This window comes from the organism of the source record quoted next, unplaced genomic scaffold, assembly GCF_019419815.1.
Source record: "Pyrus x bretschneideri cultivar Hongxiangsu unplaced genomic scaffold, Pyrus_bretschneideri_v1 Contig57, whole genome shotgun sequence".
Classification (NCBI taxonomy): Eukaryota; Viridiplantae; Streptophyta; class Magnoliopsida; order Rosales; family Rosaceae; genus Pyrus; species Pyrus x bretschneideri.
Window position 1 is genome coordinate 193,249 of NW_025999795.1, and position 54,791 is coordinate 248,039.

Sequence of the window (54,791 nt, forward strand, 5' to 3'; positions counted from 1 at the left end):
GCTACTGTACTACAGATCACATGACGACAAGAGGCGGCGATGACGTGGCGAGAAGGGCAACCCTTTCTGAAATGACGTCACACAGTCTCCAAAACAGGGTTGACGGTTGATAAGTTAACCGAAAAAAATGCTTTTCGAATTAATAGAATGTTTATTTAGTTGCTAAGATTACAGAGGAAATCCGGTGGCCTTCCCGCGTTAGGTTGACGCGTGAGCCACGTGCCTCATTAGTCTGTCTCCCCCAAGGACAATACCATCTGGTCCGGTCCGCACCCAGAGATTATCTTAATCTTATCCTTGAAACATGTTTTGGGACCTACCTTCTTTCTTGTGATAATTTAAGTTGGAAGTGGGGAAGGAAAGTGAGGATGTCAATTTCGGAACTGGACCAGCTCAGGATTAGGATCCTCATGAGCAACCTATTCGGGGCATTCAAACTTGATTCAACGGCTGCAATTATTATAACTTTTAGAGGGGTCCCTGTTTAGAACCTTTTGATCAAATTTTAACTGTCCGGATGGGCTGCTTAGGAGAGGATCCAGTTCTGTCAATTTCTAGGAGATTTTCTTTCTTCTAGTATCGTTTTAGTTCTTTTCCTCATGTGGTTTTATCTTACAAAAACTCGATTATACTCAATCATATGACATGCACGAACGTTAAACAGCTTGATATGCGGCCTAAAAATTTAATGGCTGTAATATTATGGTTAACAATCAAAGATCACTTGTGTACTGAGACGGTCCAGCCTTCCTCATCGATCATTTTTCAAACTTTTATTTTTAGCTAATTAATCAGCTTTTAGCCATTATATACCGGTGCATACTATAAAGTTAATCGTTTGAGTTGTGGGCAACTGAAGATAACTAAGTATGTTCTCTCAAAATTTCCACATGGAGCCCATGCAACCCGTACCTATGCTTCGTCCCTGCTTTTTGATCAATTTATCTTCTGCCATTTTTTTATCAAGTTAATCAGTCGGTTTCTAACTACTATATTGCGGTTCATATTATAAATTAGGGCATCGTCATATGGGTGGAAAATTAAGGCCACGAGCCCAATTAGGGTTTAGGGTTTCCGATATCAACTTGGACTCATTAAAGTATTACTATCTATAGAGTTGGTCCTATCATATATTCCCTTACTGATAAGGGCGTGCATCATGAATGACGTACTTATAAGTCAAGGGTCGGTTTTTCTTCTTTGGGCCGTCAACTAGTTTCTAGATGGATGAAGAGGAGTTGATCAAGGGTTTGAACTCGGAAGTTTTTCTTGACTTAATTCAAGTTTGATTTTGTTGGTTGATTCAGTTAAAGTCGGTTTGTGGAGATAGGCCTGGTTGCCCTATAGCACATCTAGATGGAGTGGTGCTTTATGGGTAGTGCTTTTAACTCAAACTTTTTTTATTTCGTGCGCACTTTTTATTTATCTTGATTGTTGTTTTTAGTTTTAGTTATGTAATTTAGTATATACGAAACTAAAAGAGTGTGTTAAAAATCATTTTCCATACTTTACATGCATATAGGCTATATCGAAAATTTTGAAAACTTGCTTTTCTCTAATGCAACGGAGATTTAGGACTCAAATATAAGATTAGAGTCTAAAGATGTGTTTAATCATCTCCATTACACCGGAGACTTACAACTTATATTTGGGTTTCTAATCAAATGAGACCCAAATTTGGGAGAGAATATGTGATTTGAGTCCAGTGGAGCCCATGCTAATAAGGAAAAAGTTGTTCATAAAATAAAATAAAAATTGTGTTTTAAGTTCAATCATCTTCAATACACATGCTCAAGTAGTCAAATTTAACTCCAATGCTTTCTCCTCTGATGTAAAACATTCAAATCCGAAATTTCAAAATACAATAATATATGTCTAAGAATATAAGTCCTTGCATTGGACAAAAGAATTAAAAACTTCAAAATATAAGAAAATAGGTTTAGAATTTGAATCTTTGCATTCGAGATGCTTTTAAAGCCTCAAAAATATTTTCGACGAAGCTATTTGTTAAAAACTTTATTTCTTTACCCTCCCTTAAAGACTTAAACTAACCTCATAATTTTCTTTGCCTAGTTTCTATTGCTTGAGACTCCCTAGAAAACAACCTGAGCCCAACCCTCTAGTAAATATTGCTCAAAAAACAGAAACCCTCTTGTAAATATGATAAAAAATAAATGAATATAACACTAGAGACAAGAGCGATAACTCAACAAGCACTCAAGATAGATTCGAATTGTTCTCAAGAGAGGGCTCAAATTGGTCTCTATGGCTCAACAAGCACTTAAGGTAGATTCGAGTTGTCCTCAAGAGGGCTCAAATTGTTCTCTATGGGGCCTTGAGCAATGTAAACTTGCAAAAAGTTTGAATACTACTAAAAGTATTGGGCCATTTGTATCTTCTTACAGTTATCAAGGTCAATACTGTAACCTCGAGGACGTATCACGAATCCCGGATAATGAACTATGTCTTAAAGAACCATCCCTAACTAAGTGGTGTGATCATTGATCACCCATCCATTCGAGGGTGATCATCAGGATTCACGAGTACGTCGACCACTGAAATGTATAGATCAACTGGAGTTTAGCGCTCTTTTCCTTCGAGCCAATCAGCCGACATGGAGAGACTCCAAACCCAATCAACATTCACTTGACTACTTGAGAGATTGAGTGCTCCTTTTATTCTTGACTAAAATTAGAAAGAGAGGTAGGGTTCGTTAACCTTTTTTTTTCTTTTCTTATAACTTTTGTAGCCACTTTAGCAACAGTTGTCTCGTCCCCCAAGATTCGTAGTACTCTCTGGTTTTTTCAAGAAATGGATCATCTCCAGATCTCTTTCTTCAAATTCAACATAGTCAACTAATCCGGATCTTTAAAATTTGATCCAACGGCTACAAATAGGAGCTCACTTTAAAAGTTATAATAATTTTAGTCGTTGGATCAAATTTCAAGAGTCCAAATTAATTGACTATGTGGATTAGGAGGAAGGGATCCGAAGAGGATCCCCTTCCGTTTTTTCATATAACTTTTTGTAGCCACTTTAGCAACAGTGGTCTCCCAAGTTTTGAGAGCAACTTTGTTACTGCATAATTGCGTCTTCAAATTTATATGATACAAACACATCGCTAATATATCAAGTAAATTTTTTTACACATAATATTAAATTAGTGATACACGATGTCATGATAGTAGTGTATACGTCATACTTAGTAAGTTTGCATATAATTAAGGTTATAAAAGATGTTAGGCGCTGGTCGGGCGACGGACTAGGCAGGGTCCAGTGGACTCCAAATTTGAGAGAGAATATACTATTTGAGTCCAGTGGAGCCCATGCTAATAAGGAAAATGTTATTCATAAAGAAAATAAAAATAAAAGTTTGTGTTTTAAGTTCAGTCATCTTCGATACACATGCTCAAGTAGTCAAATTAAACTCCAATGCTTTCCCCTCTAATGTAAAAAATTCAAATCCGAAATTTCAAAATACAATAATATATGTCTAAGAATATAAGTCCTTGCATTGGACAAAAGAATTACAAACTTCAAAATATAAGAAAATAGGTTTAGAATTTGAATCTTTGCATTAGAGATGCTTTTAAAGCCTCAAAAATATTTCAGCCAAGCTATTTGTTAAAATTTTTGTTTCTTTGCCCTCCCTAGAAAACAACTTGAGCCCAACCCTCTAGTAAATATTGTTCAAAAATAAAAAAGAAACCCCCTAGTAAATACAATAAAAAATAAATGAATATAACACTAAAGATAAGAGCGATAACTTAACAAACATTCAAGATAGAGTCAAATTGTTCTCAAGAGAGGGCTCAAATTGGTCTCTATGGCTCAACAAGCACTTGAGGTAGATTCGAGTTGTCCTCAAGAGGGCTCAAATTGTTCTCTATGGCTCAACAAGCACTTGAGGTAGATTCGAGTTGTGGCCTTGAGCAATGTCAACTTGCAAAAAGTTCGAATACTACTAAAAGTATAGGGCCATTTGTATCTTCTTACAGTTATCAAGGTCAATACTTTAACATTGCGGACGTACAGAACTTCTTGAGCCAATCAGCCGACATGGAGAGGCTCCATACATTCACTTGACTACTCGAGAGATTGAGTGCTCCTTTTATTCTTGACTAAAATTAGAAAGAGAGGTAGGGTTCGTAAGCTTCTATTTATTTTCTTGTTACTTTTGTAGCCGCTTTAGCAACAGTTGTCTCATCCCCCAAGATTCGTAGTACTTTTTTCAGGAAAGGAATCATTTCTGGATTCCTTCCTCTAAATCCACATAGTCAACTAATTCGGGTCCTTAAAATTTGATCAAACGGTTACAAATAAGAGCCAATTTTAAAAGTTCTAAAAGACACTAGGCGTTAGTCGGGCGGCTGGCTAGGCAGGGTCTAGGCGGGCGCCTAGGCGGATTAGGCGAATTTAATTAAATCGATTATATTTTGTGTAAATAAGTGTTTGTTTATACTTAGAAATGTATATAATTTCATCATAACCTACAAAATAGAATGTCATATATATTATGAGCTATTTAAACATAATGAAAACATGGGGAACAATCATATAATGTGTGTTCATTTAAGTATTCAGCACGACTCTTATAATTTACTGGAAAAAATAAAAATGTAAAATGAAAGTTATCTATTTTCTAAGTGAGTCGCAACTTAGGCAGGTCTAGACGGGCTAGGCGGTCTAGGTGGGTGCCTCAATAGGTCTAGGCGCTTTTTCTTAACTTTCGAACGCCTAGGCTTTAATCGGGACAGTAATCAACTGTCTAGCGCCTAGGTAATGCTAGGTGGGAATTTTTAGAACAGTGCATATAATACGCATATTAAGCATGTAAGTATGTACTTTTTAAGAGAGATTATATCCATACACTCAAATTACTTTCCCACACGCTTTTAAATTTTTTTAATATTTTTCTATCAAGCGTAAGTGGTGTGTAGAGGATTTGGATCCCATCCGGATCCAAATTGTGCAGATCTTATGGATTCTTACATCTTAACCGTTTATCGTATATCGTGCGGTTATAAATTATTTTGAATTTTAAATATAAAATTAAATTAGTACTTAATCAAAACTGACCGCACGATGTACGATGAACGGTTAGGATGTGAGGATCCGGAGAGGATCCTCATCCGTGTGTAGAATATAAAAAAAAAAAAAAAAAAATGTGAGGAAAGAAGTTTGAGTGTGTTAATATAATCTCTCATTTTTAGAAGACTTCCGTGTTCCATACATAATTTAATAATTTGTTAAATTGCACTGTTTTTAACTCTCCAACGTACACACACGTATTATATATGTACATACGTGCTTTTCATGTTTAATATACGTTATATTTTTGGATAATACAAATAAAGTTCACCTTATTTATACGTATTTTTTAATATATTATTGAAGAATTAGTAATTACTACATATTTTAAATAATTAAATTTAAAATTTAAAAAATAGCCCAAATTTCAAGAATATTGTTTTTAGCAAAATTATCAAATAATACACATTTTTTTACTAACTATAAGATCCGAACTGTGTAAATCTTCCCTCAATATATTTTTTTGAGGTAAATCTCAATTTACTACTTTCAAGTGTCGTGGTTTTCAATATTTGGCACATGAAAATTTTTTATTCTAGAATTATACCTAAAATGTTAATTTTGAGACAGTCTTATATATCATTTAGTTTAAATGTTAAATCAACTGTTAACTGATGATATGACGCTTAACAATGACTAGACGTCACGTATCTATAGAGCCCACGTAAATATTAAAAAATTAAAATAAAAAAAAAATCTGGCGTTCAACCCCTCCCTCCCGACCCCCTTCCTCCTTCTCCCTCTCTTCTCTCCAATCCAGATCAAAGCATGCAATTTTACAGAGAAAAATCACAGAGAAATAATAGTAGCCAAATTAAAATTAAAATCCAGTTGGGTGAATAACAGCTTCATAAGAAAAATCACATATCCAGATTAAAGTATGCAACTTTACAAAGAAAATTAACAAAATTAAAGAAATAAAACAGCTCAAACCCACTAACAAATGCACACACAAGTTATAGATCCAAAACCCAATTAAATGCTAGATGCAAAAAGGAAGAAATTATGGAGGAGCTCACGAATTGCTTGTGAGAGAGAAGGCGGTTGGTCATGAACTTCTTGGTTCGGATGGTGACTGCCTTGTCCGCCATGGTTGATTTTGATTCGACCGGAAGATACCTAGTCCACACGGAGCTCTCCCACCCCTCCTTCCTTCCAAATTTCGCATCTTCGTTTCCATACGGTACCTCTCTCTCTCCCTCTTTTTCTCGTTTTCTCTGTTGACTTGGTGTTTCTTTGTAAGAAGAGAAGCAGATCTAGGGTTTCGTAATCGAAAATTGGAGCCAGTGTCAGTGGCGATTTGGTAATTTTGTGTGTATACCATTGTGATTGCTGCAGTTTTGAGCTGCTTTGCACCTGAAAAATCTGAAATTTGGATAATGAGGTACGAATTTGAATGTGGGCATTTATGGTATGTATTTTTTGTGATTTTTACTGGAAATTGATTGATAGTGTTGCGGCGGAGCTTTCTGGGTTTCTGAATTTTCGTTTTCTGGGTTTCTGAATTTTGAGGTTAGGGTTAGGAATCGGAGGGAGGGGTGGGAGAGCTCCGTGTGGACTGCAGAGGAGAGAAGGGAGGGGGAAAGAGGGGAATGGGTGGGTGTGCGGGGAGGATGGGTGTAGGAAAGAGAAGGGAGGGAGAAGGAGGAAGGGGGTCAGAAGGGGGTGAACGCCAGATTTTTTGCAATTTTTTAATATTCACGTAACTCCTCTGGAAGAAGAAGAAAATAAAAAAAATTAAAAATAAAAATATACGCCAACCCCTTCTCTAAGACCAACTCCAATGGTGGGCTAAAAGCCAAATTACCCCCCAAAATTTCCCCCCAAACGCACTCCAACCCAAGGGGAAATTTTGAGCTAAATGCTAAATGCTAAACCAATGCCAAATTCCCCCCGAAATTTAGCCCAGAAATCGGGGTGGACTCTAGCCAATATTTATCGGAATTTAAATTTTTTTAGATTAAAATGTACATAAAATTAATTTACGATAGTCTACATATTTATTTTTTTTAAAAAAATTAATTTAACAAAAAAAATAGCCTAAATTCATTCTTTAATAATCCCGGACTAAAATTTTAGGGTAGAATGATTGGAGTACAAAAGCTGTTTTTGGGCTAAAAGCTAAATTTTTCGGGCTAAAAAATTTGACTTTTAGCCCAACCATTGGAGATGGTCTAAAGAGAAGAAAGAAAGAAGAAGAAAGAAAAAATAAAATAAAAAAAATAAAATTCCACTTGGACCCGATACGTAGAATTCAGTCATTATCTATATGGGCAACACGTCATCATTTAACGGAAGAATTAACTGTTTGACTAACAGATATAAGAGTGTCCCAAAATTTACACTTTAAGCATGACTTTGGAACGAAAAAATTTGATGTACTAAATATTGAAAATCACGAAAGGTAGTAAACTGATATTGATTATATTTTTTTTAATATAATTTTTATAGCCACTTTAGGAACAGTAGTCGTCCTCCAGACCAGATCAATTGCATCTGTCCACTATGCGATACCATCCGACACCGTTAGCAACTTTTTAAAGCGGCTTTCGGCAGGGTGTCGTTAAGTTTTAACCTACAGCATCTTTTGAACTTAGAGGTTGTTGGATATTATTGTGAGGATTTTAAAATTTTTTTAATTATATTCGTTTATCGTATATCATGTGATTATAAATTATTATAAATTTTTTTATTTAAAATTAAATATAAATTGTACTTAATAAAATTTAACCGTGTAATATATAATAAATGAATGTGATAGAAAGATTTTTGAAATACTCACAATGAGAACCCTACAAGAATTCCTCTCTCCTTTCAGACCGCCACTTTTTCATACCTTACTTTTTAACACTTTAATTTGATCGACATTTTATGTCGAGAAATAGAAAGACAATCTTCTGTCTGCCTGAAAAAGTTACGTGTCATCATTTTTCACTGTTTTGAGTGAAATTTGCGCTAATTAAAATGCTGGATTAGGATGCAAATTGGCCCTTAATTAATAGTGCATTTTGGTCATGTAGCGCATTATAGGAACATCGCATGTGTGATCACTGATCACCGAAACTAGTGTTCCTAATAAAATATGAGTTATATGGACAATATAACTGGTTAGCCAACTCTCATCGTTTGTTTAAGATGGGTATATATATGAGAAATTTTAATGATATTTTTTAAAAAATAAGACTCTTCATGAATTCTCTGTTATTTCATATTTTAGCACAATGTTTTATGATGTTAACATAAAAACTGACGTTAAATTGTGAGGTGACAGAGAGTTCATATGACGAGTCCCATTTTTGAGAAAATATTCTTAGTATTTTTCATATACATATATATATATAAAGTTGGGCAAGAGGTTAAAACCGTGCGCTCCTAGATGTTTATTGGTTTGGTTTAATTATATCACAACCAGAAAGGATGCAGCTCCAGGCTCAGAGACAGATCAAGTCAGAGATGGAAGAGGAGTCTCATTGTTTAAGGGAAAGGAAAGCATCATTAATAATCTGCGTGGATACATTTGGAGGTAACGCAGTAAGCTTTCTGTAAATAGAAAATGATTCTCTCTATACTTACATGCATATATATGTATGTATGTATATCTGGCCTGTAAGTAATACATGAAACTGATCGTATCTTTTGTCCGATAATTAGAAGATCATCGGAGAGAGCCTGGACTCTGCTCCGGAAGGAATATTATTGCTATATATTTCTTGGGTTGTATCAAATGCATTCTTATCTTTTGGTTAATATTAATTATATATCTTTCTCCTATAGCAGAGGCTAGTGGTTACTTTGTTATCTTTCAAGCTAATTTGTGAGAGTTCAACACAATAAGATCCATACTTCGTTCCCAAACTTTTATCCTTACTTGTCCACCAGCAGATTTCGGCAGATTCGGCATGCAAATGGCCATTTCTTATTGATGACTTCTCTCTTTCATTTGAAATGTAAAAGTTTGAATCTTTTTTTTATACGTTCTCCCACATATTTTTCTCTTGCAAATGAGAACTAAAAACTAAATCCAGAACAGACCCTTATTTTTGTATGTCAGTTCTAGCCAAGCATGCCACGGATGTCGGTTCTTTACATTGTTGGGCATGGAAATCTATTGATTAGTCCCCTCTAACATGCTATAGACTGCTTTTATATCCGCATCTCTTTAGAGCCATTTTCTAGTAGTGGCAACACAATCGATCCATACGGCTAGAAGCCTAGAATTGCTGGGTTTTGTTCCGGTTGTAGTGTACAACTTAATCTATGCATTCTAACCTGGTGGCAACACAACTGATATTTTTACTTTTTTTGCGTATTTTTGCGCTGGTGTATGTATACATTTTAGACAGATACGATGTTTTGATTCCAAGAATTATAGAAATAATATCTCTGTAAGAATCTTTTCCACAGGGGAGAGAAGGACAGGGCCACGCTGATTGTCAGTTCACAGGTCCGCCAGAAATAGAGCGTTTACACTGCCACAAATTGCAGCAGCATATAATATGAATGGTGTTATACGTATATTTATTTTTACTTTTCACACATTTTTATTAATGTGTTTTTTAATTTTTTTCAATCATTTGATTCGATATTCGTAAATTAAAAATGATGTAAGAAAAGTAAAAAGAGTTATCCTCTCCTGATCTAAGGATGAGGATCCTCCTGACTAAAGAGTGTGGACCGTTGGATGAAAATCCAACGGTTATAAACAAGGGGGTTCCTTTAAAGTTATAATAATTATAACCGTTGAATTTTCATCTAACGGCCCATATTCCTTGATCAGAAGGATCATCATCTTTAGATCAGGAGAGGATCCTGATCCCTCTTCTTGTACCTCCGTCAGTGTAAATAATAAGTTTTATGTTAAAGTCTGCTACCAAATACCTACCTAGCTACATCCGTAAGACTAGTACTATGTAGTACATATACGCGCAAGGGATAATAACTTCTCTTCTCCTCATTTATATTGCTGATGCTGATCTGAAAACCAAACCCAATTTTCAACCACAATTCCGGGTACCAAGTGTCTCTATAATATTTATCTAATTACTAATATGGTATGCACATGTTTACTTGATAAGAACTAGAATTGGAATCATTTTGATGTTTGCATATGACAACAATTTCACTTCTTAACTTCTTTACATGTTTACTGACAAATATGAAATTAAAAAGTGCGAGTATACCCTTAAAAATCCATAATAAAATATCTAAAAATTATGATCCCCTTCCTTACTTCATCTATTTCTAAATCTCTAATTCCTTCCTTTTCCCATATCCATTAAGTAAGCATGTCCATGCCCTCACCTCTTAACTTTCTCATGTGTTATAAACATGGAATCAGAAAACTGTTAGTTTCCTATTAAAATCCTTGATCATACCTAAAAACAAAGCAAAAAATCAGATGAACTAGCGGACTAGTTAATTCTACTCCCCTTCCTTCTCTTATTTTTAAGCTCTCCCTTGGATAAAGTTAGGGTTCCACAATTAAAACCAATTGGCTATATAGAGAGTCGCTTAATTTACTTATAAGCTAGCTCATGCAAAGTCTATTCTCTGATTAATGTGAGATTAATTCTCAACATCTCTTCTTTATATCTCCTAATTAAACCTATCATTAATGAATCCAATCACCAAAAATAGTAATTGAGAATTGTTTATGTAATTTTGGTAATGCATAGTGTATTTATATGATCATATGATATGCCCTAAATCTTGGGCACAAATTTTGCCTGTTGTTTAGCAACTTTGACTTATAACCAAGACCTAAACGTTCAGGTGCTAATCACAAATCCAAAAAGGAAAGTAGCGCATTCAGGAGCATTTCATGCCATCAATCAACATGTACACTACTCAAAGAAACAGCAAACTAGTATATGCAATGCAACTAGTTAGTTGTGATCATATGATAGTAGTAGAAAGATCCATCACCTAATAACCATTAATTTCCCAGAGCTAGTAATTATAAAAGCTTTAACATAATACTAATCAGCTGCAAGAACGAAAGAAAGCAGTACATGTGATGAAGCAGCTAAACAAAAATAATTCCAACAAAAACACACAAAAATAAGTAATTAATTAATATATTGCGATTCGTGAATCATACCCTTAATCACTGATGATATCCGTTACAATGCAAGCATTGATTTTGCTTATTATTTCCTGAGTCCGAATGATGATACAAATAGTGAGCCCAGATACCGAAAATCTGATTAAATAATTAATTAATAGTTCCAAAGATTTTCTCCGTTGGAATTTTCAGGCGAATTGTCGGAAGAGATCCTCGGCGGACTCACCAGCATTCCCTCCGCCATGTCCACCAGCAGATTCGGCATATTCAAAAGCGCCTCCTCATCCATAAACTCCTCCTCCTGCTGGCCCACCACCCCACGCTCATTATCAACACCACCCGGCTCTGATCTCCCTCCGCTCTCCCTCCCCCGGGGAACTAACATATTGGCCCTCGACTGTGCTGCCCTAGCGGCCGCAGATCGTATTTCACTCGCGGCGGAGGAAGCCGGTATCGGGTACGTAAGAATCGAGTTGGGGAAGTTCAAGGGAGTATTTGGCCCTTTCAGCGCGATCGCCGCCACGTCGTACGCAGCCGCCGCCATCTCTGGCTTAGGGTAAGTGCCAAGCCATATCCTTGTAGTCTTACGTGGCTCCCGAATCTCGGACACCCATTTCCCGCTCCGACACCGGATTCCCCGGTAGACCGGATGCCCCCTCGGCGAGCCTGATGTCGAGCCTCCCGATGGGGACCGAACGCCCAGTCTCGGGGATGAGGAGGAGGAGGAATCGTCAGGTAGGGTTGATGTGGGAGGGCTAGGAGGAGTCGGAGGAATTTGTATAAAGGGATTGGGATTGGAGGTTGTAGTTGGTTGGTCAACAGGGGTTTTGGGCACGTTGCTATACGGATTGGCCATAAGGTATAATCTACATACAATTTTTATGTGCATGTATGTATTTATATATATGTGAATTCATGACCAAATGCGTGCCACGATATAAATATTAATGAATTGTAACGGATATGTGAGATGATCATCCTATTTATACGCGAAAAATGGGGGTTTGTTTTGTTTTTGTAAGAAGCGTGGGAAAATCGCGGAGCTTTTGCTGGCTTTTTAAATCTTTTTGTGTGACTAAATTGGACTAATCATGATTAAGATTTAAGAATTAACACTTTATGAGTGAGAGGTGGTGTTGAAATAGAGAGATTTTTTAGTATAACAGGTACATGAGGTGATACATCATTTGTCATTATCTAAATGATGAGATATGTATGTTAAAAAGTTAATAATCTAAAAAATAAAATTTCCACCACTTACATAAAAATAGATGATATGTCATTTATACTTCCATCACAATAAAAAATTACAGAGGGAACACGTATTAAGCCCTGAAGCAGTCTCCTATAGCAGCTAGAGATTAGCTGTTGTCGACCTGGTCATTTAATCAAGATCTTCCCTTTGAAATTTAATTAGTATTATACTTATAATGTAAGACGTGTTGTGGGGCAAGGGGGGTGATATAATTTAATTGCATCATGCTGATCACTTTATCAGCATCTACATCACACTCCTAGCTTTGCTTGACTGTACGGATGTCATCTGCACCATTAAAAATTGTCTAGCTTTCTTTTTAACATAAAAAAGAGAATAGAGTGTCCAAGACTTCAAGGTGAATTTTCTTTGACATAATAAAATGCAATTTTAAATTACATTATTGCTAGTTTATTATGATATAAAAGCTCGATTCACCAGATTAGTTTTGAATTCACATTAACGAAAACAAACCATGATACGAAAAATCCAAAATTCGTCATAAAAAAATTTGTAGCCAATTCCGTTGAGCAGTTGTCAACCCATCCACTCATCTCTCAATCACTCTCCCCCCATCCTCCTATTTCTTTTTCATTTTTTTTGTTCTGAAGGGGAAAACCTGGGCAACGGGTGGATGACTTCACCACCACCAAAACTTGTAGCATTTTATATATCCATGAGCAGTAACAAAATTCATAAGTGAAAGACTCAAAATTTCAGATGTTTTTTGAAGTGGAATACGTGTAATCTGTTCCAGAAAAGAAAACTCCATTGACGTCTTTAACTTAGCTAGTCGCTTGCTGCCTAGAGGGAGGAAGTCGAAGAGTGAGTGAGTGAGACAGAGAGAGAGAGAGAGAGGGACATTGATGGGTGAGTGGCCTGGCCTTATTAATCTGTTTTGTTTTCAATTCTCAAATTCATTAAGGGTAAAAGTTCAAGAACATAATTTATGATTTTAAAGCATTAACTTTGTAGTTTAATCTGATAGTGGAAATGATGAGTGGGAAAGACAAGTAGAAAATGCAAGAGGAAAAGGTACCTAGCATCCCTCTATATTTTACTCGATTTTCTTTTGATGCTGCTTGTTAGACTAAATCTAGTGTTTCTCCATGCGATTGAAAAATGAAAGAGTCAGGTCTTGTACGTATGATTGTAACTAAGCAATGTTTAAAACTTATTGTATAAAAGATAATTCAATTGAGCTAAAAAATTTCATCATCACCTTTTACTAAGGTCAAATTAAACACATATAACATACCCAACCTCAAATAAGTGCATGGTAGCAAATCACAAATTAAGACGGGTTAATGAAAGTGATGACATTTAATATAATAGACCGTGTTTTTAGTACACTAAAAAAAATCTTGTCTTACCTGTTAATTTACGGACTCCTAAATTATTTTTGTCATCACATTTCAGTTCTATGTAAGAAAAGACAAGAAACAACAAATGAAAAGAGGAAAAACCTATTAGGTTGTCAAACCAATTTCTTAAGATGTATCTCTAAATCCACAAAACACCAAATCCCATTTTTCATGGGCACAAGAGACCCACATTTACACTATCAACAATTAAAAACAGAAAAAAACTACATACCTCTTCCCTCTTTCTCTGTCCGACCGTTAAAATTTAGTTTCCTTATCTAAAAGTCAGTTTCTCCGTCTAACACAGGTCTCTTCTCTCATCTCATCCATGGAGACCATTCAATCATCAAGCTTCCCAATTTTCCGCACCAACCCAGTTTTCCTCACCCCCAGGCCTCTCAGACCCTCCAAGGTTTCCATCAAACCTCCACCGCCGGACTTTGATTTCAGGTCAGAAATTTCGGTGGACTCAAGAGCCATAATAGCCAGAACTCACCCTGAACTGCTTGATTTGGCTGAGAATGGGAGCTTGTTCTTGATCGAGAAGAGCCAGTTCGGTCCCGTCCCAGCATGGAGGGCAGAGTTCGTCGAGCCGGAGGCCATCTGGTTGGTCGGAACCAATCATATTTCTCAAGACTCTGCAGTGGAGGTCGAACGCGTGGTCCGGGCAGTGAAGCCGGATAATGTGGTGGTGGAGCTATGTAGAAGCAGGCAAGTGTGACTTGGAATTTAATCTCAAAATGTTACATAGTTACAATAGCAATCGTTATTTTTTAGGTTAATTGTAGCAATGTTCATGAACTACACCCTGAGTCGCATTTAGTGCTTTGGTTTCGATTATGTGCTTCGAGTTGTATCGTTCAAGGATTGTTGCTGCAATTATCCCTTATTTTTCAACTATATGTACATAGATTAATCAATTGTTATTTTGTAGAATAATTGTAGTGACGTTCATAAATTATTCCGAGTCACATTTGACTCCTTCAATTTGAATACGAGATTATGTGCCCCGAGTCATACAGTTCAGTAAATATTGCTATAATTTTGATTATGTACATTCAGTCATCCATATATCCATACTCCACATCTTAACTGAAATTGTTGCAGAACCCAATTTCAGAGCTGGGATTATGTATGCTGATGCCTCCATGGATGGTGAGGCAGGAGGCCAACAATTAAGGTCTAATATGTTCTCTCTGAGTGGAACTGGGTTTTTCGGGGCCGTAGGTCGAAGCATAAACTTGGGTAAAAAGCCAGTTTCTTGTGTATCAATTAATAGTTTTATGTGTAGATGAAATTATTGGTTTAGTTTTATGTCATAGGGGGTCAAACTGCTCTAGCGTTACGAGTACTGTTGGCTGTTTTCTCATCAAAGATTTCATCCGACACCAATCGTCCTTTCGGTGATGAGGTAGTTGACTACAATTAAATTTTATTGATGACAAAATGTACTGCTTGAAAATGAAATCAGGTGTGTGACCATATCCATGTGACCTTTAATGGACTGCAGTTTCGATCTGCTCGAAAAGCCTCTGAAGAAGTTGGTGCTCAAATTGTGTTGGGGGATCGTCCAATTGAAATTACCGTATGCGCAAATCGAAACCCTACTGTAATACAGGACTATATATATAAGTTTTTCTACTACGCCGTTAACTGCATTTTTTTAATACGGACATGTTGTTGATGGTATCGATATTCTTGACACTACATGCGTATTTACAAAGTTACAATTATTGATAAGTGATTAGTATGGTTTTTAATATGTGATTGATAAACTTGACCGTAAGTCAATTAACAGCATTGTAGAAAGGTTCATGATGCAAAATCTTGGTAAATTGTATATAATTTGTTTTTGCAGCTTGAAAGGGCTTGGAATTCTCTGACTTGGAGTGAGAAACTGAGCTTAGTGAGCTCTGTTGTTCGTGGGATAACATCACAGTCCGATATGTCGAAGAAGAATCTCAATGATGAATTAGACAGGGTAAAGTTTGATTAACAAGATAATATTACAACATAAAAATAAACTATACAACTGTTCAATACTTACTAGATCTTAATTATGTTAATTATTCAAACAAAACGTATATTTGATTACAATGTAGGAATCAAGTACAAGTGATAGCACATTTCAGCTTTATAAGCAGCTAAGTTCTTCATATCCTTCACTCCTACAACCTCTTATACATGAGCGAGACACTGTAAGTATCTCAATTCAACCCGGATTATGAACATTCTATAATACAATGCAGAATGAAAGTTAACAAGTGACTTTTGTTTTTGTGTTGTTGCATATTTCAGTACCTTGCATGGTCTTTAAAGAGGAGCAAAGCTGTGAATAAGAGTAAGAGAGTAGTTGGGGTTATTGGAAAGGGACACATGAATGGTGTGATTTATGCCTTACTGGCTGACCTGGGAGACCTAAGGTTTAGGGACCTTGTAGGACAGAGGCCTACAGGTACTACTGATGCTTCTTCTAATGGTTGGATTGTGAAGTTGGTCCAGGACTTGATTAGAGATACTGTTATTGCCGCCCTCCTGTGGGCATTGTATGAGCAGTTCATAAAAGGTGGGTTAGAGTGTCCATTTTGATTTGAAATCCCAAATGGCTGAAAAAGAAAAAATTTGATCTTTGTTTTGTATATAGATTTGGAATCTGCTCGGCTCCTTTCTATTTAAGGACTCATTCTTCCTTACACCTACATCATAACTTCTGTAAACGTGTCAAAATGTGATTGATCTGTAAGGAGTAATCAATCCTTAAATATTAGAAATCAAGTATCTTCTTAAAAAAAATTAAAAAACTGATAAGGAAAGGGAACTGAAGATTGTTGCTACAAAAGCTTATAATTTATTTTTGTATTATTGCAATTCATATTCACCTCAAACAAATTAAAATAGTAAGATTGATTTATTTACTGCTTAAAGCTGAAGGTGAATGTTATGTTGCTTTTTGGAGGTGGCAGGGGAGCTTAATACAACAATTAAGGATATAAACAAAAACTGCATTAAAACACCAAGTAATTTATAGGAAACTTTTACATCTCTAATTAAACCTTCCTGTTTAAGGCTTTCCTACTCTGGGTGTGAAAGAGTGATTCGACTTGGTACATATGGCTTCACTTTTGGGATGACTTCTGGAATTGACGTTATTGCTGACGCACTCTTTAATACAAGTGGATCCTACATACAATTAATAAGAAGGCCCACTTCTATTAAAACGTATGTGTCAGCAATAACGTCAATATTGTGAGCAAACCATGCGATTGGCCATTGGTATTGTCTGACAAATGGTTGTATTAGGGTTGATTATCATAACACTGAGAAATTGAGTTACAAAGAGAGAGAGAGAGAGAGAGAGAGAGAGAGAGAGAGAGAGAGAGAGATAGAAGCTTAGAGATGAAGGAATTTTAGAACACTTTATATTTCACACTTTGAATTATTACAAGCCTTTACAATGTGTTATATAGTATCCACATTACATGGATTATTACAATAATACCCTTTGTAACTAACTCTCTAACAGTATTAACTAATTGAGTGATGGTAATTATAACCAATAGACAGTTGACAAGTGTCAATTGGTTAATAGATTATGCGATAAGGATGTCATTAAACGATATCCATGAGTCCATGACAATTTAGCCAATCATAATCCAAAGGTGGTGAAAGTTTAAGAATGCAATCAATGGCCCTGGATTTCGTTCCTTCTTTCTGTTGGATTTCAACCACTAAAAACATTTCACCTTTGTTTAATGCTTGAACATCCTCTTTTGATATAGATGTCCACATATACGTAAATAAATGACTGATGCTAATATTGTAATTTGAAGTAAAACAGAGAGGCAATATTGTCATATCACTTGGTTAGAAACAATGGACTGAACTAAGACAATGGTTTTCAAATACCACGATCCAGTTACCTTATCCTGGTTTCATTTCCGAGATTTTATATTAATGTACACATTAGCCTTAGTTTATGGTAAGTTATTGTGAGCCAAAGCCAGCCCTAATAGACAACCAATTGGCAGAGGTATACTCAGGTTCCCTCCAATTTGAAATCAAAAGTTTGAGACGTTGAGACTGTAAAGTGTAACAAGATAATATCAAACAAATTTACCAGCTTTTACATTTAAAACACGAAACTCAGAAAGAAGTGAAATTTGACCACTTTTCTTGCTACCAATGCTTTTGCTATAACGGGCCTCACCTTTAGTCTTTCACAATTTTACTTAATAATCTTCTGAATTTTACGGACAAAAAAAACCATAATATTCTGCGTTTGATTTTCTTGTTTTGAGTTTTTTTGGTTAAAAAGAGGTAAATATTATAGCATTTAGTAGTTAATTTGTTTAGTTAAAAAAATGTGACAAAATGAGTTTGTTTAGTAAAACAATTGATATATTACCTTGATGAATAGGGTCTTTCTTTTCAACGTGTTGCGTTTAGGTTCAAAACCATCTATCCCCATAATGTAACTTAAAATATTATTATCGCTTGTAATAAAAAAATAAGAGAGTACATACTTTGGCGAAAAAATAAATTTTGGTTTCAACTAGCACGTGGTGATTGACGCTAGCAAATTTGCCTATATATTGCAAATGATTGGTCATGAACTGTTATAGGCAGCTAAGAATAAACCATTACGCTATTAACCATTAGGTCGTTAGACTGTTAAAACTGTTAATTTCAAGATATTCTATTATTTCCTTGTGCAAATGATTTTTCCTGATTCGTTATAGGCAGCTACGTGGAAATCGTAAAGTCATTAACCCCGTTAGGTCATTAGACAGTTAATAATTAAACTGTTAATTTCAAGAGATTTTATTATTTCTTTATATATACAATGGATAATACATCACTTAATCAAGCTAGAACTAGTAGATGTTCAATACAAACTCCTAATTTTTTTTACCATTCTTTGTTCAATACAAACTCCTAATGTTTACCATTCTTTCCACGTTAATATATATATAACTACTACATGTATTCATTCATAATTTTTTTGAAGATGTTTAACTAAATAACACTAATAACACCTTAATTCAAGATGTGAGAAGTAACTTGGCTGACTATGAAATGGATAATTCAAAATTATATAAATTGAACTAACAAAAATGCTAACTGCATAAATGTATGAATTGTCTTAAATTAACTGAACAACACTCCCTGAAAAAAATGAACCAAATTTCAAATTTTGAATTGCAAATAAAATGATATGCATTCAGGTTGAAAAATTGGAATGGTACTCCAAATTTGGGAAAATATTTTTCATGGAAGGCAATTAAATTGAAAGATTGTGAAATCTTCTTCACAAAGAACTCTATGTAAGAATCTCATATGTTTGGTAAAATAATATAAATGTTTTATTTCATACTAGATTTTACCATTAATTAGTGTGAAATGTTAAAGTGGGCGATGCATATACATCTTTTGTAACTGACAATGTAAACTGCATGCATTTGTCTGAAAAAAATATAGAGGTAATTTAGATAAAGGTAAACACTCTCTCTCTTTAACTTAAGCAGCTTTCTTACACTTGTTGCGCCTTTATTTGATGTCACGGCTGACTTAACCAGCCCTTGCATTATATAAACCCCTCACTACTGAATAGTTTGGTGCAAGAGAAGTTTCATTCCAAGCAATGGATGCTACAGATAGTGCTGAGTTTAGGCAATCTTCTTCCATTTCCAAACCCTCTTTCGTTGGTATGATCAATATCTTGGTTGTGGACGACGATGCCACCACTCTAGCTATTGTTTCAGCAATGCTCAAAACATGGAGCTATCAAGGTATGTAGATTGAAGACTACTACTACTTTAAAATTGTTTCAAATATGTAACCAAAATCAAAACAAAAATGTTTTGAATATGATTTTGCGCCTATTCTTTTAGATATTGTGTTTAGATTTAAGAGTATGACAATAATTTCTAAGAATTAATATTTGTTGCTTAATTCAAAGACAAATTCCATTTTGATTGGCCACCTATGTACACAACAAGAGTGGAATTTGGAATTTTTGTCATGAATTGGCGCCTTTTGTATATTATATATTTTATATTTGAAAATTTCATCTAGATTATTCTTAATTCAATAAAATGACATTTTGATTTAAATATTTCTTAAAATAATTGGTTAATTCTTTTGTTTTGTCATATCATGTTTATTTTGTTTAGTTTCATAAGTTACCTAGGTCTTCAAATGGCTAACTCGTTTTCATATGTTTGACAAAAAAAATCTTCAAATGGTTCACTCTTTTGTCTAAGACCTTTGCATGCCTTTTGACATATTTCTCAGAAAAATTACGGAAAAATTATTTTCTGACCCAACCTTTTTTCTATAGACACTAGACCTAGCTAGATCCCATCTTATACAATATAAATTTGATCAGATTTTTGGCTGCATGCGGTTTTTTTTATTTTTTATTTTTTATTTTATCATTTTCAATCAAAGGATGTAAGAGAATTTTTTAATTTTTTTAGTTTCAGGCTTTCTGCCGATTTAATTTTTTGTAAGAATTATCATAAAAACCTATATATATTTGTTTTGCAATTAGAATTTTTGGCTGTGCAACTTTTTAAGTTAGTAAAAAGAATAAATGGTTGCTTTTTTTTTTTTTTTTTTTTTTTTTTTTTTTGGTTCAAAAGAAGGGGTGGTCAATTGTTGGCTTCCTGCAAGTGACTCTTTACCATAGTGGTGGAAAGGTGTTGAACTCTTGCATGACGGCGTGAGTTCAAATCATTTCGGTAGCTAATATAACATCTAATCTAATAAAATCTATCGTTTGACAAAAAAAAAAAAAAAATTGTTGACTTCGTTACTTCCAATCAGGGTATATAAAAAAAACTATTTTGTTTTTTATAATAAGAAAGAAAAAAAATCCCCTTACGAGATCCATTCCTTAGTTGCGTATATATAAGATTTTAAGGTAAATCACATGCATGCTTGCTTATGAGGGTTCTAAGACCCATTCTCAATTAGATCGCTTTACTACTTCGTTGAACAATTTTGCAAGATTTCATTGATCCAACACACACAAACACACACACACACACACACACACACACACACACACACACTTACTTCAACACTAATATTTTTTTTTTCTTGCCACACTTGATTTCAGTTGTCGCTGTTAAGAATCCTATGGATGCTTTGGCTATTCTTCGAGCACAAAAAGGCGCATTTGATCTTGTTGTTACGGACCTCCATATGCCTCAGATGGATGGGTTTGAATTACACAAGCATGTTCGTGATGAGTTTAAGCTACCTGTTATTAGTGAGTGTCATTTTTAAGTGAAAAAATTAATCTCTTAAGTATACTTTAGTTTTAGTCAATACATGTCCAACTCATTTTGTTTAATTCATTTCTTAATGCAGTGATGTCCGCAGATGACAACGAGAATGTGATACTAAAGAGTTTAGAGGGCGGATTTGCTGATTATATGGTAAAGCCTGTGAGCAAAGATGACATTAAAAATGTATGGCAGTATGCTGAGGCAGCTAAGAAAGGTAAATCTGTTGTCATAGAGGAAATAGAAGGTGCTCCAAGAGAAGCACCTGGTGAGGTGGACAATGGAATTAACTCTGGGATGTCTTCGGATACTGATGAGGAACAACTTGAGAAAAAGGCCGAGGCAAAGGCGAAGAAGGCAAAAAAGAGAAATAGGGAAGGCGATAATGAGGAACGCATGGTTGCACCAAAGAAGCCAAAAGTGGTGTGGACAAATTCACTTCACAATCAGTTTCTATTGGCCATTAGACACATCGGTTTGGACAGTATGTGATATTTTCTACTGCCAATTCTCATTTTTTCTTTCCTAATTTTAATTTTTGTGTTTAAATACATACTTGCGTTGTACTGACTAATGTAATTGGTTTCATGCAGAGGCAGTGCCAAAGAGGATTCTCGAGTTCATGAATGTGCCAGGCTTGACCAGGGAAAATGTAGCTAGTCATTTGCAGGTCATTTTCATCTATTTTTATGCCATTTTCTTGTTATATATATATATATATATATTCTAAGCTAGTGTAACCTACAGGAAGGGATGTTTAAATTCGAGTACAAAGAGGCGCACATACTATTATGATCAACTGGCCTAATTAACTCATTAATGTTTGGTTTTCGTTTCTCTCAGTCATAACAGAAATATTAATGAAAGAAAGAGAACTTATGTGTGTGTATGTGTGAAGATGTCAATGTTGGAAATGTGCCCTAAAACCAATCATATGATGATACTTTACGGACATTTCAAACTAATGTAGTTTAAAGGGCAAACATTATTGTTTGAGCCGTCTCATATAAATGTTATATGCTTAAACGATAAGTCCAAGGAATATGTGATTGGAAGAATGCGATCTAAAGAAGTTAGATTCATGAGACCATTCTTTCGTTGACACATCCTAAACGTTCCTGATCATAGGATTGTCAATTGGGCATTGACAGTCCGTTAAGATCAGTACGTGCTATGTCTTCTCTCAGGGAGAGTGACTAGTCTCGAGTCATTGGTGTGTGTGACATCAAGACAAGTACGTAGGTGCTCAATAGAGAATGAGTTCACTGAACACGATCAACGAAGAGTTCTCATATTCATGTCACATGAGAACTCATGGTTGGGATAATGCAAATTAGTCTTTTGACCTGAGGCATCACAGTTGTCTTGTGGTTAGGTCCTTAATCTTTGATTATGTCAACGTCACTCTATCAGGGTGTCCACGGCATCGTTGGGGTTAAGCCACTTAGCCATGGAGGCAAGTGAATGCGCAACAAGGGATCTCTAACCTTCAAACTGTTTGAGGGAGAATACTCTATGATATGATTTAGAATCTCTGGCCAGAGTATGAATGAGATGTTGGAATGCGTTCCAGATCATATTCAAGGTAATCATATAAGTACAAAGATTCACATTGAATAGTAGACATGAATAAACTATCAAACCAAACAATGTGGTCAAGAGTATTGTATTAGAGAAAGACCGTATTGCATTTGTAATCCTAAACTGAATAGGTTCTCCACCTCTTCTGATTAGCTTGGGTAACCATGATATGCTGCTAGGTGTCACTCATGGTTTGTGGAAGCCCTAAAAGTGTATTATCACTAACGGGAGAATTGAAAGTAAGTTTCAATTCACAATCGATTTGAAAGAGTTTGAATCGCCCACTGCCTCGCTAAAAGGAACCTAATGGATCGTACACCGTGTAAGGTAGAGTTTGAAGATTCAACGGAGATGAGTAAGAATAATTAAATGGTTTAATTATTTATGGCAAGGATTAATTAATATGTTAATTAATCAAACGAATAAGTTCGTTAAAGACCTCGGGTTAGTTTTGGGCCGCAAGGCCCAATGGGATTTGAATGTCAAGCCCATTAACTCAAGTTGTATGACAACTTGAATAAAACAAAGGGCTTGAAAGCCCAATAAACCTATAGGCTAGCCATGTGTAAAAGAATAGGGCTTTTGGTCCATTAGGTCACTTATTTTGAAGGGACTATATAAAGGACTTTATAGCCTAAAATTTACTAAGGGTTATTTTTGGGGAAAAGGATGAGAACACAAGCTCTCCTTTCTCTCTAAAATTTTGGCCAATCTAGAGGGGAATAGCTAGCAATCTTACTTCCTCTAGGTCACTCATTTCTTCTACAATATACCTTGGTGTGGAAACTTAGAGGTTCTCAATTTTGGGAACTTGGAGAAACCTTATCATCCATCCAAATCCATGGATCCAAGATGCAAGGAATGAAGGCCCTCTCTTTGGGTGATTAGCCTTTGCTTATGCAAAGAGGAATCTACAAAGGTATTGATTTCTCAACTCATTTTGTTTTGAGTTGAGTCTTGATTCACCTATCTACTAGGCTTTGAATTTCATGGGTAAATGTTTTGTTTTAAGTGCATACAAGCATGATTCCGCCTTTAATTGTTAATTGCATGCTATTGATGTTGCTTAAATGAACATGTTTTTCACAAATTTTCCTTCAAGTGGTATCAAGAGCCTAAGTCTAGTAGTTGGTGAATCCTTTTGGGTTTTGTAGTTCATAGTTTGTGATTTGAATGTTGTAATTGTTACAAGCTTTATTCTTGCTTCTTTGAATGTAAATTTTGTTAGAAAATTTGCCATCTCAAATGTTGTAGATGTAGTTCATATGAGCATGAATTTTGGAGCTAAAATTTGGTGCCATGTTTTTGGGGAAATTCGGCCAAATCCAAAGGGTGGAATTTTGGGTTCTTGTTTGACTTGTTAAAATTGTTTTAAAGTGACTTTTGGAACCCCTATGTACCCTAGTATGGTTGTATGTTATTTCCCTTAAGTTTGAGTGGTTTTGGTATGTTTTTGGGTGAAGAATGTTCATGGAGCTCTTATGGGTTTTCATGAATGTTCTTCATTGTTCTTGATATGTTCTTGCCAAGAACAAAAGGTTTGGTGTTTTGATTCAAAGTTTTGATTTATTTCATAAAGTTTTTGTTTTGAAATATTTCTTATGTTTAAATATATTAGATATTTATTTTGAAAAATTAAAGAAATTATAGTGGGTTTGGTGTGTAATGATTTATTCCATTACACACACCCCACTTACAAAAACTTTGAAATTTTTTTTTTATTACTTTGCTTCAAAATCAGCCACCCTACTCAATTAGGGTCCTTGTGGGGCTTTTGTGCAATTATATAAAGTTTTGATACTTTTGTGTATTTGCATTTTGACCCAAAAGTTTACGTTTTTACGTAAAGGTCCAAAATCACTAAAAGGACAAATTGTTTTGCTCCTTTAATGAAGTTTTATTTTTTTGTGGAAAATTTTGGGTTCTAGTTGTAATTACATGAAGTAGTGGACTTTTGTGTTTTTACAAAGTGACCCCAAAAGTTTAAGTTTTTGCAAAATAGCCCAAAAGTTGAGGTTAATTGCACTATGGCCCAAACAAGTTGAGGTCATAGCATTTTGGCCCAAATTAGGTAGAGAACAAAATTGTTTTGTCTCTTTAAATGAGAATTGGATTTTCATTTCATTTAGCTCCATTTAAATCAATTCTATGGATACAAAAACCAAATGAAAATGTTGCATTCAAGTTTAATAGTTAAAGCGTTAATTAATTAAAGAAATGGTGATTATGAACCTTAGCCTACGATAATTGAGCTATGTGAAAGGCCGTTTCAAATTTGTTTGAACCATGGGAATGTGTAGATTAAATTTTGGTTGTAATTTGATATGATCAATTGTTGTAAAAGAGCATAAGCTCTTCTTTACTTTAAAGTAATTTGATTTGATCAATTGTTGTAAAAGAGCATAAGCTCTTATTTACTTTGAAGTACTCCTTTCTTGTTTTATTCGATATGCATGAAATTGGAGTAGTTGGGTCCAACGCCCAATAAGACAACACGCCTTAATGTGATTAAACGCGTAACTAAAATCAATCACCATCCCTAGACCGAGATTCAACACTAGGCTCGTGTTTGAATCGAATCAAAGGTTCATAGTCATCCTAAGGCCCTAAGGCAACTATATAGTCCATCAATGAATGCAAACCTTATGTTAGTAGTATCATATACTCTTGCTTTAAAAACCGTTTTAAAAGCTTAGTGGGAGTATTATATACAACTAAATCAATCAAATGGACCAATAGTTGTAATAGGACCAAAATGTTTTAATTGGATTAAAATGTATGTTTATATGTGATGAGACCTAAAACCCTCAACAAACCAATATTAAGTTGATAAGCGAGAGGTGCTTTGAATATCTCTTCGTGGCCTTCCACCGTGGTAGGCTCCAATCGTTTGTGACTTGTACACCGGCTTCACCCTATCATGGGGGAGTACAAAGTGCATGCTTACACTCAGGAGGAGTCTATACGCATATGATGAGGTGAGTGTAGGCAACGAGGATGGCCAATATCATATCATTGTGAGGCTATTCTTGAACCCCTTCATGAACTAAGCATGGTGGGAATAACTTAACTAAGTGCAATGGCGCCGATATCATATCATTGTGAGGCAACATTCTCTAGAGGCCAAATAAGATGGGTACTTGCATGAGATGCAAATGAGTAAGCGTACTCTCTCATTATTATTAATGCTAGCCGATATCGTATCATCGTGAGGTGGGCTTGGTAATAGTGAGCCTCCCATACCCTACTAAGAGTTTCCTCCAAAACTCTCGAATTCCGATGAGGGATATGGAATTTGCCAAAAATAGTGGGTGGTGCTATTTGATTTAAAGACCCAAATCAAATGGCTTAAAATCAATCAATTTATATTCGTTATGTATTTGTTTACCAATATATTTGCAAACGCTATCCAAAACTTGACAAAGAAAAACCAAACGCTTTAATTTCCGGACTTAGTTCTACAATCCCATAGATTGTCTTTAATGGCTTGTAGATGTAATTAAGTAGTCTCATCCTTACAATCTTCCTATTGATAATGTATCATTGGAAGAATATGTTAGATAAGTCTAACATGAGAAGGAGAACACTTTTAATGTCATAATTCTTCAAATACAAATTGTTGTATGAAGAAATAAGAGTTGCTTTGAACAAACCTTAATCAACACAAACTTTAGTGCTTGTCTCTTTGTTACACGAACAAGGAACTTGAGAAGTAAGCACAAGGGCATGGACACTTTATGTGCCATGATTCTTCACTTACAAATTGTTGTATGAAGAAATGAGAGTTGCCTTGAACAACTCTTGAGAGTTTGTTATTATGTTTAGAACATAATGGTTGGTTGACAAAAATAGTCCATTTATATGGACTTATGATGATTTTGAATCATTGAGTGTTGAAGTGTTAAACCACTTAACGAGACGGAAACTAGGCAAGGACTTCACCTTTGTGTCCCTATCCTAATAGTTCACTAAGTTTATTGTAAACTATATAGTGAACAATAACCGCACGCTCTCCAAATCGTTTGATGTGTATAACACATTTGAAACAAGTTTCAAGAGAGATAGTGGGAGTTTAGGGACCATGACTATTGTAGTCAAAAGGGAAGTCAAATGAAGAAGGCAAAATAACTCCAAGGGAACAAACTTTCTTTATGAAAGGATGGACATTGGAAGGGGTATTTGCAAGAAATGTCTTGCAAGTGTCAAGAACACACCTTTCGAAGGTGTTGTAATATGTTCTTGAAATAGTTCAAAACAGTTGGTTCTTCTACTTGAATGCTTGATTCCGTATTAGTAACTATGTTTTACAATTGTTGTAAAAGTGTGCTAATAAGAAGTAGAAGATTAATGAGAGAAGAGAAAGTACTTCACATTCCAAACGTGAATCGAATATAGATCTCTGCGAAAGCGGATTGTACTTACTTCCTCACATGAACTACCAAAGAAATTGGAAAATACTAAAGATTGTCTTTACATTCCAATTTTAAGGAACTTAAATCCGTCACTATAGTAGAGATGGATAAATGTTTTGTTTGACAAAAACATTGTTCTTTATTAATCAATAAATTAGATTATTGTAATTTAATTGGTTGTCTCTATAGTAGAGATGATGTGGTAGTGTTAACTGTTTAAGAATATAACGATGCTTAAAACCCAAAAGGTTGCAAGGTAGTGACTAATCCCAACTGAGTTGTGATACCTCTAAAACATAAGTTACGAGTTGGTCATAGATGGATGCTTTGGATCGTTAGATCCGGATCCAATACCTTCTTGTTAAAATTGTATAGAGGCGAAATGTTCGAATCTTTATTCTTTTGGAAAGAAGAAAGAATCACAAAGTTGTTGAGGTTAATTCACTTAGATATTAGTGGCACTTGTCCACAACATAATACTACTCATGTTGTATGACATTCACCGAAGATCACTCTCGGTTGGACTATAGTTTATTTTGAATAAACATAAGTCCGAATACTTTGCAAAAGGTTTCAAAGAATTCAAGAAATGTAAGTAGATGAGTAAGACGTCTAAAATATTTACCTCCTTAGATTTGATCCAAGGAAAAAGTAACACTTTAGATTAATTTCCTTGAAAAATATCAAGGAAAGTAGCATCATAAGATAATGAATTTCTCCATTAGGAGAAGAATGAACATAAATAAGATTTAGTTCGTTGGACATTATCAATTACCCATATATATATGATATATACTTCTAAGACATGTTAGTTGTAGAGATCCATCCATCATGGATCTTAGCAAGCTAGTGGGAGCCATAAACGTCTTATGAGAAAAGATCAATTGTTTGATTTCTCATAAAGATGTAAATGAATCTTTTGTTTACTAGGTTTACAAAAGATTAGTGGGAGTTGATTATATTCCTAAATTGAATATATATACATGATATATATTAATTTTGAAAAGGAAAGGAATTCTTCATCGTTAAAGTTATGACTTTAAACATTCTATAATGATAGAATGTATATGGGAGACATAGTCTATATACATGGGATGGAAATCTATAATGATAGATTTCAAGATATAATTGGATTATATCAATCCCTAAAATAGACAAGAGATGCTAGGAAGTTTCTCATATGATGATAAACTTCAATTAGAATGACAATTCTAGTGAGACTAGGAAGTTGTTCTTCTCAAAGGGAATGTACCCTTTGACTCCCAAAGAAATAATGCGTAAATAGAATCCTTTATGCATACGCAGAAAGGTGATTTATGTATTTCATATTGTATGAAAACATTGATATAAGTCGTACCTAGAACGGTACAAGATGATATCAATGCAAGCCCAGGATCAGAACCATGGCAACTGTCAAGTGAATCCTTAGGTATTTAAAAAATACTAAGGATGGATTCCTTAAGAATGAGGAAGAATTAGAGTAACGTAATGGAAGCGTAAATGTATTAGATTATGAATCTAATCCATCATAGAATATCTCTTCATTATGACTAAAGAGATATTTGGGTGGAAACGTTAAAAGTAAATGACTTTAATGTGTTCCATCATGTATGCAAAATATATTGCCATATAGAAGCTTACAACATTGTTGTTTGGATGGGAAAGTTCATTCATGAACTCTTCATTCGGTTCCAACCAGAAAGTGTATGACACTAATGGGGCGATAGCTCAAGCCAGGGAATCAAGGTCTCATCAAGGTCCGAACTCAAATGAGAGACTGAACCACATGATTGAGAATCATGTATAATGGTGACGTCGTTATTCTCAAAGTTGCTTCTATGGATAACATATAGATATCCATTGTCTAGGCCTACTACTCAGCCATTTATGAAATGAATTACAGAAGAGGTATCATCAATGATGACTAAGCTGATTGGCTCTAGTGCAAGTGGGAGATTGTTGGAAATGTGCCCTAAAACCAATCATATGATGATACTTTACGGACATTTCAAACTAATGTAGTTTAAAGGGCAAACATTATTGTTTGAGCCGTCTCATATAAATGTTATATGCTTAAACGATAAGTCCAAGGAATATGTGATTGGAAGAATGCGATCTAAAGAAGTTAGATTCATGAGACCATTCTTTCGTTGACACATCCTAAACGTTCCTGATCATAGGATTGTCAATTGGGCATTGACAGTCCGTTAAGATCAGTACGTGCTATGTCTTCTCTCAGGGAGAGTGACTAGTCTCGAGTCATTGGTGTGTGTGACATCAAGACAAGTACGTAGGTGCTCAATAGAGAATGAGTTCACTGAACACGATCAACGAAGAGTTCTCATATTCATGTCACATGAGAACTCATGGTTGGGATAATGCAAATTAGTCTTTTGACCTGAGGCATCACAGTTGTCTTGTGGTTAGGTCCTTAATCTTTGATTATGTCAACGTCACTCTATCAGGGTGTCCACGGCATCGTTGGGGTTAAGCCACTTAGCCATGGAGGCAAGTGAATGCGCAACAAGGGATCTCTAACCTTCAAACTGTTTGAGGGAGAATACTCTATGATATGATTTAGAATCTCTGGCCAGAGTATGAATGAGATGTTGGAATGCGTTCCAGATCATATTCAAGGTAATCATATAAGTACAAAGATTCACATTGAATAGTAGACATGAATAAACTATCAAACCAAACAATGTGGTCAAGAGTATTGTATTAGAGAAAGACCGTATTGCATTTGTAATCCTAAACTGAATAGGTTCTCCACCTCTTCTGATTAGCTTGGGTAACCATGATATGCTGCTAGGTGTCACTCATGGTTTGTGGAAGCCCTAAAAGTGTATTATCACTAACGGGAGAATTGAAAGTAAGTTTCAATTCACAATCGATTTGAAAGAGTTTGAATCGCCCACTGCCTCGCTAAAAGGAACCTAATGGATCGTACACCGTGTAAGGTAGAGTTTGAAGATTCAACGGAGATGAGTAAGAATAATTAAATGGTTTAATTATTTATGGCAAGGATTAATTAATATGTTAATTAATCAAACGAATAAGTTCGTTAAAGACCTCGGGTTAGTTTTGGGCCGCAAGGCCCAATGGGATTTGAATGTCAAGCCCATTAACTCAAGTTGTATGACAACTTGAATAAAACAAAGGGCTTGAAAGCCCAATAAACCTATAGGCTAGCCATGTGTAAAAGAATAGGGCTTTTGGTCCATTAGGTCACTTATTTTGAAGGGACTATATAAAGGACTTTATAGCCTAAAATTTACTAAGGGTTATTTTTGGGGAAAAGGATGAGAACACAAGCTCTCCTTTCTCTCTAAAATTTTGGCCAATCTAGAGGGGAATAGCTAGCAATCTTACTTCCTCTAGGTCACTCATTTCTTCTACAATATACCTTGGTGTGGAAACTTAGAGGTTCTCAATTTTGGGAACTTGGAGAAACCTTATCATCCATCCAAATCCATGGATCCAAGATGCAAGGAATGAAGGCCCTCTCTTTGGGTGATTAGCCTTTGCTTATGCAAAGAGGAATCTACAAAGGTATTGATTTCTCAACTCATTTTGTTTTGAGTTGAGTCTTGATTCACCTATCTACTAGGCTTTGAATTTCATGGGTAAATGTTTTGTTTTAAGTGCATACAAGCATGATTCCGCCTTTAATTGTTAATTGCATGCTATTGATGTTGCTTAAATGAACATGTTTTTCACAAATTTTCCTTCAGTCAATTCTTGCAAAATAACACAAAAGAGAGTTTTGCATAGTAACCATGTATTTGTCTAGAAGTTTACATATTAGAATTACTAATGTCATGGTACGTATAGTATTAAATCATTTTTTTCTTGGTCTAACTAATACGACACCTTCCTCATGGCCATTAGGTACCCAAAATAGCAAGTGATAATCTCATATTTTGCAATGGTCGGGTACTTAGTAGAACTAGTACAATTTATTTGGCTCACGAAGGAATACTCAATAAGTTTTAAGATACCCGGCTGTTTGCTATTTTCGGTACCCAATGACCAAACCCTAGTAGCAAAGAGAAGTACGAATTTGTTGCACGGTAACAAGTATTCCAATATTTATCACAAAACATTTGTATGGATATGTATATGAGCTAGAAAGATTATGCTTAATGACCAAATTGTTAATGACGGTGTGTGCATATTTATGTGAATTTGCAGAAGTATCGTATGTTCTTGAAACGAGTTGCTGAGAAAGCTAGACTTTCCAAGTGCTTGTCTGAGAGGGTGTTCAGGTCAAGCTTTGCATTTGCCCATCCAGGACCGGTCTTCAATAGTATGGAAGCAGGAGACCAATATTCACAGTACCTGAAATTACAACAGCAAATGGGAGCATCTCCAATCAATATTGCCTCTGCATTTCAACTATCCTCAGCTGGGATTGATGGAAATACCACTAATCTCCTTGGCTCGATCCAATACCCTAATTATCAGCAATCTTCATGCAGCAGCAACACCATGAGATCCATGCCTCAACTTATCGGTTCGGGGCAGTCCCGTCTGCTGAACCATATCACTCAAGCTAATCTTCTCCGCCATCAACCATGGCTTGGAAATGTGAATCATCAGCTGATTTCTCAAGCAAGTCGCCGCCCAGGGGTTATTGGAATGCAACAACTGATGAACAATTTTGGATCAAGTGGAGGCATGTCTTCTAATGCTGCCAATACAACTGGACTTACCACCAATAATATTATTACAAATAATTTGATCCAAATTTTCCAACAAGCAAGGCAGCATGGCATTTTCACCAATAACAACCCATTCAGCTACAAGTTTGGCACACCTGGAATTCAGAACAATGTTACTAATCAGCAGCTGATTGGTAATTTTTCAGGAACCCAAATGATGAGCCCTAATGGCAGATCTGAGCTACTGGGAATACTCAATAATTTCAATGGGACTGGTGGATTTTCATCAAATGGGTTTAACTTCAACAATGAGACTATCAATGGCTTGACCAATAGGGTTCAAAACGTGAGTCTGAGTGGTACTACTCCACCAATGGCTACCTTAGGAGGTTCTTCATCGTTGTCGCCTTCTGCTGGGATTGGGACTAGCACTACTACTTCTAGTGCATATCAGTTTCGAAAAGATTTCAGTAACAACAGAGAAGATCAGCAACAAAATGTTTCAGTGTTGCCACCGCCAGCAGAGAATACCGATGATAATAGCACTACTACTCCTACATTGGTCAACAAGAATAATTTGTCTCCAGGACAAGAAATGGACAAAGCTCTTGATGATTTGATGATTAGTAATCTTTTCGTGGACCAGCAGAACAACTATCAGCCTCCTCCTTCTTCTCAGGTACATATAAAATCCTAAACCTTAATGATCTTTCTTTTCTTTTCTACTGTTTTCTCAACAAATTGTCTGCTTTAATGTTTGCAGCAACAAGGTGGAGATCAAGATCAACTTCCTCCTGACTTCTCTAGTTTCTTATATCCAGTTGAAGTGCCGGACGCTACTCCGAATCAAATGAACCCTGCTGTTGCGGACCAAGGTCTGGACACTGCTGTGAACAAAGTTTCCGACCCTTCTCCTGACCAGGTCCCAAAACCTAACTCTTCTGGCACATACTGTGTCGAAGAAAATGCACCTAATGAACAATCTTGGAGCCAGGCATGCCTACTTCATTTCATAGTTTATCACATACTCTCTTGTGCACACGCATATTTACTCGATCACGATATATACTACTTATAGGTTTCAAACCCTAAATCTTCTGGCCCATACCATGTTGAAGAAAACGGACCTAATGAACAATCTTGGAGCCAGGCATGCATGTTCATTTCATATTTTAAGCACATACACACACGCGCACGAACACACAAAGGATTCCATCACGATACTAATTATATTGTGGTTGTGTGCAGCAGCAGGGAGGTGATCAACAAGTCCTCAACCCTGAATTCAGCGGCAATGTCTTTGAATCAGAGGACTACAACATGTTATTTCAGACAGCACTCCCTTTTCCGGCAAGTCAAGAATTCAATTTATAGCTATCACTTATACGATTTTGACATGGTATCTCTGATAAGTTTTGCTAATCAACATCTTGGTTCTTTTACTTGTTTTTTTTATGCAGGATTGTGACGATGATTTCCTGAATGCCTTATTAGGTGATGGTTTGTAGTTTGTATTAAAGGGAGTTAACAGCGAGCAAGAATAATCCAAATCCAGTCCTGGAGAAATTTGTTTACTTATTTTGATTGGATTTAGATTATAGAGCTGGCTTGCTTCGGTGTAATAGTTATAATAGTTTGCTGAATAAATTGAACTTTGGTTATGAAGTTGAACCTTTGGCATCTAGCTAAGGTGAACTTTGGCTGTCTAGCTAAGTTGTATTTTGCAAATAAAATAAAGACCTAGTATGCTTTCCTTGTTAAGACATTTGAAATGTTTACTCTATTTCACAAGAAAAAAAAAACTCAAGTGTGGCTATGATGGCAAGGCTTGCATGTATAGCAAACAAAATTGAGTAAGGCCCATATTAGCCGAATCGCATCAAACTTATGCCAAAAATTATGGTCTAAAAGTTTGAATAAAATTTGGTCAACTCTTGCATGGTTAGCTTCCTAAAATAAAAAATGGCAGTCTTGGTCCAATGAAAATACAAAGTTTTCGAATGGAAAATGTTGTGATCGGCAAAACAAATCTAAAAAGAGAAACCAAATGCTAATTAAAAATCTAGGATTGCCATCCTCATCAAATTTTCTCAATTTGCCAATAAAAAAGTAGCCGTTGGAAAAAACTTTCCAAAGCTATACAAATTTCTTTCAATACAAATAGCGTGCTTACATCTTTGCCTTTTAAAAAATTAACTCACAACAAATATTTTCTAAGATTTTCCTCTTCTGAAAGATTGAAAAAAGAATCTATTAGGTTGAGATTTCGATCCTCCTCTAGATTTTGATTCATGATTTCTGGTCGTTGTGCAGCTTGCAAGTATCTGAGAAGAAGATGTCCTTCCGATTGCGTTTTCTCTCCATATTTTCCTCCAAATAATCCTCAAAGATTTGCTTCTGTTCATAGGATCTATGGTGCCAGCAACGTTGCCAAAATGCTCCAGGTACATAATCCTACTACTCTAGAAACATAATCAATTCAATTATATTTTTGCATACATACACATAATAGATTTATTTCTTTATTGTTGTTATAAGGGATTCATGCGCGTGGCAACATAAATTTTCCCGCTTGGACTTGTTTTTGAGAAAGTTTGAATAACAGTCGATTCTTAATTATGAACTTAAGAGAAATTTATCTTATATTAGCGAGGTGATTAACTTTAATTTTTCCTCTTATGATTCCTCAGCAACTACCAGACCATCTGAGAGCTGAAGCAGCAGATACTTTGTGCTATGAAGCCGAATGTAGAATACAAGACTTAGTGTACGGCTGTGTTAAGACTATTTCCCAATTGCATCATGAAATTCACAACGCAGAATGTCAATTAGCGAAAACACGAGCTGAGATTGCCTTCATCAACTCTGGCGGCGGAGGAGGAGGAGGACAAGAACATCAAGTGCATCAAACGCAAGAAGTTCAGTCCGACTTAAGTTTCTTTCCGGACCAAACCGAAGTTGAGGCAACCCTATTTGGTTCTTCCTCCAAAGCTACTTGGTTTATTTGATTCTTTATTGTATGCAAAAGGAAATAAAGGTTACCAAAATATTGATATTCATTTGATTTGTCGATTCAATCCAATGCAAATTAGCTACAAATTGCATTGTATCGTTTTCCATTTTGTGTACTGGATGTTGTAAGATTAGTTCGTATTCATGAATAACCAAATACACTGCCTCGAAAACATTACCTATCTTTTTACAAGACGATACTCCAATTACTCTAATTTAGATGGCGGAAGATACAAAATTGGTTGAATGGGGGACATAAACATTACTCCGAAGCAACATTACGTGTATGATTTTAAAATTGGCTACTGTTAAAAGATTTGAACCTCAATCATGAGGTAGACACACAAAGACTAAAATCATAATTGGTTAATGTATTATCAATTGTTACAATTCGACTTTATAGTTTACTAATTGTTACAATTTAATTAGCACGCAAGATACTTCAATTTATCCTCACGTATACTACTCGTGACAATTTAAATTACATGAGTTAAATTACGACAATTGAAATTACATGAACTATCGTATAACTCTGCGGACCAAAATCATGATTAGGATCAAATTGAAATTGAAATTCTCTAATTTCGACCCAATGAAATCAGGTCCAGGAGCTTAATCAACTGAAGCCCAGAAGCCCGAAAGTGAAAAATAAGAGCACAAAAAAGGAACAGGGTTAAATATCCAATTTGCCCCTGATATTAATTTTATTTTTCTAAAGTCCTCCAAGACCATGCCTCCATGTCCATGTCATCAGAAAGGGCCAAGTTTACAAATAACAAAAAGTACAGGGCCCTTTTCTACAAATATCCAAAAACGTCGTTCTCTTTTTCCTCTACTACTTATTTATTCCAATCACGTGAGAATTCGTTAAGGTCAAATCGAAGAAAGTATCACCTACCTCCTTCACATCCATCGCTCGCTCGCTCGCTAGGGTTACAGTTTTAAGCTCTGTTGCTTCCAAAGAGAAGGTACGAAACTCTCTGAAACCTGAAGCTTCATTCGAATAATCTCAATTTTCCGTTTGGTTTCCGAGAAAGTTTGAAAAGAAACCAAATTCTTTCGTGATCTGGTTATGTTATGCGTTTCTAGCTCAATTTGGTATCTTTCGTGCCGTTTCTCGGGAAATAAATGGAGATCTGACATGTAGGCTTTCTGTAGTGGTAGATCTGACTGTTGGTGTTTGTTTCTGGTTTCTTTGCTTAATTTATTTGAATTTGTTAGATTTTTGGGGCTAATTATAAAATTGGGGAATTTTTTTTTGTTATTAATTTGGATTTGTGTGTTCTTATATTCTTTTCTTTGTTTAATTTGAGACCAATATATTGTTTTAGTGTAATTCTTAGCTGGATTTAAATTTTCTTTAGCTAAATTAGGTTATGCACACCTGAAGTTACACAGTGAATTTGTTTGTAGGCATTGCTTTTTTTTTTTTTTTTTTTTTCAGTATTTATGATATTTCTTGTGATTCGGAACTTGGTTAATGTAATTGTGAATTAGCGGTTCTTGTATAAGAAAAGACCCGTGCTTTGTGAACGTAACATGGTTATTATATCTTACATTTAAACACCGTGTTCTTTTTCGCAATTGAAAGAATGTTTGGCGTCAGGTGGTGTTCTCTGAAATTATGTGCCCTTTGTTTATCAAATAATTTAGTGTTGGGTTTTCTTCATGTTTGTTATCATATGCATACTCTATGATAGAATGGTCTTTTGCTGCTCACGTGCAATATGAAGTGTGAAAGATTACTTTCATAATTGCTGACAGATTATTCCCATTTGTGCCAGGAAATGAGGCCGATTTTTTGTGGGAATTTTGAATATGATGCTCGACAGAATGAACTGGAGCGGCTGTTTGGTAGATATGGGAAAGTTGATAGGGTCGATATGAAGTCTGGTGAGTACACTTTTTAGTTCTCTTCGTCTCTGTATTGTGCTTATTTCACTTGTGGTACCAACATTTAACTCTCTCCCACAAATGATGCATCTGTTCTCCTCAAAAATATTCAAAGCATCCTCAACTTCACATGGCAAAGCACCATGAAGCTGGATAGTCAACTCAGATTTTATATGGGATTTCATCATCTAGTTTTGATCCTGAAAGAGTTATGAATAATGTTATTTTATTTGAACTAGGGAATTGAAACCCGAAATGAGGACTGACTTCTAAACTCACACGGGCGAACCATATATTTGTGCTTCAAAATTTTACTGCACTTTTACAGCTTGGATGTGTGGTAAGATTTGAGGTGTGAAAGTGATTTTAGTAACTTTGGTAAATAAATAATTTCCAATTCTTTTGGGATCAAAATTAAAGGGTGAATTCTAATACGACATCTTCAAAATTTTAAATCTCTTTATTTCCGGACTTGACACGAATGATTGTAAACATGTTCTAGATTCTGAATCTTGCATTCCTATTTCACCCAGTTTTGAGTTGGGTACTTAAAAGCAACTTTGTCTAGATTTATCATGCATTGAGGTTCTTGGTATACTGATTTGATTTTTTGAGGTTTGAGGGATGAACATCACTATAATTTGTTACTTTGTTCAAATTATTGTCTGGGTGAGGGTTCTGTTGGAAGACAAGAAAACACTGGATTGAAATTGTGCATGCATGTAACCTGCAGTGGAATAAACTTTTAGTAACAATCATTTAGCCCTCTACGAGAAGCAAAACTGGGTCTTACTGCTCAAAAGGCAACTCAACTACGGCATGTCTGCATCTGTAACCATGGCACCTGCGGTACGCTGTTTCATCAGCAGTCCGGTCGAAGAATCATCCGGTCTGGATTTCTCAGTGGCAGCAGTCTTCCTTGTTGAGTTCTTGTGGGGGTTCCGGATACGTTTAAGAAAAAGCATGTATTTTTTGACGCATAAACCCCCATATTCAACATTTTCTTTGACGCAGGATTATCTTGGGATATCCATAATCCTCCAGGCTAGTGGATGGGCTCTTCAGAATTCCGTTTCTTGCTTGTGATGAGCTCCCTCTTCTTGTTTTCAAGAAGAGTTACTCTGATCTGCGATTGCACTACCGCCATCCCACGTTTTCCAGTCACAATTGCCTTTCATTCCTCACGACCTTCGCCCAGCCATCAATCACAATTGAAACACTGCCAATCCCATGGAAGGGGCAGCCGATTAGATGGAGAAGGCACTTTCTTTACATTGACCCACCATGAGACATCCACTTTTGGATTCTTGTCCCTTGACATCACTTAGTTCATAATGCAAGGTCTGTTACTAATTTTATTGGTCACTTAGTTTATAGATTTCCCGGAGGTTGCCTCACTGTTTAATTAGGATAGAATCTAGGTGGTTTGTATATTGTCGAAAGGAGCAATGCCGTCTCTTATTGAAGAATCCTTGTATGGGGGAAATCTTACCTTTGCTTGGCAAAAATACGTGGGATTTGTTGTCAATGCATAATGTTGTACTTTACTTTTTTACAGGGTTTGCTTTCATCTATATGGAGGATGAGAGAGATGCTGAATATGCCATTCGGGGACTTGACCGAAAAGAATTTGGTCGAAAAGGACGCAGGCTACGTGTCGAATGGACAAAGGTAGCAAATGTAGGCCATTTTTATCACTATTTAGTTTTGTCACTGTTTGTTGTTTTTTCAAGTGTGTCGTGGTCTTAGCACTCTTATGTTTTGTATTGTAGCAAGAACGTGGTACTAGAAGACCTGGTGCATCAAGAAGATCTTCGACTAATACAAGACCTTCAAAGACCTTGTTCGTCATAAATTTTGATCCATATCACACAAGGACCAAGGATTTGGAGAGGCATTTTGATTCATATGGGAAAATCGTCAATGTAAGGATCAGAAGAAATTTTGCATTTGTTCAATATGAGTCGCAAGAGGATGCTACCAGGGCATTGGAAGCTACAAACATGAGGTGGATATCCCGTTCTCTCTCACTCTCTCTGTTTTTTCTTAGGTAATGGGTCATGTTGATTTAAAGTTCAATTTTGGCTGATAATGTGTATTTTTGCAGCAAGTTGATGGATCGAGTTATATCAGTGGAATATGCAGTTCGTGATGATGATGAAAGAAGTGATGGATTTAGCCCTGACCAGAGAAGTCGTGATAGGTCTCCAGACAGAGGCCGTGATAGAAGAAGGTCCCCAAGTCCCTACAAAAGAGAGAGAGGTAGCCCTGATTATGGTCGTGGCCCTAGCCCCGGCCCCTACCAGGAGAGAGAGGGGCAGTCCTGATTATGGACGTGTAACAAGTCCTTATAGAAGGGAGAGAGTAAGTCCTGACTATGGCCGCAGGCGCAGCCCAAGTCCATATAGGAGGGACAGGTCTGATCATGGCCGCGTCTCTAGTCGTAGTCCTAGAAAAGAGAGGGTGAGTACTGACCGTGTTCGTGATCGTAGCCGTAGCCGTAGTCCTTATGGAAGAGAGAAGCTTGAGGTAGACAATGGCCATGGTCCCAGTCGGAGCCCATATAAGAGAGAGAGGGGTAGTCCTGAAAATGATCCCAGACGTGGTCCATATAAGAGAGAGAGGGATGGTCCTGAAATTGGCCGTCTCCCAAGCAGTAGTCCATATAAGAGAGAGAGGGCCAGTCCTGAAAATGGTCGTGGCCCCAGTGGAAGTCCTTATGAAAGGGAGAGGACCAGTCCGGAAAATGGTCGCGTTGCAAGCCCAAATTCTCCGCCTGAAGCTAGGGACAGCCCCAACTATGGAGGGCCTGAAAGCCCCATGAATGAGAGATATAGCAGGTTTGAGTTTCAATCCCACTAACCTTGCTGGATTATTAACCTTGTTAATTATCTACTCTGAGCTTCTTTTGTTTAACACTTTTCTTTTGTTAACCGCAGCCGTTCTCCACAAGCTGAGGAGGAATGATCCTGAAACTTGACTTATGTTGTTCCCTTGAAAACTACCGCGGACTCAAATCGTGATGCTACTTTTGTAGTTTCTTGTAGACTTTCTTATTTGTAGCTTTTTAAATACTTTCTATCCGCTGTGGTTTCTGCTCAGAACTTTATGGTGGAACTTATTATTGCTGTTGAAGGAGAGTTACAATTACAGAATTGGATGTCTGGTATTTCTTGATTTCGATTGCTCAATTGATCTGTGTTTGAAGAAGGTTATCGTCGTTTGCATTTTGGTGGATTGGTCTTGATTGGTTTATGTTTGTTTCTTGGCCGGCCTTGTGGGGATTTTGTTTAGGGTAGATAATTATTTAGTTTTTAGTTATTCGGGTTTTTACTTTTGAGTGTTTTAGATGTGGGTATAAGCGAACGCAGGAAGAAGCATTAATAAGAACAGAATTAAGAAAGTAAAAGCAACTTGAGATAGGTTTTGATTTTTACCTTCCGTTTTGTGTAATTATCTTTCTTCATAATTTTTAGATTTCTCAGTCATTCTTCACTCTTCTATGGCCATCTCTTTCATATATTTTCTCTGTTCTTATTATATTATATACAATATATATATAAATTAAAAATGAAATGATTGTCGATATATTGAAGCGATTAAATATTTTACAAGTTTTTTAGTTAAAATGGTTTTTGAGATTGATATAGTTCCATACTTTGGTTAGTCATAAGGAAAATCAGTAAGTGGTCTTTAAATTTGTTTACCGTAAATTATTTTGATCATTTTATGAAAAATTCATTAATATTCTCGTCAAATTGTCATGTGTATGATCATGTGACTATCTTTTTAATGATTATTTTGTCATAAACCAAAGTGGTGAGTTGTGTCAATTTCAATGATTATTTTAACTAAAAATCCTATTATATATTAAACAATTAAACGAGTATATATATATTCTTCCAAACCTAAATTAGGCCTCTAGGCTCTAGGCTCTAGGCATATACAGAGTAAGGGAAAGAGATTTTCTTCGAATGTCTTCCTCATATCCACCAAGTTCGGGATTCAGACCGTTGAAATTTGATCCAACGACTACAGACATGAGTCCACTTTAAAAGTTATAATAACTTTAACTGTTGGATCAAATTTCAATGATCCAAATCCCTGAATTTGGTGAATTAGGAGGAAAGGATCCGGAGATGATCCATTTCCCATAGTAAGAGACTTGTAGTTATTGGGAGTTGAATTGTTATTTATTCTTCTTTCTTTTTTGATACGAAGGGATTGTGACTAACACCTTAAAAAGTCATCATTTATTCCTTTGAACAATAAGGTATGCATCATGACTTCCGTTTCTAAAATGCTTCGGGCCTAAACTTTTAATCGGACAAGTGTCGCAGTAGAACTATAGGCTGCTTAAAAGCAATGGAGGATAATCGAAGATGTTTTGGCTGGCAAAACTCTATTCTAACTACGCTTTTAACCGCACTAGTATTTTTACATATCTTTCTACTTTCCACTTTGAAGATTCAGAAATGGCAAGATTGTTGAAAAATGTCTTGCAACCTTTTTCTTCGCAAAGAGTCTTTATAAAACTTAAAGATCGTAGTTTTGACAAATCATAGATTTGATATGATTTTCAAAGATGTACAAACATTAACATAAAATAAATAAATTCTTGTATCGTTTTCGCCGCACCATAAGAAATGGAATCGGTATCTCATTTCTTACATCTCTTGCTAAATTTGTTATCATCCTTGTTGTTGAACATTGTCCAAATCATCTAATCAGTCTGTCAAACCCGACCAAGCAAATGACTCCCATTTTCTGACGTGGAAAACATTCAGATAACTTAAAATATTATATACATGGACTGCTGACACGTGTAAGTTAATTTCCCCTGTAGCACTTTGCATGTTATGTGTGGAGATATTTTCAGTGTAATAGGAATATAGGCCGATACACCAAGCAAGTGTTATAATACATGTGGTTGAATACTTGAAAAAAATTTTACAATTACTTATATTATGATACTTGGTGTATCAAACCGTATTTTCAGCAGACCAAAAATTTTCTCCATATATGTGAACACTAATCTAATTAATCCCTCACTAACACAATATTTCACCCTATTCTCTGTCTCTTCCCACACTACCAACCAAATGGGAAAATGGCTTTCGGTGAAGTAGACAATAAGCAACAAAGCGGCATCAAAAATGGCTTTTAGGGAGAAGCCAAAGTCAAAAAAGGAATTTTAAGATGCTTCTCTTCAAAGTGCTTTTTCTTAGTTCAAAGCAAACATAAGAGGGTTTAATTAATTTGTTTGAACTGAAACTTTAAGAAGTTTATCTAGATAACATCCCTAATTCTTTGACCAATCAATGCTAACACATAAAATTAGATCCTAATCAAATCTTGCAGACTCATAGGATTTGGATCCTTAATTAGTTTGTTGGGTACACCAGCCTGAATGTGAACGTATGTTTGGATTCTGGTGATAGGACTCATGACCCCTCATTAAGCTTATCTTCTATTTTGGATCTATTAAGACATATATCTATCTGTTTCGACTAGGACATTTTAATTAAGCTGTTTACACGATAGCTTATTTGTCATCGTACTATTAGTCCAAAGTAGCCAAATTAACTAGGTTAATTTCCTTAACTCTTTTCTCCTTTGTTTTGTAGTTGTTTTTCCTTTTTAAAAAGAAATTAAGAGAAACAAGATGGGATGCAATAACGCCTTACCTTCTTGACTCTTCTCTTTATTCTGTCATGTTGCTTAATAACCTTAACTGTTGACTTTCTACATCACCCTTAAAGTTCGATTCTACAAAAACCCAGCAAAATCAGAAAGTCGTTAAAACCTATTTGATTAATTTTGTTACAACTTTAGTGTAAAAGTAAGAAATATGATTCGTTTATTTATTGGATAATTGTTAGATGATAAAACAATTTCGGATAAAGTAATAGTCTTTAAAGATTGACCTAAAAAATAAACCGGTTAAATTATTGTGCAATATTGTAAGATAAGAAAAAGAGTTGAGAAAGTAAAATGAGAAAATCTAAATAAGATTTGCTTATCATTCCTCATGAAGATTGACGGCAGATTGAATGGTAATGAGTTCACTGTTACAGCTTTCTTTAGTCTTATTGACAGATCAGCGCAAAAGAATCAAGTTGAAACTTGGTCAGTAGTATCAAGGTGTGAGCGATAGCTTTCTGTAACTTGGTGGTTTTAGGTTGCTGTCAGATTTTACTTTCTGCAAGGATCCGTTTGTTGTCTTCGAATTTTTTGATTGATAATTTAGTTTAGCTTTGAAAGTACAACTAATGGTCAAAAAGTAAAAGAAATACGACTCAATTATTCAGTCGTGTTTATTTTATGCAGTCGTGTTTATTTTATGCATGTGTTTAATTCGTCTAAATAAACAAAAAAAATAAAAAATTGAAAAACCGTCACTCCTAGCTCACAGAATTATAAAGGAGTTAATTAGAAATTATGCCACAATTGTTTGAACTGTCCATTTTTCTGTTGTTATTGATGAGAAATGTTGGTGTTTACCAATAATCCAAGTTCTTTTTGCACATGCCGAAGAATTTTGTGGCATCCATGTCTTTTGTCGGCAAAGATTCATTGTGTTCTTAAACTTTGCATCCAATTTTTCAGCAGAAAGATATTTAGTCGGTGCAGGATCTAGCTAGAGCTACACTGTCATCATTACGGCATACAATTTGCTTTCTGAATTGGATTCATTGAGCTCTGTCGTGAGTTTCTGCCGTGAGTAAGCTCGATCAGAAAACACGTATAAGTTTCTGGTTATTGAAGCTGTCCTTAATTTGCAGTCAAGAACAAAGCAGTTTTCAATGTTTTTCTGAATGCTATGACAACAAAACTAAAAGTAAAAAAAAGTAGAAAAACACTTTCAATAATTCTAATTGGACTCAAGGGAATGCTATTTATTAGAGGTATGTCAACAATATGTCAGTTTTGTTTGTAGGTTTAAACGATGATTTTGTGATATGATCATGTACACTCATAACAACCTACCTTGATAGTGTAATAGGTTATTTACCATGTAAACACCAACCTTGTTACAATAATAACGTCATTGTGTGTTATCAACTATAAACCTAACATATTCTGAAGTCTTGAATTGTAAACTTGACGATTGTAACCTTACATCTGATAATTTAGACGTTAAATGTTAACGTCATTATTGTAAAACAATAAAACATAATGCAAGAAGTTCAAAAATAAATTATGATGTTGAATAATTTCATAACATTACTATTTTATTACAACAAAGAATAGCAATACTTTTTATATTTACCCCTTAAAAACCCCTTTATTCAAAGTATTGCTTTTCTTACAAATGTTAAGAGCACAAGGGGAACATGGTATTTTCCTTCTTTGGGCAATGTATGTGTTCACACAATTACTATGATTGTGATTGTGATTGTGATTGTGATTGTGATTCTTCTTGCCAATAGCTAAATGTTATCAAGTCGGCATGTATGTCTCTTCAATTTTTTTTTCTCCAAACTTTGGCCTTTGCATACTTTTTTGGGTCCGATTTCAATTTTTGCTGTTTTAATGTATATTCTTGGTCCTCATTTAGGGAATATTTTCCAAACCCTAACGCTCACGTCGAAGGTTCCACTGAAAGTGGTGGTCTCCTATAAAAATGACAACAAAAAATGGACATTCTAAATCCTAATAACTACAAACAAGGTCACATGAGCAATTTGGTTAAGTTAAAAATTATTAGTCCAAAAGACACAAAGAAGAACTCGGTTTTATTTTAGTCAAAGTACACATTTGTGAACTGACCCAATAACAAAGCATGCAGACTTCTTTTTATTTGTGTGTTGAATGTTCCACACGTTTTTATGACAAAAACCATTTTCTCTGTCCTTTTCTATATAATTTTGACCCATGAAATAAAAAGGTCTTTAGGCCTTGCGCGTCTTTCTAATAATACGTAAAATAATAGAGTAATGTTAAGGAGGGTAAATTTATAGACAAAATTTTGAAAATTAAATAATATGAAAGTCGATGATTAATTTATTACTTAAGTGTTGATAAATATGCTTATTCTTATTAATGACACATTATTTAGTTTACAAATTTTCTCTATAAATTTAGTCTCTCTAACAATACCCAAATAATATAGTATGTGTTACTATTGTATCCTTTTTATGATTTGTGAATTTGATCTTTCATTTATTAACACTAGCATTTACCTACACACTTTGTGTGTATGAACACATTTTCTTAGAAAATGAGAGAGAGAGAGAAAGAGAGAGAGAGAGAACGTAGGGGAGTGGGAGATTTTTGTTTTGTTTTTTTTAATATTAAAGGTATTTTAACATTACCTGTAGATGAAACTTCAATAAAAAAGATAAAATTTGGACCTATGAAATTACATTATTACCTATCATTTTTTTTTGTTTGATAGAAGACTAAGTAGTCTTTTCATCCTCTTTTAGTTGACAAAGATAGTTTCATTAATCAATAGAGATATTTTTAAAATATAATTTTTATCTTTATTATAATACGTAGAGTAACACACTTATTTTTCAGATATTCATAAAATTTCTGCTTACAATGGGATTCATAATTGTGCCTTTTCATAAGGAGTCAATTCGAATGTTTTACCTAATTTTCTAAAGGGTAATATTAGAAAAATCAAAATTTTAAACCAAATTTGCAAATCAAATAATGTGTTATCAATATGAGATAAACATGTTAATCAATCTTAAATAATAATTCAATCATCAACAACCATATCATTTAGATTGCATATTTAATTTTAAATTTTTATCCTCCCTACTATTATCCTTATCTAAAAACAGTAAGAGAGAGAGAGGACGGACCAACCACTAAGCCAAGCGTGTGGAACCAATAGTGCCATCCACTTGGCAATGCTTCATTCTGATGGTGTGACTTCTAGCAAAAGGACTTTCAACGGCTTACCAGAAGAGAAGCACAATTAAAAAACGACAATCAAAGAAAAAAAATCTCAACAAAAGCTGACTTTTCCCACTCGGTTGTGACCAGGGCCGATCCTGGGATTTCAGGGATTCTGTGCGAAAGTGAGTTGGAGACCCTAAAAATCATTAAATATTTTTTTTTTTGTGGAAGCTTATGCATTTAATAAAATAAACTGAAAAGATGATGGAGACGAGTTTCGAACCCATTTTCTGGGCCGCTATAAAGTACCAATAATACCACTTGCGCTAAGACTCAAGTTTGTAATATTCTACACATACTACTATATATACGTAAATGCATGCAAATTTGAAAAATCGGGGACCTTTCCGATTTGGGGGCTCTGTGCGGTGGCACGTATTGCACCCCTGCCGGCACTGGTTGTGACCTATGATGGAGTTGAACCAAATGGGGTTCAGTGCATGCATGAAGTTGAAAATACAATTGTCTCGTACTTTCAACAAAAGATGCCCTAGATATGGAACTGGTGAATCAAAAGGTTCCGTATGGAGACCACTCTGGTCTTCTAATGTGCATGGCTGCAGACATGGTCGCAGTTGAAACATCCTTGATTTGACTAATGCATGCTCATTGCTCACAATTCATGTTGCGGATCGGAATGATTTCCATGCAACCGCAATGCCATGGTGGTGTTCCTAATCTATTAATGCATTGTCATATAAAAACAATAGAGTATATGATAGTCTGTGATTAACTTAAACAGTTTTCATAGAGCATTCCAAGCATAGGTAAGTAAGTTTCTCCATTTCATGTTGCAAATTCGGATGAACAATGACGGCTTCTTTGGACATATCCGTAAGACCAACAACAAAAGAGTTAAAACCCCAGAAGTGCTTGGTTTGAGCCGTTTATGGAATCTCTATTAATTAATGAAACCTTCTTTGTCAACCAAAAGAGGGTAAAAATACTACTTAGTCTTCTATCACATAAAAAAAAATGATGGACAACAATGTAATTTCACAGGTCCAAATTTTACTGTTTTTATTAAAGCCTCGTCTACAACTTATGTTAAAATACCTCCAACATTTAAAAAAAAATTAAAAAAAAAACCAAGAACAAAAACATCTCACTTCCCTCACGTTCTCTCTCTCTCTCTCCCTCCCTCTCTCCTTCTCATTTTCTAAAAAAATATGTTCATACACACAAAGTGTGTAAGCAAATACTAATATCCATGAAGCAAACCATTTTTAGACTGGCAAAGGGTATTAGTTAGATTAATCCCATTAATCTTCTCTAGCTTGTACTTAAAATGTTTTCTACAATTTCTTTGTGTCAAAGAAGACAGCATAGGAATGGTGGGTCCAGACTGATGGGCTTTTTGGATTCATTGTGTAAATTGAATCCATTGTATAACTGGCCAAGACTACTATCCAGCAACAAGTCTTGTCCTAGCTCCCTGTCCACAACGGCCTCTCAACCAGCCACCAGGAAAAAAAATCGTTAAGAACTTTGACTTCTAATTATATTAAATTAATCCGGTTGTTAATCTTTATCTGAATGACTAATCTTAATTATATATATATATATATATATGCAAAACTCCGTCTCTGGTTTTTGATCCCTTTCGTAAGATTCAAAAAAGTTTTAATTTAAGGTTTGAAGATAAAATGTAGAAGACGAAACAAACCGACAGTATATTTATCAACAACTTTGTTTAACGTTTTGCTCCGGCTTTGAGCCCCTTATAATTAGAGGTGATTAATCAATTAATTGGGTTGTTAATAGGTAATTGTTAAGATTCATTTAGTTTAATTTTACTTTACACCATTATCACTACAACTAATCACACGCCTATATAAAGATGATATCAAATGAAATGGATCTTGATTAACACTCCGAAAAGTGATTTGTCACTGTAATAACAAAAAAAAAGTTATTTAAAAAAAAATATATATATATATATGTATATATATATATATATATAAATCTTAGTTCTTGAGACAAAGTGGATTTTACACCCATCTCTCACTATGTTTTTTTCTGGCCGGTCATCACAAAGACACAACTCTAGTCCTTCCAAAAAAAAAAAAAGAGTGCACCGCTAAATTCTAAGCGCCTTAACCCCTATAAAACCCCCACAATCTCCCCCCTCTCAAAATCCACACCCAGAATCTCTCTCAACTCTCTCTCTCTCTAGAAAGTAACTTACAATGTGCAAAGTGACATCTCCTCTCTGCTGCAATGGCAATACAGACCACCATTACCTTGTCTCCATCAACGACTCAAAGGAACCCAAAACCCTAACTTCTCCATTGATATCCAAAACCATAACACCCCAACCAGAACAAGTACATAAATCACAGTTCAAACCCCACAAAAGATCCCATTTTTCTTTGGCTTTAAAAGAAGCGAATTCCATAGCTGCCATAGCTTTCCCAATGATACTCACCGGCTTATTGCTTTACTCAAGGTCAATGATCTCCATGCTCTTCCTCGGCGGCCTCGGCGAGCTCGCCTTAGCGGGCGGATCCCTCGCCGTGGGCTTCGCCAACATCACCGGTTACTCTATCCTCTCCGGACTCGCCATGGGAATGGAACCTATCTGCGGCCAAGCTTTTGGCGCCAAAAAAAACACTCTACTCGGCCTCTCTTTGCAGAGGACGGTCCTCCTCCTACTATTTACATCCTTACCCATTTCTCTTCTCTGGCTGAACGTGAAGAAAATCCTCCTCATCTGCGGCCAGGACGAAGCCATCGCCGCCGAAGCTCAGTTGTACCTCCTCTGTTCTCTCCCTGATCTTCTCGCTCAATCTTTTCTCCACCCTCTGAGAATTTATCTCAGAAGTCAATCCATCACTCTGCCTCTCACATTGTGTGCAACCCTCGCAATCATCCTCCACATTCCCATCAACTATTTACTCGTTTCCCACCTCGATTTGGGAATCAAAGGTGTTGCTCTTAGTGGGGTTTGGTCTAACTTCAACCTCGTAGCTTCCGTGATCATATACATCATCGTCTCTGGGGTCCACAAGAAAACCTGGGGAGGGATTTCAATGGATTGTTTCAGAGAATGGAGGACTCTTCTAAATTTAGCAGTGCCCAGCTGCATTTCTGTGTGTTTAGAATGGTGGTGGTATGAGATCATGATCTTGCTCTGTGGGTTGTTAATAAATCCGAGAGCCACCGTTGCTTCAATGGGCGTTTTAATTCAAACTACCGCTTTAATCTACATATTTCCTTCTTCCTTAAGCTTCAGTGTGTCCACGAGAGTCGGCAACGAAATCGGGGCGAACAACCCGAAAAAAGCGAAACTTGCAGCCATTGTAGGGCTCTGCTGCAGCTTTATGCTAGGCCTTTCAGCTCTGGTGTTTGCAACAACGGTGAGGAACATTTGGGCAAGCATGTTCACACAAGACAAAGACATTATAGCGCTAACATCGATGGTGTTGCCGATAATCGGGCTCTGCGAGCTCGGAAACTGCCCTCAGACGACGGGGTGCGGAGTTCTGAGAGGCACTGCAAGACCGAAAGTCGGAGCAAACATAAACTTGGGGTGCTTTTATCTTGTCGGAATGCCGGTGGCCGTGGGGTTGGGATTCTTTCTTGGGTTTGATTTTCAGGGGCTGTGGCTCGGCCTCTTGGCGGCGGAGGGCAGCTGCGCTCTGACCATGTTGGTGGTTTTGGGTCGTACAGATTGGGAGTTTGAAGCTCGGAAAGCCAAAGAGCTGACCGGGGCTGATGCTGCTGAGGTGGCAGTTGGTGACAGCGAAGATGTTGAGGAGGACAAGCCAAGCAAAGCTGAAATCAAGGACGGTTGTTTATGTTTATTAGGTGAGTTAGATTACGATAATAATAATAAAAACGATAATTATAGCTCACATGTTTAGGTTAGCTTAGTTTAATCCATTTTTATTTTTACATTTTTGTCACCTAATTAAGCTGTATAGTAGTGGATGTATGTAGATGGAGGAGTTTAGATTGTTTTTTTTTGGGAGGATATTTCTATTGACAGGAGGACTTTCTATCTCCAGAAGTGTTTCTTTTGGTACACTTCCACTGAAATTCAACTAATGCTGAATTTCATAGGAAGTAGCAAAAATTCTGGGTTAGGAACAAAAATCCCACCCTCTTCTGTATTTTGTAATCGGATACAAAAGAAATTCAAAGAAGATTTATTCTAGTAGAGATCCAAATTTTCCTTTATTTTATTGAAACATAAGCTTTATACATTACAAGCTACAAACCCTACATAGAACAATTCTTTATGCTTTCATGTATTATAGTGTGTTAGCTTGCGATGTATATCTCTATTGCATGAAAATTGTTTGTACCATACTTCATTAATTTCGAAACTATCAAACACCTATCAACTTCATACCTTTAAAGGAAGGATTAGTGTACAAGAGTTTGTCTCCAATTAGTGGACCAATCACAACGTGACACATGTCAACGTCATAATAAAACTCCTAGAATCCCACATGAACGTAGCTCAATTTAGGGTCTTATGTTTGTTTTCCTATCTCTATCTCTTTATATATGACATTCACTAAGTGATTTGAACAATCTCGCAAAAGTTACAACCTTAACACTTTATGTCATTCTAAAGTCAATAAATTTTGTGCGTTTACAAAAGTCTTAATGGGAAGAAAGGGGTTTTTAAATAGTTTTATGCAGTTCTACCTATTTGCACCATTAAAAGTATGGGCAATTATTATTACACAAAAAAGTCGTCCTGACAACAAAAAAATATTCTCTAGTTTAAATTGATGAGCATCTCTTTAAATTTTTGTTAAACTAGCAAATGAACAGTGGCAAAAAAATATTTTAGCTACTTAGTTTGATATTCATGTCCAACAACACTATCTATTTTAGCAACCTTTGAATATTTTATAATAAAGCCTTTATAAAGTCATAAAGTTGGAACCAAGATATTTTTATAACTTTAGAGATGTTATTACTTAATAGCAGTGTAGTTAAAAATATTATTTATTTAATTATTTATCCTTAATTAATGATGTTATTTCCTAAGGAAAGGGATCATCTCTCGATCCCTTCCTCCTAATCCCCCAAATCAGGGAATCCGTGTCATTGAAATTTGATCCAACGGCTACAAATAGGGACTTATTTTAAAAGTTATAATAATTTCAGTCGTTTGATCAATTTTCAATGACACGGATTCTCCGATTTGATGGATTAGGAGGATCCCTTTTCCATTTCCATTTCCATTTCCTAAATAAGATACATGAGGATGACAGTATGGAAGTACCAAAAGTTTCATGCCAAGAAGCATTAAACATATTTGAGAAGTTAGAAACATTTTAGCTTTAACAAATAGATGTCAATGCTATAGTTTTATATTTTTTTTTAATATTTAACAAGTGAATTATGCTCTCTAAATTTAAAGAGTAATTGTTCATTTTACTATAATAAAGAGCCTTTTATAGCATCTCTTGAAAATGATTTTTATTTTTTTTTAATTTAACTCTTTAATATAGAGTTTTCAGTTGTTACAGCACCTTATAGAGTCTGCTAATAACCATATTCAACTGATCTGTGGTACGATGCTGGCTGTTTAACTATTGTTCCTAAGATCCATGTTATGTATGTACCTTTAAGGTTACCTAACCAAAATAACAATTCTAATAATTATGTTAAAAAGTAAATAACAAAAGGGGTGAGTTACTCTGATTCATATTATCGATCTCAACCTTTACTGGAAGTGCTGCAAATTTGTTATGATCTTAGGCTTAGCAAATGTATCTGGGAGTAGAAATTTCAAAGGGTCAACTGATATGGCCGGACTGAAAATTACTAGTCAGTCGGCTGCAAATGCAAGACCTGGTCTTGAGCATCTTACTGATCCTGTTGACTTAGTGATAAATTAAAAAAAATAAATAAATAAATAAAGGGACTAAATGTAGAGACATATCCTTAACCACATAAAAACATACAAATTGCATCTCAACTTGCCAAATTGATCCCTAAATCACGGACTAGGATTCTCTCTCCCTTCTCTTTTCATCCTCTTCCATCCTTTCCTCTCAAATTCTTTTATTTTGTCTTTCCATCCTCTCCTCTCACATTCTTTTATTTTTTCTTTCTCTTGTTATAAAAAATTAATATAAGATATTGAGGTGGCTTAACAATGACCGTTCAAATAGGAGGGGAGGGAAGGGGAGGAAAAAAAAAAAAAGGAGAGAATCCTACTCCCTAAATCACACACATCTCCGAGTCTATTTCAAGACATTGAGTTTGACATGACCTAATATTCCTTTTCCAACCGCTCTCTGTTGCCCTTTTTCGTTACAAATAATCACTTAACAGAGTATTACAGAAATTGGATTTAAGAACTACAAGGAATCATATGCCATTATTTCTTATACCTTAATCGAAGAAAGTTGAGTTTTATCATAAAAAATAATTGACAATATGAGAAGTAGTTAAATTCTTTATAAGTCCTTATATAGTTTGGTCCCTCACCGATGTGGAACTTTGTTCTCACATTCTCACACGCCCTCTCATGTGTGGTGAATTTTTAAGTTTTAACACATAAACAACACAAATTGGATGACGCTTCACATGTGAATCAACTTACTCTGATACCATGAAAAAAGTTAGGATTCCAACATAAAAAAATTGGCATATGGGAGTAGCTCAACTCTTTAAAAGCCCTCGAATGGTTTAATCCATCACTAATGTGAGATTTTATCCTCACATTCTCACATTAAGTAGGTTAATTTGTCCATGATTACATTGTCACATGCAAGGAATGAGCAACAAGCAAGGTTAATGTTTTTTAAATTAATTACCTCCAATCCCCACACAGCTTACAATTTTTTATTTTTTTAATAGATTTTGGATTCTTTTTTCTTAAATTTATGTTGGTACATTCAAGTTATTCTATTTGTTGAGCCCATAACATAGCAAGTTATTCTATATGGAGATGAGCAAATAACGACAACTAAGTTTGACCTTACATTGGTTTACAAAATAATGGCTTTTTGGTTTCTGTTATTTTCCATTGACATTTTTTTTTTTTTTTTGAGATAAATTTGCTATTCACTTTTAACATTGCTTTATTTTTATTTTTATTATTATTATTAGTAAGTATATATTTTGCTGCAACAGATCAACATCAAAATGAAACTCATCAGATGTTGTAACGAAAGGTCAAAATTTATGATAAAGAATTATTAAACAAAGAAATTTAGATTGGCTGGGAACGCGTATAATTATGACTTTGATTTCTTTAAAATATCTTCAATCGTCATACACATATTAAATAATATAATATATATTTATAATGAAGGAAATTAAGGAATTAGGATGCATGCATCAAATAATTAGATGACGAATATTTCTTGCCCTAGTTGCAGATGAAATGCCATTTCGATTCGAAGTACCATGCCGGCATGTACGTAACAAGCTACTTAGCTTACTAGATATACATTTAGTAATTCCGCGCTTAAACAATTTTTCACTTAGAAATTTGAATTGCTGGAGTACCCTTTACTTCTGAAAATTTAAATAAAACAAGAACAAATTGAACTGCTGGAAATACGTAGTTGACCCGAGTGTTGAATTAATTCTTGAAGCTAATTTAGTCTTCCAAATATTTTAGTGCCTACAGGGTTGGTCAAATGAATAAGAGAGATCCCTATGCAAATAAATTGTGTGCTTGGAAGATGCAACCAAATACATAAGACAGCACCTGTAGGCTGTGCACCATGATGGTTTACATTGTTTTAATTTCTTTATTCTGCATTAGAATTGGTATTATGTATACCTACTTGTACCTATATACGTAATTGATTAACGATACGTGATATTTTCATATACGACAAAATCTTCCCTTGATTGATATTGTGACATTTGTACTCATTTCAAGATTGGTCAAGTCTACATCGGTCAGCCTTATTGCAAAGAGATATTTTTTAATGTGTTGAGAACACGACCCGATACATTAAATATCATAATACAAGTGGTTAGATACTAGAGAGAGAAAAAAAAAATTTCAACTACATGTGTTATGACTCTTGATCTACCAGGTCCGTGTTCACGGCACATTCAAAATTTTCACCATTGCTAGGTCTTAATGTCTGGTTGTGTGGTTTTAGGAAATTACTTTTATTATTAGCTTTTGTAGTCCTATTGTAGTCCTATGTAAATCCCTGTATATTACCTCCATGCATATTGAAAATGAATATACAACAGAACATTAAAAGACTATGATCGTTTCTATTGTAGAATGATTAATTTCTCCCTTGACATTGCTCGTGTAATCTCTATATCTCTCCTAAGAGAGTGGGCATGCATATTGGACTATGAAATGGTACACCAATGTGGTATGTGTATGTTGTCTCTCTATCCTTACTCATGAAAGACTTATCTTTTATTCTATAACCTATAAGTAATCATGAAGTGCAAACAAAGGACAGAGGTGATTTTTATTTTATTAAAAAAAATTTCTGACAAAAGATAAATATTTTACATGATTATCTAAATTATTAAAGATGTTAGGACTTAAATGCAGAAAAGAGTTTTGAACTCGGGCGCCTCTTAAAAGGCACGAAGGAGAAGGGCAATGCCCACGGCGTAAGGAGTGATTGCATGGCACAAAACTTTGTCCTCATGTAACAACTTAATGAAAGACAATGGAACGGAATTTAATGGACTGTGCAGCTCTACAAAGGTGATTGCATGCATGAGCTGCATGGTTTGTTAAACCTTGGAATATATTTGCATGGGGCATGGGGCTTATACTAAATAAGTATAACTTCCCTTTTCTCATTCTCTTTACGGAATGAAGATTCTCGTCGGATCCTCGTCGAATTCTCTTTATGAGGATTCCAGGAATCCTTCAATCATATTCGTTTATCGTAAATTGTGCAGTAAAAAATCATTGTAAATTTTTTTTTATTTAAAATTGAATATAAACAGTACCTGACGAAAAATTGGCCGCACAATATACGATGAACAGATGTGATTGAAGGATCCATGAAATTCTCATAAAGAGGATCCGGCGAGGATCCCACAAAGAGGATCCAGCGAGGACCCTCTCTCCTCTTTACGAACAATTTAATTAAGGGAACTTTAAAGAAAAGTTCTTAGTATTGTTCACTTTAACGAAAAATCACATTTTTACACTAAAAAGTCAATCTTGGTATTATTCATTTTACCCTTTATTTTGTTCTTATCGTCAAAACTTAAAATTTTCACGCATTTTTCATTAGTTTTCCTTTTAATTAAGGCCAACACTCTTTGCTGC

The 54,791-nt window shown here is 35.4% G+C and overlaps 6 protein-coding genes and 1 long non-coding RNA gene across 8 annotated transcripts; 6 read left to right on the plus strand and 1 right to left on the minus strand.

The window, feature by feature from the left end:
* The first annotated feature begins 8,452 nt into the window (after positions 1 to 8,452).
* LOC125471136 lies at positions 8,453 to 9,664 on the plus strand. Its single transcript, XR_007253401.1, has 2 exons — positions 8,453 to 8,614; positions 9,496 to 9,664. It is a non-coding gene; the product is annotated as an uncharacterized LOC125471136 (long non-coding RNA).
* Positions 9,665 to 11,152: 1,488 nt separating this feature from the next.
* On the minus strand, positions 11,153 to 12,111 carry LOC103933305 (ethylene-responsive transcription factor ERF027). Its single transcript, XM_009342989.3, has one exon. It carries the CDS (start codon positions 12,042 to 12,044, stop codon positions 11,310 to 11,312), a length of 735 nt encoding a protein of 244 aa, XP_009341264.1. The 5' UTR covers positions 12,045 to 12,111; the 3' UTR covers positions 11,153 to 11,309.
* Positions 12,112 to 13,930: 1,819 nt separating this feature from the next.
* On the plus strand, positions 13,931 to 16,467 carry LOC103933303 (traB domain-containing protein). Of its 2 annotated transcripts, none has more exons than XM_009342987.3 (7): positions 13,931 to 14,485; positions 14,895 to 15,019; positions 15,097 to 15,185; positions 15,285 to 15,383; positions 15,633 to 15,755; positions 15,877 to 15,972; positions 16,073 to 16,467. In XM_009342987.3, the coding sequence occupies exons 1-7, from the start codon at positions 14,103 to 14,105 to the stop codon at positions 16,361 to 16,363; spliced, it is 1,206 nt and encodes a 401-aa protein (XP_009341262.2). In that variant the 5' UTR covers positions 13,931 to 14,102; the 3' UTR covers positions 16,364 to 16,467. The 2 variants fall into 2 exon arrangements, with proteins under 2 accessions (XP_009341262.2, XP_009341263.2); XM_009342988.3 differs by having other exon boundaries at positions 13,936 to 14,485; positions 15,285 to 15,359.
* A 2,939-nt stretch (positions 16,468 to 19,406) lies between these two features.
* Positions 19,407 to 33,231, plus strand: LOC103933338 (two-component response regulator ORR21-like). Its single transcript, XM_048571008.1, has 8 exons — positions 19,407 to 19,563; positions 20,898 to 21,050; positions 21,152 to 21,550; positions 21,660 to 21,736; positions 31,254 to 32,402; positions 32,487 to 32,717; positions 32,972 to 33,073; positions 33,184 to 33,231. Exons 1-8 carry the CDS (start codon positions 19,416 to 19,418, stop codon positions 33,229 to 33,231), a joined length of 2,307 nt encoding a protein of 768 aa, XP_048426965.1. The 5' UTR covers positions 19,407 to 19,415.
* Positions 33,232 to 33,997: 766 nt separating this feature from the next.
* Positions 33,998 to 34,731, plus strand: LOC103933337 (LOB domain-containing protein 24-like). The gene is made up of 2 exons (XM_009343027.2): positions 33,998 to 34,167; positions 34,414 to 34,731. Exons 1-2 carry the CDS (start codon positions 34,015 to 34,017, stop codon positions 34,729 to 34,731), a joined length of 471 nt encoding a protein of 156 aa, XP_009341302.1. The 5' UTR covers positions 33,998 to 34,014.
* An 833-nt stretch (positions 34,732 to 35,564) lies between these two features.
* On the plus strand, positions 35,565 to 39,819 carry LOC103933302 (serine/arginine-rich splicing factor RS40). The gene is made up of 7 exons (XM_048571105.1): positions 35,565 to 35,703; positions 36,520 to 36,628; positions 38,187 to 38,299; positions 38,401 to 38,636; positions 38,736 to 38,948; positions 38,983 to 39,468; positions 39,568 to 39,819. The coding sequence occupies exons 2-7, from the start codon at positions 36,523 to 36,525 to the stop codon at positions 39,593 to 39,595; spliced, it is 1,182 nt and encodes a 393-aa protein (XP_048427062.1). The 5' UTR covers positions 35,565 to 35,703; positions 36,520 to 36,522; the 3' UTR covers positions 39,596 to 39,819.
* A 7,849-nt stretch (positions 39,820 to 47,668) lies between these two features.
* LOC103933301 (protein DETOXIFICATION 49) lies at positions 47,669 to 49,708 on the plus strand. The gene is made up of 2 exons (XM_009342981.3): positions 47,669 to 49,354; positions 49,536 to 49,708. Exons 1-2 carry the CDS (start codon positions 47,734 to 47,736, stop codon positions 49,592 to 49,594), a joined length of 1,680 nt encoding a protein of 559 aa, XP_009341256.2. The 5' UTR covers positions 47,669 to 47,733; the 3' UTR covers positions 49,595 to 49,708.
* The last annotated feature ends 5,083 nt before the right edge of the window (positions 49,709 to 54,791 follow it).

Excerpts from the sequence above, each read along its gene's own strand:
- LOC103933301 (XM_009342981.3), top strand. The coding sequence starts at position 47,734 with ATGTGCAAAGTGACATCTCCTCTCTGCTGCAATGGCAATACAGACCAC. Across the intron at positions 49,355-49,535 it reads CGGTTGTTTATGTTTATTAG|GAGGACTTTCTATCTCCAGA; the intron begins GTGAGTTAGATT and ends TTCTATTGACAG.
- LOC103933302 (XM_048571105.1), top strand. The coding sequence starts at position 36,523 with ATGAGGCCGATTTTTTGTGGGAATTTTGAATATGATGCTCGACAGAAT. Across the intron at positions 38,637-38,735 it reads TTGGAAGCTACAAACATGAG|CAAGTTGATGGATCGAGTTA; the intron begins GTGGATATCCCG and ends GTATTTTTGCAG. Across the intron at positions 38,949-38,982 it reads TACCAGGAGAGAGAGGGGCA|AAGGGAGAGAGTAAGTCCTG; the intron begins GTCCTGATTATG and ends AAGTCCTTATAG.
- LOC103933337 (XM_009343027.2), top strand. The coding sequence starts at position 34,015 with ATGATTTCTGGTCGTTGTGCAGCTTGCAAGTATCTGAGAAGAAGATGT. Across the intron at positions 34,168-34,413 it reads ACGTTGCCAAAATGCTCCAG|CAACTACCAGACCATCTGAG; the intron begins GTACATAATCCT and ends ATGATTCCTCAG.
- LOC103933305 (XM_009342989.3), bottom strand. The coding sequence starts at position 12,044 with ATGCACATAAAAATTGTATGTAGATTATACCTTATGGCCAATCCGTAT.
- LOC103933338 (XM_048571008.1), top strand. The coding sequence starts at position 19,416 with ATGGATGCTACAGATAGTGCTGAGTTTAGGCAATCTTCTTCCATTTCC. Across the intron at positions 19,564-20,897 it reads CAAAACATGGAGCTATCAAG|TTGTCGCTGTTAAGAATCCT; the intron begins GTATGTAGATTG and ends ACTTGATTTCAG. Across the intron at positions 32,403-32,486 it reads AGCCTCCTCCTTCTTCTCAG|CAACAAGGTGGAGATCAAGA; the intron begins GTACATATAAAA and ends TAATGTTTGCAG.
- LOC103933303 (XM_009342987.3), top strand. The coding sequence starts at position 14,103 with ATGGAGACCATTCAATCATCAAGCTTCCCAATTTTCCGCACCAACCCA. Across the intron at positions 15,020-15,096 it reads AGGTCGAAGCATAAACTTGG|GGGGTCAAACTGCTCTAGCG; the intron begins GTAAAAAGCCAG and ends TTTATGTCATAG. Across the intron at positions 15,973-16,072 it reads TTATACATGAGCGAGACACT|TACCTTGCATGGTCTTTAAA; the intron begins GTAAGTATCTCA and ends TGCATATTTCAG.